General features: G+C 44.6%; 3 protein-coding genes across 4 annotated transcripts in view; 2 read left to right on the top strand and 1 right to left on the bottom strand.

The window, feature by feature from the left end:
* The window catches only part of LOC112929349 (integrin alpha-D-like), a 25,039-nt gene extending 6,312 nt beyond the window's left edge, over positions 1-18,727 (top strand). The window contains exons 6-30 of one of the 2 annotated variants that reach the window (XM_072753424.1): positions 1,508-1,638; positions 2,331-2,476; positions 4,269-4,422; positions 4,519-4,669; positions 4,869-4,942; positions 6,220-6,349; positions 6,457-6,599; positions 6,784-6,924; positions 7,018-7,227; positions 7,901-8,031; positions 8,148-8,305; positions 8,855-9,009; positions 9,270-9,401; positions 10,202-10,275; positions 10,504-10,645; positions 13,520-13,633; positions 13,745-13,824; positions 13,925-14,008; positions 15,523-15,601; positions 15,762-15,869; positions 15,974-16,051; positions 16,257-16,370; positions 16,514-16,615; positions 16,882-16,992; positions 17,794-18,727. In XM_072753424.1, the coding sequence (XP_072609525.1) occupies positions 1,508-1,638; positions 2,331-2,476; positions 4,269-4,422; positions 4,519-4,669; positions 4,869-4,942; positions 6,220-6,349; positions 6,457-6,599; positions 6,784-6,924; positions 7,018-7,227; positions 7,901-8,031; positions 8,148-8,305; positions 8,855-9,009; positions 9,270-9,401; positions 10,202-10,275; positions 10,504-10,645; positions 13,520-13,633; positions 13,745-13,824; positions 13,925-14,008; positions 15,523-15,601; positions 15,762-15,869; positions 15,974-16,051; positions 16,257-16,370; positions 16,514-16,615; positions 16,882-16,992; positions 17,794-17,892 (3,041 nt within the window). In that variant the 3' untranslated portion in view covers positions 17,893-18,727. Of the gene's footprint in view, positions 1-1,507; positions 1,639-2,330; positions 2,477-4,268; positions 4,670-4,868; positions 4,943-6,219; positions 6,350-6,456; positions 6,600-6,783; positions 6,925-7,017; positions 7,228-7,900; positions 8,032-8,147; positions 8,306-8,854; positions 9,010-9,269; positions 9,402-10,201; positions 10,276-10,503; positions 10,646-13,519; positions 13,634-13,744; positions 13,825-13,924; positions 14,009-15,522; positions 15,602-15,761; positions 15,870-15,973; positions 16,052-16,256; positions 16,371-16,513; positions 16,616-16,881; positions 16,993-17,793 lie in introns of both variants that reach the window. The other variant, XM_072753423.1, reaches the window with a different exon arrangement.
* Positions 18,728-39,531: 20,804 nt separating this feature from the next.
* Positions 39,532-66,219, top strand: ITGAD (integrin subunit alpha D). Its single transcript, XM_072753422.1, has 30 exons — positions 39,532-39,679; positions 40,778-40,883; positions 43,204-43,307; positions 43,453-43,523; positions 43,660-43,774; positions 44,952-45,082; positions 45,740-45,885; positions 48,552-48,705; positions 48,802-48,952; positions 49,152-49,225; positions 50,502-50,631; positions 50,739-50,881; positions 51,069-51,209; positions 51,303-51,512; positions 52,186-52,316; positions 52,433-52,590; positions 53,140-53,294; positions 53,555-53,686; positions 54,487-54,560; positions 54,789-54,930; positions 59,222-59,335; positions 59,447-59,526; positions 59,627-59,710; positions 61,999-62,077; positions 62,238-62,345; positions 62,450-62,527; positions 62,726-62,839; positions 62,983-63,084; positions 63,352-63,462; positions 63,936-66,219. The coding sequence occupies exons 1-30, from the start codon at positions 39,649-39,651 to the stop codon at positions 64,047-64,049; spliced, it is 3,483 nt and encodes a 1,160-aa protein (XP_072609523.1). The 5' UTR covers positions 39,532-39,648; the 3' UTR covers positions 64,050-66,219.
* Positions 65,262-65,935, bottom strand: COX6A2 (cytochrome c oxidase subunit 6A2). Its single transcript, XM_026011241.2, has 3 exons — positions 65,797-65,935; positions 65,507-65,643; positions 65,262-65,389 (listed from the first exon to the last, which is right to left on the bottom strand). The coding sequence occupies exons 1-3, from the start codon at positions 65,867-65,869 to the stop codon at positions 65,306-65,308; spliced, it is 294 nt and encodes a 97-aa protein (XP_025867026.1). The 5' UTR covers positions 65,870-65,935; the 3' UTR covers positions 65,262-65,305.
* Positions 66,220-69,729: the final 3,510 nt, after the last annotated feature.

Below are 69,729 nucleotides of genomic sequence, written 5' to 3'. Positions count from 1 at the left end.
CCAGCTGTGGGGGATATCAGATGAGGAGGGTGGAACTGAGGGCTTCTTGGTCGCCACAAGGGGGGCTGAATTTCCTGGTCAAGAAAACAGGAAAGGAAGTGAGCTTCCATTTCTTCTCAGCAAGGGTGAAATACCAACTGGTTTCACAGGGGTAATGGGGGAGGTGTGGGGAGCAAGGAGAAAGTATTTTTGCTTCAGTGGTAAGAGGCCAGCTGCTACAGTTCAGCATCACACCTCATTACTGTTTGTGGTGGCCCGATTTCCCACCACCCTGGGAGAACACAGGATGAGGGGCACAGGAAACTGGACACACTACCACCTGTGTCCTTCACACAGGCCACAAGCCCTTGTGTGAGTTTGGGGTCAATCTGAAGTGTCTTATTTGTTTATGGGTGATTTTCCACTATGGTGGACTCCAAGAGGGCAGGAATGGCAATTTTTTAAAAAATAACTTACTTGTTCAGCCCTGCTCTCTACAAGCCTGGGAGATTATGACACCTTTTAAACTGTACTCTGAGCTGTGCAATAGCAGTGGTGCATGAGAAATGTTAGCAAAAGTTCTGAAAAAAACCACAATGTTTTACAAAAAAGATCACAGTGTAACCTACTAGTGCTTCTAGGCAATTGCCACAATTCCAGGCAATTCTGGTAAGGGATGGTATCTTTTTTTAAACTGTCGTTTTAGACCAGATTTCCTGAGAAATAGACTCTGATCCTCATTCAACAATATTCTTGGGAGCAATAGTTCTGAGAGCATCAGCCAGCGGTCATCACAACAAGTGCACTCCTTAATTCTCATCACTATTTAGCCCATCCCCTCACCTACCTCCCTTCTGGGTACCTTCAGTTTGTTCCTTTTGGTCATGAGTCTCTTCCCCCCTTTATCTGTCTGACTGTCTCTCTGTTTCTGCTTGTTGTTTTATTTCTTAAAGTGTTTATGTATACAATGGAATATTACTCAGCCATTAAAAACGACAAATACCCACCATTTTCTTATGTGGATGGAACTGGAGGGTATTATGCTGAGTGAAATAAGTCAATCGGAGAAGGACAAATATTATATAGTCTCATTCATTTGGGGAATAGAAAAAATAGTGACAGGGAATAAAGGGGAAAGGAGAAAAAATGAGTGGGAAATATCAGAAAGGGAGACAGAACATGAGAGACTCCTAACTCCAGGAAATGAACTAGGGGTGGGGGAAGGGGCGGTGGGTGGGGGAGGGGGTGACTGGGTGACAGGCACTGAGGGGGGCACTTGATGGAATGAGCACTGGGTGTTATTCTATATGCTGGCAAATTGAACACCAATAAAAAATAAATTTACAAAAAAAAAAAAGTGTGGGCAACGGATTTAGGTATTCTCTGTGGAGGGTGTGGGAACTGGATGGGAACTGTTTCCTAGGCCAAGAATGGCCCCTTAACTCTGTGGAGCAGGAAGGGTTTCTGGGCCCTGGGAGACAGCTGAGACTCACATATGTATCTGTGTTTCCTTCCTTCTTCTCTACAGAGTGTCCAAGTCAAGGGATGGACATTGTCTTCCTGATTGATGGTTCTGGCAGCATTTATGAAAGTAGCTTCAAGCAGATGAAGGACTTTGTGAAGGCTGTGATGGGACATTTTGAGGGCACCAACACCCTGGTGAAGACTGGGTCCCTGAGGCCTGGGGAGTGGGGCGCGAGTGAGAGTTGCCTTGGGGAAGGCCAACCTAGGAGGAGGCCTGGTATTGCTGGGGGTTGGTTCAGTGGACCCCTGCCATGGTGGGGCTAAGTGTCCTAGTGCAGGGCTGATTTGAACCCCGACCTGAGGAAATTCCCCCATGGAAATTAGTATGTCCACACATGGCCTAGGAAATACACTTTTTTACTGTTTACAAGCATGGAAACAAATGTTTTGCTGTGAAATTAGACTGAAGGTGTCTTGGCCAAATAATTAATGATTTCTTTATTATGTTTTCCATGTAACTCAAGATTTATCTTATTATTTTATTTCCCAGTAATTAGTGTATAGTGTGCAGAAATTCTTGAAAAGTGAGGAAATACAGCCTACAAGTTGTTATGAAATTTTCTAAAAATCCAAGTTTAAGAATATTGAGGTTGGCAAGGTTATTCCTTGCAAACTATGAAAGAAGCATTGTTTGGTTTTGATCTTCTAGTGTTCTTTTGGGGCCAAATTTCTCCTGGGTTTTAGCCTCAAAAACACATGGGAAATGGTTTGTAAATCCAAAGTTATTCCAAGATAAGAAGTTTACTAAAGAATAACTCCTGGAAAAAAAACAAAAACAAAAAAAGAATAACTCCTGAGCCCCAGGGCCTTTCTCTTGTCCTTTGCAGTTCTCACTGATACAGTACTCCCACCTCCTGAAGATCCACTTCACCTTCACGCAATTCCAGAACAGCTGGAACCCTCTGAGCCTAGTGGATCCCATTGTCCAGCTGAAAGGCCTGACATATACAGCCACGGGCATCCGGAAAGTGGTGTAAGTTCCGCCTTCTGCCTCATGTGTGTATGCCACACCACTTCCTCATGCTGGTGTGCACAGTCCTTCTCCAGGGTTGGGAACTCTGGGGAAAGGGGCTCAAAAGGGAAATAAGGGAGCTTAGGTGGGGACATCCTTGGAGTGTTCCCCCAATATAGGAACGTTCTGCAGTGTTTCTCTTTGCCTGGCCTTGGATGGCTGGAGCTTGGTTCCACCTGGGCAGCCAGAGACTTGGGCTTTGATTCAGACACATCTGAGTTCTCATTCTGGCTCCCCGCCGGTGACCTGGGCAATCCTGGGAGGTACTGACTGTTTCTATGTCTCAACAAACTCTCAAATGAGGATAAACTTACAACTTGGTTGTAAAGATGAAAGCAGATAACATTCATGCAATGCCTCTGCACAAGAAGTGTTAGCTAAGTGTTTGGCATTTTATCCAGAGAAGCGTGAACCCCCTTTTTTACCTCCCTGGCAGAGACTTGGGAATTGTTGCTAAGCGTCTTCTTTGTGCCTCTCTCCCCACCCACTCTACCCACACGTTCCTCCTCCATGTGAGCTTTCTGCATTAACTGAGTGCTTACCATGTACTTGTCTAGCATTGGGTGCTAGGCCACCCAGGAAGAAATAAGTTATTGGTGTGGCCAGAACAGAAGATGTGTCTCTCATGGGAAATGACTGGGCTGGAAGTCTGGGAACTCCAGCCTCCTGAGTGCCTCCCTGGGGGTGGTGTTGGAGAAGTGCTGAACAAGGGATGCTCCTGCCAGATGTACCCTCTCTATTTCTGGGTGGCTTTTCTGCTTTTAACACTGACCTCATGGGACTGGACAATCAAGAGGAATGCCTCTGTCTCTTGAGTTGAAAGTCACACAGGAGTGGCATCCCTTCCTAGCCCTCGGAGCTCCTGTCAGTGGTGGGTGGTGGTGTGGTTCTCATCAACATCCATCCTGCTCCCATCACCCAGAACAGCAGGTTCCTCACTCCCCAAGGCCAAGCCCATCTCAGGGGCTCTCTGCCAATGACTATTTTTTGTTCATCTTATTTTTAGAAGTTGCAAAAAAGATAAATATTCAATAACCTTTAGGCCATTTTTGGAAAAAAAAATATTAGAGTTACTCTACCAATCACTTCACAGTATTTTAGCAAAAAAGGATTAGTACAAATGAATAAACAAATCCCTCCAGTAAAATACAGGGTCATTTTTATCTTTGTCTTTATTCAGACAGATTTCATATAGTCACATTGTTGGCAGAAACTAGTTTCATCCTACCTTTCTTTTCTTTTTTTTTTTTCATGTGTTATATAAACCTATGCCATGTTGCTCTATTGTTTCCCTTTGAAACGGCTGTGTACTTTCTCACTAAGCAACTAATTTGCTGAACCTTTCCTGATGTTGGATGTTTAGGTTGTTTAATCATTGTAACAGCTACGTAACATAGAATTAATGCTTACCGGTAGGCCATTCACTGTTTAAAAGATTTACCTTGGGGTGCCTGGGCAGGTCAGTCCATTAAGTGTTCAACTCTTATTTCTACTCAGGTCATGATCTTAAGGTCCTGACATTGAGCCATGTGTGTGGCTTTGCACTGAGGGTGGAGACTGCTTGAGATCCCTATTCACACCTCACCCAAAATTGTGAATATAATAGAAGGGCTAAGGCGATTTCCTAACATGGCTTACAGAGTCTGAAAGCACCAGAGCTCCCCAGTCTCTCCAGATGAGTTTCTAGAGCTATTTATTCCTTTCCAGAATCAATTTAATCTCCAGAGAATCATCTCCTTTTCTTCCCTTACAGGGAAGAACTGTTTCATAGTAAGAATGGGGCCCGTAAAAGTGCCAAGAAGGTCCTCATTGTCATCACAGATGGGCGGAAATACAGAGACCCCCTGGAGTACAGCGACGTCATCCCCCAGGCAGAGAGAGCTGGCATCATCCGCTATGCCATTGGGGTATGTCCTCTTCCTCATGTCTCCCTCGGACTCAGGCTGCACCTCACCAGGGAAGAAAGGCTGGCGGGCTCCTCCTCAGCGGCCTCTCTGCCACAGGTGGGAGATGCTTTCTGGAACCCCACTGCCAAGCAGGAGCTGGACAACATTGGCTCAGAGCCGGCTCAGGACCATGTGTTCAGGGTGGACAACTTTGCAGCACTTAGCAGCATCCAGGAGCAGCTGCAGGAGAAGATCTTTGCACTCGAAGGTAAAGGCAGGGTGCGCTTGGGTCTTGGAATTGAAAGGTTCCAGACCCCGTTGTCCTCGCAATTCTGTGGGTCCATCCCTAGTCACAGCTCACCCAAAATTGTGCCCCAGACCTGAGCTTCAGATTCATTCTTCTCCTTCTGCTCTGAGTCCTTGTGGTCTCCTGGCCCCCACCGCCTGAGTGACCTGTTTCCCTACAGGAACCCAGTCGACGACAAGCAGCTCTTTCCAACATGAGATGTCACAAGAAGGCTTCAGTTCAGTACTCACAATGGTAGGTGGAGCACATACCTAACACCGGGCACCAATCCTGAGCCAGCCCTGTGCTGGGAGCTGGGAACCAAAAGTAAAGAAGATAACGGATTCTGTCTTCAAGGTCACTGTTTGGAGAGACACATATAGGCAGTGAATGGAGGTGCTAGGAGCACAGCAGAGAACGGATAGTCAAGGTTCTTGCTCTCATAGGCACATATCCAGTGGGAGGAGACAACAAAAATCTTCAGATGTTGCTAGGTGTCAGATTAGAGCAGGAGAGGTGATCAAAGGAGACCTGAGGAGTGACAACTGAGGCGTAAAGATGAGAAAAGGTTACCCTGGAAAAATCTGGAAGAGATTGCACCAGGTAGAGAACAAAGCAACTGCAAAGGTCCTGAGGCATGAACAAGGTTACTGTACTAGAGAGATAGATGGGCCAGCACAGCTGGAACAGAGTGAGTGACGGAGGTGGAAAGATGGGAAAGGCTGTCATGCAGGTGAAAGAAACGGGAATATAGCATGACTTGTGTGAAAGTAGATGTGTGCTCAAACTATCCAGAGGGGTTTGCTTCAAAGTAATTTTGGGGGTGACTTAGGGGGACACAGAAATAAAACAAAATTGGTCATGAATTGATTTTGAAGCTAGGTCATGGGTACTTAGGAAGTCATTATGCTCTTCTTATTACTTTGGTATATGTCCTCAATTATCGGTAATCAAAAGCTTTAAAACGGCAATAAACAAAGTATGCTGAGGAGGAAACGCCTATCACTCCCTGTGGGAGCCAAAGAAGACCTCCCAGAGGAGGTGAGGTTGAGCTTGACTCTTCCCAAGGGAGGAGCTGAGTCCCATAAAGAGAGAAGAGAGAGGTGTCGAGGTCAATTGCTTCATGTGTTTAAAACATCGGGCAACTCCACAGGTTTCACAGGGTAGGACAGCCCTAGATGCCATCCTCAGGGGGTGGTGACTGAGAGTCATCCTGGTTTGCCAGCAGGGTGGTGGCTATACGCTTGGTTCAGAGGAAACCTAATCTGGGACACTAAGGATGGAGTAGAGAAGAGCAAACTGGAAGGGCAGAAAGGGAGGTGGGTGAGGAGAGATGGGACTTGTAGGAACAATGGCACTGGGGACGGACTGAGAGACATTAGGAGTGCGGGACACTGAAGCTGCTGAAGAGCACTAAGGAGGGAGAAAGAGAATTGGAAATAATGAGCAGAGTCTGTGGCAGGCCTTGCTTTGGAAGAGGCATTGTCTTCTTTTGGCTCAGGCCTGCTCAGCCCTGGATCCTTTCCTCCCAGGATGGACCAGTTCTGGGGGCTGTGGGGAGCTTCAGCTGGTCTGGAGGTGCCTTCCTGTACCCTCCAAAGACGAGCCCCACTTTCATCAACATATCTCAAGAGAATGTGGACATGAGGGACTCTTACCTGGGTGAGAACAGGCCATGGTTGTGGGCACAGGTGGGAGATGAGCTGCCTGGGGGTCAGGAGCTCAGGGGGTGGGCAGGAAGCCTTTGTGCTGAGGCCTGCCTTCCTCAGGTTACTCCGCTGAGCTGGCCTTTTGGAAGGGAGTACAGAGCCTGATCCTGGGGGCCCCCCGCCATCAGCACACCGGGAAGGTTGTCATCTTCACTCAGGCATCTGAGCAATGGAGGCCAAAGGCTGAAGTCTCAGGGACCCAGGTTGGGTGTTGAGGAAGCCAGAGCAGAACCTGAGGGTGGCAGCGCCTCTAGGGGCCCAGAGGGAGATGAAGGGCCTTGGGGACCCATCGAGGAAGGCCCTCGTGGCTGGGGGGAAGTGGGACCTGTCCCAGAGGGTGTACCTGTGGCAGGAGCAGGCAAGGTGACTTCAGGCTCTGCCCTGCAGATTGGCTCCTACTTTGGGGCCTCCCTCTGCACAGTGGATGTGGATAGAGATGGCAACACTGACCTCGTCCTCATCGGGGCTCCCAATTACTACGAGCCGACCCAGGGGGGCCAGGTGTCTGTGTGCCCCTTGCCCCAGGGGGTGAGTGTCTGATGAGCCTGGGCTGAGTGGGGCCTTGGGTGTGGGGTAGAGGGATGACCTCGGTTGGGACCTGACACTGGTTTTGTCCTGCAGAGGGCGAAGTGGCAGTGTGAGGTCATTCTCCGTGGAGAGCAAGGCCACCCCTGGGGCCGTTTTGGGGCAGCCCTGACACTGCTGGGCGATGTGAATGGGGACAAGCTGACAGACGTGGCCATCGGAGCGCCAGGAGAGCAGGAGAACCGAGGTGCTGTCTACCTATTTCATGGAACCTCAGGACTGGGCATCAGCCCCTCACACAGCCAGGTGAGGCCACTACCTGCAGCCTCTTCAGTTCCACCTCCTTTTGCAGGTGTCAGATATGCCTGGTGCTGTGTCTTGTCACTGACCTTAGCAGTAGCCATGCTCCTTTTGGGGGTTTAGTGCCCTGAGTGTCACCGGGCCCACCCAGCGCCAATTATCTCTCCTTTCTCCTTTGGCTCCAAACAGACTTGATTCTGTTGTGGGCAGCTCAGTGGCCCTGGGTCAAATGCCTGGCCAGCCACGTCAGCTCTGTGGCCTTACACGGGTGACTGATTTAGCCTCTGTGAGTCTTAGTTTCCTCCTATGAAACAGTAGATGAAAAACTCCATAGGTTCTTGGAAAGCCGGCTGAGTGGAGCGCTAAGCCTTCTGTTCATCGGAGGTTTATGAGGGAACATACAAACGATGAGTGAATGAACTATTATATTTCTATGGTGACACTTTTTCTTGTCATGAGCCTGCACCCTCATGACAAGTTGGACCAAAGGAGCTCCCCTCTCTCTGCCTGGGTCCCTGGAGCCTCACTATGCTTGCTTTTCATTCCTACCCTCTCATCTGTCCTTTTCAATATTTCTGGTCAGATGTGCCATGGCTGCAGTCTCCTTCAAAATCTTTCTTGTCAAACCTGGCAAATGACCTCCCCTTGACTTCCACTTCTCCTTTCCCTCTCTGGCCAGCGGATTGCAGGCTCCCAGCTCTCCCCTACACTCCAGTACTTTGGGCAGTCGCTGAGTGGGGGTCAGGACCTCACCCACGATGGACTGGTGGACCTGGCTGTGGGGGCCCAGGGACAGGTGCTGCTGCTCAGGTGACAACTCCCCACATCCCACTCTTGCCCACTGTGTGTCCAATTCAGCAAGCTGCCCCCTCCCTTCTACTCACTGAGTTCAGAGTTGGGGCCTCAGCCCCTGCATACACCCTCAGGAGTCAGCCGGTGCTGAATGTGGGAGTGACCATGAGATTCACGCCCTCGGAGGTGGCAAAGGCTGTGCACCAGTGCTGGGAAGAGGTGCCCTCCGCCCTGGAAGCTGGGAATGCCACAGTCTGTTTCACTATCCAGAAAAGCTCACTGGACCAGCTAGGTGAGTCTCTTTCCATGGGACACAGCCCCTTACTCCCCGAGAGACCCCCACCCCTATCCTCAGGAGAGAGTGGGCCTAGGAATCCAGATGCCACCTCTACATCCATGCAGCTGCTGGCATTGGGAACCTGGGTCCCTTCTCTCCCCTGCTCCCCATACCCAATCCAGTCGCTGTATCTGTAGGATACGTCTGGAGTCTGCCCACTTCTCTCCACCAGCCCTAGCCACTTGCTGCCTTGAGGCCACCACTTCTCTATCCTACCTGTACTTTGAACTGTTTCCTTCCATGTCTGTTCTTGCACCCTCCCACCCTTTCTCCACAGAGAAACTAGAGGGATTGATCCTAAAGCAGAAATCTAGCGTCCTCACTTGCCTGGTTAACACCTTCAGGACCATATTTCTCTATCTTCCTTTCCACATCTATCCGAGCACCCAACACAGCTCTGGCCCATAGGAAGTGCTCAGCAAATATTTGTTGCATGATAAACAAAAACAGAACATCCGAGGTTCTCTTGGGCTTTTCATCTTCTGTTCCCCTGTTGTGCTTCAGGTGATGTGCAAAGCTCTGTCAGGTATGACCTGGCATTAGACCCAGGCCGTCTGATTTCTCGTGCCATTTTTGATGAGACCAAGAACTGGACTTTGACTCGAAGAAAAACCCTGGGGATGGGAGATTACTGTGAAACCATTAAGCTGCTTTTACCAGTAAGGGCTTTGGGATCTGGGAAAGGGAGGGGGAGAAGGAGCCCAAGGTGAGCTTCTGACATCTCTGCTCCCTGTTGAGTGAGGTGAGAAGGGGGGCGAGACTGGGGGCTGGAGAGAGGAAAGTTGCGGCCAAAGAGCCTGGCCCCATAGCTTGGACAGAATTTTGTCCAGACAGCAGGAAATGGATGCAGTTGAGGAGAAGGGCCAGTGGTGGAAAGTAGGAAGGATCTTGAGGTTCTTGAAAGCTCCTTTTCCCTCAGGACTGTGTGGAGGACGTGGTGAGTCCCATCATCCTACGCCTCAACTTATCCTTGGTTGGGGAGCCCATCCCCTCAGCTCAGAACCTTCGCCCTGTGCTGGCTGTGGGCTCACAGGACCTCTTCACTGCCTCTGTGAGTCTTCCAATGAAGTCCCAGGGATGTACTGACTTCACTGTGTCTCAGTGTGCTCAAGAACCTGTTGTGGTTCTCAGCTTCCCATCAACCACTTCAAGTCCGTGGTGCCTCCACCCAGTCACCAAAGCCCTGCCGAGCTTGGACCCTTACACACATCCCAGCTGGTCACCACTTTACCTCCACAGAAACTCTCTGATTCTCATTCTCCAAATCCGTCCCAGCTTTTCTCATTCCCACCTTTGTGCCTTTGTCCATGTTGTGTCTTCAACTTGGGAAACATTTCCTGCACTCCACTCAAAGTTCCTCTGTAGTCCTCAAAGCCCCAGTCTTATCTCCCTCTCTTTTGAAAATCACATTCAGCATCTGTCACTTCTTCTCTGGCTTCCTATTACATCATGGTGATACTAATTATTACACGCCTGGCATCTACTTTTGTGGCTCTCCTGAAACTGTGGGTTCTGTGAGTACAAGAACTCTGTCTAATTCATCTGTAGTTTGCACTTTTCCCAACCCCAAACCCAACCCAGAACCTGTCCCTCACTGACGCTTAATAATGTTTGTTGAATCATTGTTCCAGTGTGAGTTGGACTTAACTCCGCAACTTTTGTTCCTGAAGCCAAGGAGCTTATTCTTTTCCATTCTAACTGCACCCTAATGCTCCACTTGTGGTCAGTGTCTAGCACAGTGTTGTGTGTGGGGTTGGTGCTCAGTAATATTCAATAATGAGCACTCAGGATGAGCGGGAATGGAGAAAGAAAAAGACACGGATGGGAAGAGGCTCTACTGTTTTGCTGCAGCTCCCCTTTGAGAAGAACTGTGGACAAGATCACTTCTGCGAGGGGGACCTGAGTGTCAATCTCAGCTTCTCAAGGTGAGCTCTATGTCCTCTCCCTTCTAGACCCTGCAGCTTTTGGGTCTCCCATCAACTTGGGATGAGAAGTGCTTCTGGTTCCCTTTGCTTCTCCTTCTAACAGAGAACTTACATTTTGGTTGGTATGTTCTCATTTCAGGAGTTCCCACAGTCCTGCCCCTACCGCTGATCCAGGTCCAATCCATTTCCTGTGGAGTCTCTTTTTCACTTTTGTCCTTCCTCCTCCAGCCTGCAGACCCTGGTGGTAGGGAGCTCCTTGGAGCTCAATGTGACAGTGACTCTGTGGAATGAGGGTGAGGATTCCTATGGAACTGTGATCCACTTCTACTACCCAGCGGGGCTGTCCTATCGAAGAGTGTTAGGAACCCAGGTAAATAGCTGTCTTGGGCTCTAGTGGCCGAGTCCTCTTCCTTCCCCTGGGTTATAGTGGGTTCCTTTGAATTCTTCTACGATGAAATACAAACACACACACACATACACACACACAATTCTGGAGGAGAAGAGAGAGAGAGGTGCATATAGCAGATGTATAGTTTAATGAATAATATTAAGCAAATAGTATCCAGGTCAAGAAATAATGCACTGCTATCACCCCCCAGAAACCCTCCTGTGCCTTTCCTCAAATAACCTCACTCTCTCCCCAAGGTAATCATTATCCTGAGTTTGTGGTAATCATTTCCTTGTATATTTTATGGTTTTACCACGCATGAGTACATCCTTGGAAAAATGGTGGAGTTTTGTGAATATTTGAAATTTATGGAAACATCTGTTCTTTTGTATATTTATTCCTTTCTTTAACACATGTTTGTGAAATTCATCCATGTTGTTGCTTGTGGCTGTAGAATATTTTTGTTGTATGTAGAATCCCTTTGTATGACAATACCACAATTTATTTACCCATTCCGCAATTTTAAAAAAAAAGGTGTTATTTAAATACTAGTTAGCTGACGTTTAGTGTAATATTGCTTTCAGGATGTGATTCATCACTTTATTAAAACACCCAGTGCTCATTACAACAAGACTCTCCTTAATGTCCATCACTCATTTAGCCTATTGTCATCGCATCTCTCCTGGGGGCAACCTTCGTTTGTTCTCTATAGTTGAACTTCTATGGTTTGCCTCCCTCTCTTTTCTCCCCCTTCCCTCGTGTTCACCTGTTTTGTATATTAATTCCATGTAGGAATGAAATTACATGTGCTGTATTTTTTGTAGAGTACAGATCTCTTACCTCTTTGGTTATGTGTATTCCTAGGTATCTTATGGAATTTTGTGCAATTGTAAATGGGTTCAATTTCTCAATTTCTTTTTCTGCTGCTTCATGATTGCTGTGTAGAAATGCAACAGATTTCTGTATATTAAATTTATATTCTGTGACTTTACTGAATTTGTTTATCAGTTCCAGGCATTTTTTGTAGGAGTCATTCAGGTTTCCTACATAGAGTATCATGTCCTCTTCAAAGAGTGGAAGTTTGACTTCTTTCTTATGACTTGGATGCCTTTTATTTCTTTTTTGTTGTTTGATTGTCAAGGCTAGGATCTCCAGTACTATGTTAAACAAGAATGATATGAGTGGACATCTGTAACCATTCTACAATTTTTGATCATTTGAGTTGTTCCCTGATTTTGGCCATTACTCTTCGTGAGGATGTATCTCGGTGCACCTATAGATAATATTTGGGAGGCATTTGCCACGTATGGAATTGCTTGATCTTGGGTCTGTATATCTTCAAATATAATCAGTAGAGACAAAACTTTTGCACCTATTTGTGCTTCTGTTAGCAGTGTATTAGAGTTCCTGTGGCTTTCCATCCACCGTACTGCTTGGCATTGCCAGACATTTATTTATTTTTATTTTTAAGAATTTTTTTTTTTTAGTAAAGATTCCACTCATTTATTTATGAGACACACACATACACACACACAGAGAGAGAGAGAGAGAGAGAGAGAGAGAGCCAGAGACATTGGCTGAGGGAGAAGCCGGCTCCCCTTAAGGAGCAGGATGCAGGACTCTCTCCCAGGACCCCGGGATCACACCCTGAGTGAAGGCAGAGGCACACCTCTGAGCCACGCAGGCATCCCCATTGTCAGACTTTTGAATTTTTGCTCATCTGGTGATATTTCCTTACAGTTTAATTTGCATTTCTTTCTTTCTTTTTAGATTCTATTTCTTTATTTGACAGAGAGAGATAGCTAGAGAGATTCTGAAGGGGAGAGGCGTCGTGAGGAGGGTGAGGGAAAAGCACGCACACTTTCTCTCTCTCTCTTTCTCTCTTTCTTCTCTCTCTCTCTCTCTCTCTCTCTCTCTCTCGTACGCGCTCATGCCCACACATACACACTGAGCAGAGAGCTCCACCAGGGGCTTGATCCCAGGACGCTTGGATCATGACCTGAGCTGAAGGCAGACCCTTAATTGACTGAGCCACCCAGGGGCTCCTTAATTTGCATTTCCTTAATGAAGTTGAGCATCTTTTCATCTGTTTCCTGGTCTTATTGATTTCCTCTACTAGGAAGTACCTGTGCAATCTTTTCCTTATCCTTCTATTGAGTTCTCCATAGTTTACTTGCTTTGATTTTTTATTTAAATTCGAGTTAGTTAACATAAACTGTATTATTAGATTCAGGAGTAGAATTTAGTGATTCACTGGTTGCCTATAACACCAGTAGTCATTCCATCAAGTGCCCTCCTTAATGCCCATCTCTCAATTACTCCATCCCGCCACCCACATACTTTTCTTAATTGCAAGAGTTCTTTAATATTCTGGTTGCCAGTACTTTCCCAGTTATATGTGTTCAGATATATTTTCCAGCCCTATGGCTTCTCTTTTCAGTCTCTTCATAGTGTCTTTTAATAAACCAAATGTATTAATTTGATTGTGCTGGATTTTCACCAAAACTTTTCCTTTAGGTTTAGTTTTTTTATGTTCTGATCTTGTCTAAAAAATACTCCCCTATTCCAAGGTTATGAAGACATCCCCCTTTATTACCTTAAAAACTCAATAAGTTTCCTTTTCACATGAAATCTTTAATCCAGTTGGAATTTAAAGTATGGAGCGAGGTGGAAATCTAATGTTTTGTTTTTGTTTTTCTGTTTGCTTGACCTTATTTGCACGGGCCACTTTTCCTAGCACCATTTATTGAAAAGTCTGTCCTTTCTCCCACTGCTCTACAATGCCACCACTGTTATATATCAAGCCCATATATGCATGTCGGTAATGGTTTTTCATTTGTTTTCCTCCTCGGGAAGCAACCCCATCAGCGCCCACTGCGCTTGGCATGTGAGGCTGTGCCCACTGGGAATGAGGGCCTGAGGAGCAGCAGCTGTAGCATCAACCATCCCATCTTCCATGAGGGCACTAAGGTGAGTGCTTCCCCCAAATCCTCCTCACTCTCCTCCCTTGTCCTGACCCACTTCCTCCCTTACTCCCCCATGACCTGCCTGATCTCCATTCTTTCCTTCTCCTTCCCTCAGGGCATCTTCATAGTCACATTTGACGTTTCCTACAAGGCCACTCTGGGCAACAAGTTGCTCCTGAGGGCTAATGCAAGCAGGTGAGTCCACGTGTATCCCTCACTCTTTCATCTCATGCCTCAGGCAGAGATTTCTCTCCTGGATTCCTTCCCAATGAGGCTCCCCTCTCTCTGTCTCCAGTGAGAATAATAAGCCTTCAACCAGCAAGACCACCTCTCAGCTGGAGCTCCCAGTGAAATATGCTGTCTACATGGTGATCAGCAGGTGTGGACCTTTAACCTTTCTCTAAGCCTAGTACCTCCTCTTGCAGCTCAGGCTGCTCTTTAAGGGTTAGCCTTCTAATTCCTTTCATGGGACCAGCCGTATATTTATGGCACAATAACATATACCATATGCTTCTTGCTTCTCCTCTGATGAATTAGGAGACACACACTTTGTTTCCCCGTGCACTCTTCGTCTCTCTCCAAAGTGCAGGTTTCCTCTAATATTAGGCCAATTCTATTCTTGTGCGAAATATGAGCGTGCTCACACAAAACTAACTAGATTAAGATCAAGGGTTTTATGAGACCTCTGAAGTGGGGAATGTGGTTTGTCACCACACAGAGCAAAGAAAAGGTACGGTTTTCACACAACTAAGGGGAGACCAGAGATGTGAGTAACTGCTGAGAAAGTCTCTAAGAGTCCAAGGTTGTGTCAGGCCCCAGGAAAGTCAAGTGCAAGGCTGTTGTTCTCAGTTCTGAAGGTGGCTGGAGGAGCAGGGGCAGGCCAGCTTGCAAGCAGGGCAAGGAGCTTCACATACTTGGCTAACCTCCAAAGGTTTAGAGAGTTGGTCAGAAGCTCATAATATTGTCATAGGACAGAATTTGCTACCACTGTTTCTGCTGATGACAGTGTGATGTCACTGACAGTCACATCCGTTGGAAACTGTGGGGGCCCGTAGAGTTTCTGTATGGCTGGCCTTGCTTTTGTACACTCGATGCTGGTGATATGTGTAGTAACCCTCCTGGTTTGCTTGATTCCACTGAGACCTTAGATGTAACTGTGGCTTTTTAACTGTTGAATCTGCAGAGCCAAGCACACAGCCAGGCATAGGGTAAATGTATACTGAAGGAAACTGGGGATGGATACATTAATGGTTGGATAGATGGATGAATGGATGGATGCATGGATTGAGGAAAAGCCACTGCAGCCTGGAACATTCATGTCTACCAGGGGCTTGTGTTCAGGCACCACCCTTCCTCATTTAGTTAACTTCCTCAGACTAGCCACATCTATTTTCTTCATTCCATCACAGAGGGACCATCACTGCATTTATCTCTGAGTGATCCAACCATGATTCCCTCAAGCTCCCCTAGGCATATTTGTTCTGGTAGCAGCCTCTGCAAGCATTACCTGAGGCCAACCATATACCTAGTAGAGGAGAAAGCCATGCGAACACCTTTTTTCCCATGGGAAAGTGTTTAAATGTTATGAGAGGTAATGTTTAAGTTGGGCCTTTAGGTGAAAATTTCCAGAAGGGGAGTGGTAAGGATGTTCCAAGCAAGGAAAGAACTTGAACAGAGTTATGAGGATATGAAAGAGCCCAAGGTATCAAAGGACAAGCTAGCAGTTCTGGGTGACTGGGGCAAATGCCACAGGAGAGGAGCCTGTGGGGATCATAATTATTTCACTGGTCGTCATCTTTTGCGGGGCCCAGCAGAGCCCTTGGCAGTAGACTGGGGCACAGCTAAGGGTGGCTACAGGGCTACTGCTCACCAATAAGCCCTCTCTCTCTCTAGGCAGGAAGACTCTACCAAGTACTTCAACTTTTCAACTTCTGATGAGAAGAGCAAGAAAGAAGCTGAGCATCGGTATCGTGTGAGAGGCCAAGGAACATGCATATCTTCCCTCCCATGGTGCTGCTAATATTGGGAGCTGGTGGGAGAAAGGAAGAGGAGCCAAGGGCTAGGTTCAGGAGAGAAGTAGGATTGGGGCTGCTCCAGGGACCAGGATAATGTTCCGTTTCCATTGTCTGCAGGTGAATAATCTGAGTCAGCGAGATGTGGCCATCAGCATTAATGTCTGGGTTCCTATCCTGTTGAATGGTGTGGCTGTGTGGCATGTGCCTTTGCTGAACCACTCACAGGTGCCTGCTTGCCTACCTAACTCTCCAGAGTCTGACCCTACAGTGCCTCACACCCTCTCATCAGTGAAGTGTTGATCATTCTGTGGTCATTTCTCTCTCACTAGAGTCTCACTTGTGTGTCGGAGAGGGAACCTCCTCAGGATCCTGACTTCCTGACCCAGATCCCAGGGAGTCTTGTATTGGTGAGAGAGACCCTGGATTTCCATTGGGGAATACAGGGCAATGCACTTGCTAGGATGGAGATCTATCTATCTATCTATCTATCTATCTATCTATCTATCTATCATCTATGTTTTATAATTGTTCATCTCTTCCTCACGCCAAACCTGACAGACTTCATTTTTTCCTGTGTTTCTTGCCTCAACTTCCTTCCCCTCCTGTCCCCAGAACTGCTCCATTGCTGACTGCCTGAAGATCCACTGTGACCTCCCTTCCGTTGGCATCCAGGAGGAACTTGAGTTCACCCTGAAGGGCAACCTCAACTTTGGCTGGGTCAGCCAGGTGTGTAGGCCCAACAGCAGAGTCCCTCTCTTGAATTTGGGTGGTACCAGATAAGTCTGTGCCCTTCCTCAAGTCAAGAGTTTAGTTGATCTCTGAGCCCTTTCCCAGCGCTACTTCCGCAGCTATGCCTGTGTGTATTGCAGACATTGCAGAAGAAGGTATTGGTCGTGAGTGTGGCTGAAATCACGTTCAACAGATCTGTGTATTCTCAGCTTCCAGGACAAGAGGCATTCTTGAGAGCTCAGGTAGTGACTATGTGGTAGGCAGCAGCCAGGCTGGTAAGAGGGTTCCTAATGCTAAATCTGTCGTGCTGTGTGGGAGGCTCAGAAGCCTGGAGGGAGGAAGGATGAAGGTCCATCAGCAGGAGAGTTTTCCCAAGCCTTTAAGTGTTTCTGTATCTCACACTTTGGAGAAAGGGATGGAGGGGAGGAAGTTAAAGGTTGGAGAACCTAGGAAGAGTCTGGGACAGCAAGAATTCTGAAACTTTCTGATGAGATCACCTCCACTCCAGATGGAGACGGTGCTGGAGAAGTATGAGGTCTACAACCCCATCCCCATTATTGCCGGAAGCTCTGTGGGAGGACTGCTGCTGTTGGCCCTCATCACAGCCATCCTGTACAAGGTGAATGTTTTCATCCTGCTTTTGACACCACCAGCAATTTGATCCCACTCTTCTTTCTATAGTGTAAGAAAGAGCTCAACTTGGATATAGGTGCACCTTCTTGCTAAATCTCTGCGTGTAAGAGGTCCCCTTCTACTTATGACATCACTGGTCCCCCATTGGCCCCTGCGTCCATGCCTTCTTCCATGTCTGATTCTCCTGCATCCTTTAATTGCTGTCCCTGTTTTTTCCACCCTCTTCTTCCTGTCTTCTATATTCTCGTTTTCCTCAGGACATGTTTCCCTTCACAGCAGATTGTAATATAAAAGCAGTGGCCTGGATTTTGTGTTGATACCACCGCTGATTCTTTCCATGCGTCTAAGCAGTGCCTAGTCCATGCTGAGTGTTGATTTCTCATTCTGAAGGTGATTCCCCCCAGCTCACAGATCATTTTAAGGTCTAAATGACACAGTGTGTCTGAAGATTCTAGTGTAGTGCCTGAACATAGTAAGGGTTCCAGAAATGGTGATCCCTCTCCATCCCCAGCCTTCTCCTTTCCTTTCTTTCCTTTTTAAAAAAAGATTTTATTTATTTATTTGAGAGAGACAGACAGTGATAGCGACTGAGAGCACAAGCAAGGGCAGTGGCAGAGGGTGAGGGAGAAGCCGACCCCCCCACCCCGAGTAAGGCGCCCCATGGAGGACTTTGTCCCTGGACCCTGAGGTCTTGATCTGAGCTGAAGGCAGACAGACTGAACCACTCAGGGCCCCACTTTTCTTTCTTCCACTGGATTTCCTAATTCTCTTTTCCTTTTCCCCACAGGTTGGCTTCTTCAAACGTCAGTATAAGGAAATGATGGCTGAAGCAAATGGACAGGTTGCCCCGGAAAATGGGACATCAGATCCTCAAGTTGCCCAATAAGCATCTACCCCCTATTGTCCATTGGACCTGTTATCCTCTGAGAGGTTTCCTGGCCCTCTTACTCCCATCTAAGTCAGGCCTGCAGGGGGAGAAATGTTCCATGTGAGGGAGGCTAGGGTCAGGCTGCTTTCTCTCTCTCTGGGAGAAAGCAATGTGTTCACACAAAGTGCCTTGCTTGGGAAGGGCCATTTGTCTCGTCAAGGCTGCAACTGGAAACTCCTGAAGGTGTCTGTCACCATGACCGTGGAAGGACTTGATTTGAATTTCTACTTAGAAATACACGAACAATAGCCTCAGGCTCTAGTCTCTCTTCCTTCACTAACCACCAGTGATATTTCTAAAATATAGTATTAAATAAGCCACAGTCTGAATCTATCTTTAGTGGCTCCCTATAATTTGCAGGATAATATCTGAACTCTCTAGCTTGATGTTAGAAATCCAGTGTTGCGGCAGCCCGGTGGCTCAGTGGTTTAGCGCCCCCCTTCAGTCCAGGGCCTGATCCTGGGGACCTGGGATCCAGTCCCACGTCAGGCTCCCTGCATGGAGCCTGCTTCTCCCTCTGCCTGTGTCTCTGCCTCTGTCTCTCTGTGTATTTCTCATGAATCAATAAATAAAATGTAAAAGAAAGAAAGAAAAAAAGGAAGGAAGGAAGAAAGAAAGAAATCCCGTGTCATTTCCAGTGGGTGGGGCTTTGAAGCACACCATGAGTTGCTCTGTGTCTCCCTATCATCCTCATTACTATTCAAATACTGTCAATATCAGGCCTTTGTTGCAGGAATCTGTGTCAAGATTTCCCAAACTGAGTGGAAATAAAATGTATATATTGGAATTTGTAGACTTGACTTCAGCGTTTGTCAGAATTGCCACCTGGGATGGAACAATACAACTCCAGCAGGGGTATTACCCCAGTGCCACTTTGGTTCACCTAGTTCTAGCATCTTTCAGAGATGAAGAGGCCAGGATACTTCCATCTTTTGAGGTTGCATATATAGTAAATGAAGAAATATTGAAATAATTGTAAAAGGCTCACATTCGTTTTATTTGCATTTGTAAGAGTTGCTATTTTGTTGTGTTGTATCCCCAAATAACAAAAATGTATCAATGAATGGCTCAAAAATGTTTTATTGAAGCATAAAAAATGTGATTAAAAAAGTAAACTGCTGCAACTTAGAAAAATGTCATCAAAATCAATATTGAATGAGATTCCAGTGCACATTTAGTATAGGGATATATGAATACTGGGATGAGTGATTCTGAGCCAAAATTTAAAACATATTTAGAAAATACCATACCATTGAAATTGAATTTTATTGAGTCCCATATGTTTTCCATAGTCCATTGTTCATTATGAAACTTTGTCACATAAAGGCATGAAGCTATCAAAGATTTTGTGTCATTTTGAAACATGGTATAATAACTTCTCAGATAAGGCAACAAAGATTTCTAAGAACAGCTTTAAGACTAGAGGTTTCGATGATGCCCCTCTCCATGGGTTAATTTGCTAGAGCAGCTCACAGAACTTATGGAAACATTTTATTTACTAGATTACCAGTTTATTATAAAAAAGGTATAATGAGGACTAGCCACATGGGAAGACACATTGGGCAAGGTGCAGTGAAAAGTTGTGAGCTTCTAGGCCCCCTTCAAGTGCACCACTCTCCCCAAATCTCTATGTGTTAATCAACCATAAACTCTCCAAACTCCATCCTTTTTGGGTTGTTATGGAGGCTTTGTTATATAGGCACGATTGATTAAATCACTGTCTGTTGGGGATTGATTTAACCTCCAGCCCCTCTCCCCTGCCAGGATGTTGGAGGTGGAGGGTGGGCCTGAAAGTTCCAATGACATTGTTGGCTCTATTGGCAACCAGCCCTCACCCTTAGCGTCTTTCTAGCCATCAACTCGGTAATGTAACAGAAGATATCTTGATCATTGCACAGAGTAAGTGCTGTAAAACTGGCCAAACAGCACAGACTTGTCAAAGCCCCTGACTGATAAAATGGATCCCCTGATCTCCATGAAGTTTGAGAGGGATTCTGCATGTAGAATAATCGTTTCTAACAGAATTTTAGCCACAGAAGAGATGTTGGCCTGGCCACAAGAGGATGCTTTGGTCCAGTGAGAAAACATACAAACTATGAGATGGGGAAGCTGTATGAAATTCATCTGTATAAACAGGTTTCCCCGGATTATACTTTGGACAGGTGGGACAAGTAAGGTGAGTATTTTTTTGTGGCCTTATTAACTGTTCTCCACCAATATTGGCTCATGAATGCTGCCATTTTGTCAGTATACCAATGATTTAATCCATGTTACAATTGTAAATATTGGGGATTTTAGAATTCCTGGAATGGCCAAATTGTTATTTGGTCAAAACTAGAGTCTTCTCCTTGTCAAGCTGACAATTATTAAATTTCCAACATTATTTCTCCTTTTCTGTGGTCATGTTTCCCCATCTTTTTTGTAGTCAATTTTCTCAAACTTTATCATTTGGGAGAATATCCTTTTCAAACACAGCAGAGTTTTAGCTATGGATCTCCTTATAAGTTGCAGTTATGGTGGATATATCAGTGAGGAGGTTTCCTTTGGCATCCATAGAGTTGAGTCCGGAATGCCTAAGAACCATAATAACAGCTACATCCACCTACAAAAGTATGACAGCTAATAAATGTTGGATGTAGGAGCCATTTTTAATCTTATCCCCATGGGGGGGGGGGGTAAGGAAACCCCATTGTTTCTATAATGTTAAAAAATCATGAGCTACCCTAAAGGCATACTGACCATCAGTATAAATGTTTGTGGTTTTGCTCTTGGTTAAAGTATAAGCTTGAGTAAGGGTATATAATTGAGCCTGCTGGGCTAAAGTAGCCAAAGGTAAAGGCACTGCAATGACTTCAAAGAGAGTTACTATAGCATACCCAGAATAATATTTACCATTTTCATCTTTTACATAAGAATCATCAGTTAACTATGAAAAATCTGCAATGGTTAGAGGAGTTACCTGTAAATTTTCATTGGGATTTAAAAGGTAATCTATCAGTATTAAGCAGTTGTGAGGCATTTCCTTTGGATCCAAATGCAGGCCTTATTTTGATCCAATTCCCTAAATATAGAACCTGAGCCTGAAAATTGTAATCTTTCTTTGGAGACTTTGCATCTTTTAAGGCCAAAAGTGATAACAGATGGTGGTGTCTTTCTGTGAACAGGTTTGAGGAGGGGGAGCGAAGAAGCAAATCATCTGTATACTGTAACAAAGTAGAGCCTGCAGAAAACTTTTATCATTTAAATCAGCTTTTCAGATTTATAAAAGTAGGAGTGCCTAGCTCAGTGGTTGAGTGTCTGCCTTTGACTCAGGTCTTGATCCTGGGATCCTAGGATGGAGTCCCACATCAGGCTCCCTGCAGGGAGCCTGCTTCTCCCTCTGCCTATGTCTCTGCCTCTCTCTGTGTGTCTCTCATTAATAAAAAAAATAATATCTTAAGAAAAAGATTTATAAATGTAGCAACGATTGTTCTAGGGCATGACTGTTCAGGTGTATTTCCATTTTTCCCAAGTGAAAGCAAAAAACTATTGTTTTTTTCTATTAACTGGACTACTAGAAATGCACTGCATAAATCAATTGCAGTGAAGAATTCTGCTTTCAGTGGGAATAGATGTTAGCACATGGAGGTTAGGAACAATAGGGTTCTGAAGGATAACTGTGGCTATTTGTTATGTATTGCCCTGAGGTCTTGCATAAGTCTCCAGCATTGGCCATTGAGTTTTCTCCTGGGTATAATAAGGGTGTTGCAGGGACTAGTGGAAGGGATCATTAGGCCCTGAGCCTCATGATCTTCTATATTGGGCTTGATGCCTTGAAGGACTTCTTTATAGTCTATTGATTAATTATGGGAGGAAGTTTTAAAAGTTTTTAATGATTTTTGTTTTTATTTTGTCTATCATCCAATTATTGCAGGTTCACTTCTAATTTCAATCCCAGAGGAGGGGCAAGACGGCGGAAGAGTAGGGTCCCCAAATCACCTGTCCCCACCAAGTTACCTAGATAACCTTCAAATCATCCTGAAAATCTACGAATTCGGCCTGAGATTTAAAAAGAGAACAGCTGGAATGCTATAGTGAGAAGAGTTTGCGCTTCTAGCAAGGTAGGAAGATGGGAAAAAAGAAATAAAGAAACAAAAGGCATCCAAGGGGGAGGGGCCCCGCGAGGAGCCGGGCTGAGGCCGGGGCGAGTGTCCCCGGAACAGGAGAGCCCCGTCCCAGAAAGCAGGAGCTGCACCAACCTTCCCAGGGGGGAAAGGGGCCCGCAGGGAGTTAGAGCAGGACCCAGGAGGGCGGGGATGCCTTCGGGCTCCCTGGGACACTAACAGGCACCTGCGCCCCGGGAGAGTTCGCCGAGCTCCCTAACGGCTGCAGCGCGCACAAGCATTGACCCGGGAGCAGCTCGGAGGGGCTTGGGCAGGGGCTCTGCGGGAGCGTGAATCCAACAGCGCAGGCCCCTGAGCACAGGGCGCCGGGACACAGCCCAGGATCCGGCCTCCCCCAGGGACAGGCAGAGGCCAGGAGGGCCCAGGACAGCAAGGACGCTCCTGCCCCGAGCTGAGCAGATCAGCGGCCCCGCCGGGAGCCTCCAGGCCCTGCAGTCGGAGAGCTACTGCGGGAGCTGACTCCAGGGCTCCAGAGCTGCCCCCGCCACTGTGGCTTCCTCCCGGGGCCTCACGGGGTAAACAACCCCCACTGAGCCCTGCACCAGGCAGGGGCAGAGCAGCTCCCCCAAGTGCTAACACCTGTAAATCAGCACAACGGCCCCTCCCCCAGAAGACCAGCTAGACGGACAAGTTCCAGAGAAAGTCAGGGACTTAAAGTAAACAGAATCAGAAGATACTCCCCCGTGGGTTTTTTTTTTTTTCTTCTTCTTCTTTTTGATTTCTGTTTGCTTTCCCCACCTTTTTTTCCCTTTCTTTCTTTTTCTTTCTCTTTTTCTTCTCCTTTTTTTCTTCCTTTTTTCTTTTTTCTTTTTCTCTTTTCTTTCCTTCTTTCTCTCCTCTCTTTTTCTCCTTTTCCCAATACAACTTGTTTTTGGACACTCTGCACTGAGCAAAATGACTAGAAGGAAAACCTCACCTCAAAAGAAAGAATCAGAAACAGTCCTCTCTCCCACAGAGTTACAAAGTCTGGATTACAATTCAATGTCAGAAAGCCAATTCAGAAGCACTATTATACAGCTACTGGTGGCTCTAGAAAAAAGCATAAAGGACTCAAGAGACTTCATGCCTGCAGAATTTAGATCTAATCAGGCAGAAATTAAAAATCAATTGAATGAGATGCAATCCAAACTAGAAGTCCTAACGACAAGGGTTAACGATGTGGAAGAACGAGTGAGTGACATAGAAGACAAGTTGATGGCAAAGAAGGAAACGGAGGAAAAAAGAGACAAACAATTAAAAGTCCATGAAGATAGATTAAGGGAAATAAACGACAGCCTGAGGAAGAAAAACCTACGTTTAATTGGGGTTCCCCAGGGTGCCGAAAGGGCCAGAGGGCCAGAATATGTACTTGAACAAATCATAGCTGAAAACTTTCCTAATTTGGGAATGGAAACAGGCATTCAGATCCAGGAAATAGAGAGATTCCCCCCCCCCCCTAAAATCAATAAAAACCATTCAACACCTCGACATTTAATAGTTAAGCTTGCAAATTCCAAAGATAAAGAAAACATCCTTAAAGCAGCAAGAGACAAGAAATCCCTGACTTTTATGGGGAGGAGTATTAGGGTAACAGCAGACCTTTCCACAGAGACCTGGCAGGCCAGGAAGGGCTGGCAGGATATATTCAGGGTCCTAAATGAGAAGAACATGCAACCAAGAATACTTTATCCAGCAAGGCTCTCATTCAAAATGGAAGGAGAGATAAAGAGCTTCCAAGACAGGCAGGAACTGAAAGAATATGTGACCTCCAAACCAGCTCTGCAAGAAATTTTAAGGGGAACTCTTAAAATTCCCCTTTAAGAAGAAGTCAAGTGGAACAATCCACAAAAACAAGGACTGAATAGATATCATGATGGCACTAAACTCATATCTGTCAATAGTAACTCTGAACATGAACGGGCTTAATGATCCCATCAAAAGGCGCAGGGTTTCAGACTGGATATAAAAGCAGGACCCATCTATTTGCTGTCTACAAGAGACTCATTTTAGACAGAAGGACACCTACAGCCTGAAAATAAAAGGTTGGAGAACCATTTGCCATTCAAATGGTCCTCAAAAGAAAGTAGGGGTAGCCATCCTTATATCAGATAAACTAAAATTTACCCCAAAGACTGTAGTGAGAGATGAAGAGGGTCACTATATCATACTTAAAGGATCTATCCGACAGAGGACTTAACAATCCTCAATATATATGCCCTGAATGTGGGAGCTGCCAAATATATCAATCAATTAATAACCAAAGTGAAGAAATACTTAGATAATAATAATACACTTATACTTGGTGACTTCAATCTAGCACTTTCTATACTTGATAGGTCTTCTTTATTTTATTTTTTATTTTTTAAATATTTTATTTATTTATTCATGATAGTCACAGAGAGAGACAGAGAGGCAGACACACAGGCAGAGGGAGAAGCAGGCTCCACCCAAGGAACCCGACGTGGGACTCAATCCTGGGTCTCCAGGATGGTGCCCTGGGCCACAAGCAGGTGCCAAACCGCTGCGCCACCCAGGGATCCCTCTCGATAGGTCTTCTAAACACAACATCTCCAAAGAAACGAGAGCTTTAAATGATACACTGGACCAGATGGATTTCACAGATATCTACAGAACTTTACATCCAAACTCAACTGAATACACATTCTTCTCAAGTGCACATGGAACTTTCTCCAGAATAGACCACAGGGTCTATTGGGTCACAAATTGGGTCTGAACCGATACCAAAAGATTGGGATCGTCCTCTGCATATTCTCAGACCATAATGCCTTGAAATTAGAACTAAATCACAACAAGAAATTTGGAAGGATCCAAACACGTGGAGGTTAAGGACCATCCTGCTAAAAGATGAAAGGGTCAACCAGGAAATTAAGGAAGAATTAAAAAGATTCATGGAAACTAATGAGAATGAAGATACAACCGTTCAAAATCTTTGGGATGCAGCAAAAGCAGTCCTGAGGGGGAAATACATCCCAATACAAGCATCCATTCAAAAACTGGAAAGAACTCAAATACAAAAGCTCACCTTACACATAAAGGAGCTAGAGAAAAAAACAGCAAATAGATCCTACACCCAGCAGGAGAAGAGAGTTAAAGATTCGAGCAGAACTCAACGAAATTGAGACCAGAAGAACTGTGGAACAGATCAACAGAACCAGGAGTTGGTTCTTTGAAAGAATTAATAAGATTGATAAGCCATTAACCAGCCTTATTAAAAAGAGGAGAGAGAAGACTCAAATTAATAAAATCATGAATGAGAAAGGAGAGATCACTACCAACACCAAGGAAATACAAACGATTATAATAACATATTATGAACAGCTCTACGCCAATAAATTAGGCAATCTAGAAGAAATGGACGCACTTCTGGAAAGCCACAAACTACCAAAACTGGAGCAGGAAGAAATAGAAAACCTGAACAGGCCAATAACCAGGGAGGAAATTGAAGCAGTCATCAAAAACCTCCCAAGACACAAGAGTCCAGGGCCAGATGGCTTCCCAGGGGAATTCTATCAAACGTTTAAAGAAGAAATCATACCTATTCTACTAAAGCTGTTTGGAAAGATAGAAGAGATGGAGTACTTCCAAATTCGTTCTATGAGGCCAGCATCACCTTAATTCCAAAACCAGACAAAGACCCCACCAAAAAGGAGAATTACAGACCAATATCCCTGATGAACATGGATGCAAAAATTCTCAACAAGATACTAGCCAATAGGATCCAACAACACATTAAGAAAATTATTCACCATGACCAAGTAGGATTTATCCCTGGGACACAAGGCTGGTTCAACACTTGTAAAACAATCAATGTGATTCATCATATCAGCAAGAGAAAAACCAAGAACCATATGATCCTCTCATTAGATGCAGAGAAAGCATTTGACAAAACACAGCATCCATTCCTGATCAAAACACTTCAGAGTGTAGGAACAGAGGGAACATTCCTCAACATCTTAAAAGCCATGTACGAAAAGCCCACAGCAAATATCATTCCCAATGGGGAAGCACTGGGAGCCTTTCCCCTAAGATCAGGAACAAGACAGGGATGTCCACTCTCACCACTGCTATTCAACATAGTACTGGAAGTCCTCGCCTCAGCAATCAGACAGCAAAAAGACATTAAAAGCATTCAAATTGGCAAAGAAGAAGTCAAACTCTCCCTCTTCGCTGATGACCTGATACTCTACATAGAAAACCCAAAAGCCTCCACCCCAAGATTGCTAGAACTCATACAGCAATTTGGTAGCATGGCAGGATACAAAACCAATGTCCAGAAATCAATGGCATTTCTATACACTAACAATGAGACTGAAGAAAGAGAAATTAAGGAGTCAATCCCATTTACAATTGCACCCAAAAGCATAAGATACCTAGGAGTAAACCTAACCAACGAGGTAAAGGATCTATACCCTAAAAACTACAGAACACTTCTGAAAGAAATTGAGGAAGACACTGAGATGGAAAAAATATTCCATGCTCATGGATTGGCAGAATTAATATTGTGAAAATGTCAATGTTACCCAGAGCAATTTACACATTTAATGTAATACATATCAAAATACCATGGACTTTCTTCAGAGAGTTAGAACAAATTATTTTAAGATTTGTGTGGAATCAGAAAAGACCCCGAATAGCCAGGGGAATTTTAAAAAAGAAAACCATAGCTGGGGGCATCACAATGCCAGATTTCAGGTTGTACTACAAAGCTGTGGGCATCAAGACAGTGTGGTACTGGCACAAAAACAGACACATAGATCAATGGAACAGAATAGAGAACCCAGAAGTGGACCCTGAACGTTATGGTCAACTAATATTCGATAAAGGAGGAAAGACTATCCATTGGAAGAAAGACAGTCTCTTCAATAAATGGTGCTGCGAAAATTGGACACCCACATGCAGAAGAATGAAACTAGACCACTCTCTTTCACCATACACCAAGATAAACTCAAAATGGATGAAAGATCTAAATGTGAGACAAGAGTCCATCAAAATCCTAGAGGAGAACACAGGCAACACCCTTTTTGAACTTGGCCACAGTAACTTCTTGCAAGATACATCCACGAAGGCAAAAGAAACAAAATCAAAAATGAACTATTGGGACTTCATCAAGATAGAAGCTTTTGCACAGCAGAGGATACAGTCAGCAAAACTAAAAGACAACCTACAGAATGGGAGAAGATATTTGCAAATGACATATCAGATAAAGGGCTAGTTTCCAAGATCTATAAAGAACTTCTTAAACTGAACACCAACGAAACAAACAATCCAATCATGAAATGGGCAAAAGACATGAAGAGAAATCTCACAGAGGAAGACATGGACATGGCCAACATGCACATGAGAAAATGCTCTGCATCACTGGCCATCAGGGAAATACAAATCAAAACCACAATGAGATACCACCTCACACCAGAGAGAATGGGGAAAATTAACAAGGCAGGAAACCACAAATGTTGGAGAGGATGCGGAGAAAGGGGAACCCTCTTGCACTGTTGGTGGGAATGTGAACTGGTGCAGCCACTCTGGAAAACTGTGTGGAGGTTCCTCAAAGAGTTAAAAATAGACCTGCCCTACGACCCAGCAATTGCACTGTTGGGGATTTACCCCAAAGACTCAGATGCAATGAAACGCCGGGACACCTGCACCCCGATGTTTATAACAGCAATGTCCACAATAGCCAAACTGTGGAAGGAGCCTCAGTGTCCATCGAAAGATGAATGGATAAAGATGTGGTTTATGTATACAGTGGAATATTACTCAGCCATTAGAAGCGACAAATACCCACCATTTGCTTCAACGTGGATTGAACTGGAGGGTATTATGCTGGGTGAAGTAAGTCAATCGGAGAAGGACAAACATTATATGTTCTCATTCACTTGGGGAATATAAATAATAGTGAAAGGGAATATAAGGGAAGGGAGAAGAAGTGTGTGGGAAATATCAGAAAGGGAGACAGAACATAAAGACTCCTAACTCTGGGAAACGAACTAGGGGTGGTGGAAGGGGTGGAGGGCGGGGGGTGGGGGTGAATGGGTGATGGGCACTGAGGGGGGCACTTGACGGGATGAGCTGGGTGTTATTCTGTATGTTGGCAAATTGAACACCAATAAAAAATAAATTTATTATAACAAAATAAAAATAAAAATAAAATAAAAAATAAAAACCACACACACACACACGCACACACAAATAATTTCAATCCCATGGTGATTTTTTTTTAATTTTTTATCTGATATGTCATTTGCAAATATCTTCTCCCATTCTGTAGTTTGTCTTTTAGTTTTGTTGACTGTTTCCTTGGCTGTGCAGAAGGTTTTTATCTTGATGATATCCCAATAGTTCATTTTTGCTTTTGTTTCCCTTGCCTTCACAGATGTGTCTTGCAAGAAGTTGCTGTCGCCAAGTTCCAAAAGGTTATTGCCTGTGTTCTTCTTTAGGGTTTTGATGGAACCTTGTCTCACATTTAGATCCTTCATCCATTTTGAGTTTATCTTCGTGTCTGGTGTAAGAGAATGGTCTAGTTGCATTCTTCTGCATGTGGATGTCCAATTTTCCCAACACCATTTACTGAAGAGACTTTTTTCCAGTGGATATTCTTTCCTGCTTTGTCAAAGATGAATTGACTATAGAGTTCTCCAGTACCTATTTAACCCATCCTCCCAATCCTCTCCCTCTGGTCACCATCAGTTTGTTCTGTATAATTAAGCATCTGTTTCTTGATTTGCGTCTTTTTTTTCCCTTTGCTTATTTGTTTTGCTTTTTAAATTCCACATATGAATGGGGTCATATAATATTTACCTTTCTCTGGCTGAATTATTTCACTTAGCACTGTACTCTCTAGCTCCATCCATGTCATTGCAAATGGCGAGATTTTATTCTTTTTTATGGATGAATAATATTCCATTACACACACACACACATATGTATATACACGCACATCTTTGTCCATTCAGCAGTTGGTGGACACTTGGGCTGCTTTCATATCTTGGCTATTGTACATAATGCTGCTATAAACATAGGGGTGCATGTATCCCTTTGAATTAGTGTTTTTGTATTTTTTGGGTAAATATCCAGTAGTGTGATTGTTGGATCATAGGGTAGTTCTATTTTTAACATCTTGAGGAAACTGCATACTGTTTTCCACAGCAGCTGCACCCGTTGGCATTCCCACCAACAGTTCATGAGCGTTCCTTTTTTTTTCCATATCCTCACTAACACCTATTGTTTCTTGAGTTGTTAATTTTAGCTGTTCTGACAGGTGTGACGTGATATCTCATTGATTTGCATTTCCCTAATGGTAAAGTGGTGATGCACATTTTTTTATATGTCTGTTGGTTTTCTGGATGCCATCTTTGTCGAAATGTCTGTTCATGTCTTCTGCCCATTTTTAGTTGGATTATTTGGGGGTTTGGGTGTTGAGTTTTAGACATGCTTTATATATTTGTGATATAAATCCTCTATCAAGCATGTCATTTGCAAATATCTTCTCCCATTCTGTAGGTTGTCTTTTGTTTTGTTGATTGTTTCCTTCACTGGGCAGAAGCCTTTTATTTTGATGTAGTTTCAGTGGTTTATTTTTGCTTTTGTTTCCCTTGCATCAGGACACATATCTAGAAAGAAGTTGCTATGGCCAGTGTCAAAGAGGTTATTGCCTGTGTTCTCTTCTAGGTTTCTTAGGGCTTCAGGACTCACAGTTAGGTCTTTCATCCATCCTGAATTTACTTTTGTGTATAATTTAAGAAAGTTGTCCCATTTCATGCTTTTGCATGTTGCTGTCCAGTTTTCCCAACACCATTTGTTGAAGATGGTGTTTTATCCGTTGGATATTCTTTCCTGGATTTTCTATTCTGTTCCATTGATCAATATGTGTATTTGTGTGCAAATTTCATACTGTCTTGATTAGTACAGCTTTGGACTACAACCTGACGTCCAGAATTGTGATGCCTCCAGCTTTGTTTTTCTTTTTCAAGATTGCTTAGGCTATTTAGGCTCTTTTGCGGTTCCATACAAATTTTAGCATTGTTAGTTCTAGTTTTGTGAAAAATATTGTCCTTGTTTTGATAGGAATTGCACTAAATGCGTAGATTGCTTTGGGAATATAAACATTTTAATAATATTTGTTCTTTCCAAACAGGAGTATGGAATGTCTTTCCATTTCCGTTTCTCTCATCAGTGTTTTATAGTTTTTAGAGTACAGGTCTTTTACCCCTTTAGGTAGGTTTATTCCTAGGTATCTTATTATTTTGGGTGCAATTGTAAATGGAATTGTTTTCTTAATTTCTCTTTCTGTTGTTTCAGTATTAGTATATAGAAATGTAACAGATTTCTGTATGTTGTATCCTGCGACTTTACTGAATTCACTTATTGTTCTAGCAGGTTTTTTTGTGGAATCTTTAGGATTCTATATAGAATATCATGTCATCTACAAATAGTGCAAGTTTGGCTTCTTCCTTGTCATCTTGATGCCTTTTATTTATTTTTGTTGTCTGATTGCTGTGGCTAGGACTTCCAGTAGGGTGGAATGTTCTGAATATATCTGTTAAATCCATTTTGCCCAGTGTGTCATTGAAAGCCACTGTTTCCTCATTGATTTTCTCTTTGGAGGAGGTGTCCAATGATGTAAGTAGGGTTTGAAAGTCTCCTACTATTATGGTATTACTGCTGACTAGTTCCTTTATGCTTGTTATTACCCGTTTTATGTATTTGGGTGCTCCCGTGTTGGGTTCATAAATATTTACAATTGTCATATCTTCTTGTGGAATTGTCCCCATTATTATTGTATAGTATCCTTTTTTTGCCTCTTAAATTCCACATACCAGTCAAATCAATGATATTTGTCTTTTTATAACTTATTTCACTTAGCGTTATACTCTCTGGCTTCATCCATGTCATAGCAAATGGCAATATTTCATCCTTATTTATGGTTGAATAATATTCTGGTATTCTTTATCTTCTTTATCCATGCATCCATTGATGGACACTGGGCTGTGTCTTTTTTTTTAATTTAATGTCTCCAGTTTTATTTTATTTTTTTAATAATAAATTTATTTTTTATTGGTGTTCAATTTGCCAACATACAGAATAACACCCAATGCTCATCCCATCAAGTGCCCCCCCTCAGTGCCCGTCACCCATTCACCCCCACCCCCCCGCCCTCCTCCCCTTCCACCACCCCTAGTTTGTTTCCCAGAGTTAGGAGTCTTTATGTTCTGTCTCCCTTCCTGATATTTCCCACACACTTCTTCTCCCTTCCCTTATATTCCCTTTCACTATTATTTATATTCACTGGGCTGTGTCTTGTTGTGGACCTCTTTGCATTGATTTTGTTTGGAGCTATCTGTGCTTCCTGGATCTGGTTGTCTGTTTCCTTCCCCAGGTTAGGAAAGCTTTTAGCTATTACTTCTTAAAATAGTTTTTAGCTCCTTTCTCTCCCTCTTTTAGTTCTGGAACCCCTAAAATGCTAAGTTAATGTACTCAATGCTGCTGTAGAGGTCCTTTAAGCTATTCTCATTTATGCTGAGTGAAATAAGTCAATCGGAGAAGGACAAACATTATATGGTCTCATTCATTTGGGGAATATAAAAAATAGTGAAAGGGAATAAAGGGGAAAGGAGAAAAAATGAGTGGGAAATATCAGAAAGGGAGACAGAACATGAAAGACTCCTAACTCTGGGAAATGAACTAAGGGTGGTGGAAGGGGAGGTGGGCAGGGGGTGGGGGAGACCGGGTGATGGGCACTGAGGTGGGCACTTGACAGGATGAGCACTGGGTGTTATTCTATATGTTGACAAATTGAACACCAATAAAAAATAAATTTATAAAAAAAATTTAAAAAATTGTTTTGCTGCTCTGGTTCGATGCTTTCCACTACCCTCTTTTCCAGATTGCTAATCTATTCTTCTGCCTCTTCAAATTGTAGTGATTCCTTCTAGTGTATTTTTCATTTCAGTTACTGTATTCTTCAGCTCTGACTTGTTATTTGTATCTTCTATTTGTTGAAGTTCTCACTGAATTTATCTACTCTTCTCTCAAGTTTGGTGAGTATCTTTATTACTTTGGACTCTTTATCAGGTAGATTGCTTATTGGTGTTCAATTTAACTCTTTTTCTGGGTTGTTTTTTTTTTGTTGTTCTTTCATTTGGAACATATGTCTCCTCCTTTTGTCTAACCCTCTGTGTTTCTTTCTATGTATTAGGTACATCAGCTTTGTCTCCTAATCTTGAAAGTAGAGGCCTTATGAATTTAACAGCCTGTGGTGCCCAGCATCACAATCATCTGGTCACTAGAACCAGATCTTTCAGGGGTGTCCCCCATGTCAGTCGCTTGTGCCCTTCTCTTGTGGTTGGGTGATGACTATTGCAGACATGCTGGTGGGTGAGGCTGACCCTCAGTCCAGTTGTCAGCAAGGACTGGCCATGACTGCTGTGGGTGCACTGGTGGTCAGGCTGCATCTGGTGCTGCTGACCAAGAGGCCTGGCTATAGTTTCTGCATGTGTACTCGTGGCTGGGGCTAGCTTCCCCACCCCTTGGAGCAGGAGCCACTCTGGAAGACACTGTCTGCTGAGTGTGGCAGTCACTTTAGGAGTCTGGCCCTGAACAATGTTGCCTGTCAAGTATGGGGGTGTGGGAGCAGCTTTGGAAAAATGCCTGCCAGGGTAGATGGGCTGAGTGAGGCAGGTCCACAGGGGAATGCTAAGGTGGGGCAAGCAGTGTTAGCAAAGTAGATGGAGGGTGTGAGAACTGTTTTTATTTTTATTTTTATTTTTTTTTTTTGAGAACTGGGTTTTGCAAGCATCTGGGCAGCTGGGTTGAAAGAAGACAAAAAAAAAAGTGCTGTTTTCCAGCACTTCTGTTTTAGGAGAAAGCTCCTACGGAGATGTGTCCCTCCAGCATACATCCTAAAATTAGTCAGTAAATCTCCTTCATTAATAACCAGGTGCTTTTCATATAGATGCTTCTGTCTGAAGCTCTGACCAAGTGATATAGTGTGCTGGCCCTTTATGAGCAGAGACTTAGTTTCCTTAGCTCTCTGGTTGTTTCAGAGTTAAATCTTGCTGTCTTTCTTTTTTCTTGCTGAAACACATGCTGAGGTTTATTTATTTTATTTATTTAAATTTTGTTAGTTAACATACAGTGCAATATTGGTTTCTGGAGCAGAATTCAATGATTCACCAGTTACATGCAACGCCCAGTCCTCATCATAAGTGCTCTTTAGTACCCATCACTCATCTAGCCCATCCCCCACCCACATCCCTGCATCAACCCTCAGATTGTTCTCTATCATTAAGAGTCACTTATGGCTTGTTTCCCTCTTTCCTTTTTTCTCTTTTCCCCCTTTCCATATGTTCATCTGTTTTCTGTCCTAAATTCCACATATTAGTGAAATCATATGGTATTTGTCTTTCTCTGACTGACTTACTTTGCTTAGCATAATACACTCTGGCTGCATCTATATTGCTGCAAATGGCAAGATTTCATTCTTTCTGATGGTTGCATAATATTCCACTACAAATGTATATTACATCTTTTTTATCCATTCATCAGTTGATGACATTTGGGCTTTCTCCATAGTTATGCTGTTGTTGATAATGCTGCTATAAACATTGGGGTGCATGTACCCCTTCAAATCTGTATCTTTGTATCTTCTGGGTAAATACCTAGTAGTGCAATTACTGGATCATAGGGTAGTTCTATTTTTAACTTTTTGAGGAACCTCCAAACTGTTCTCCAGAGTGCCTGCATTCCTACCAACAGCGCAAGAGGACGTGTTTTCTCCACATCTTCAACACCTGTTGTTTTTTGTGCTGCTAATTTTAGCCATTCTTACAGGTGTGTGATGGTGTCTCATCATGGTTTTGGTTTGTATTTCCTTGATGATGAGTGATGTTGAGCATGTTTGTTTTTTTTTAATTTTTATTTATTTATGATAGTCACACAGAGACACAGGCAGAGGGAGAAGCAGGCTCCCTGTAGGGAGCTCGATGTGGGACTCGATCCCAGGACCCCGGGATAATGACCTGAGCCGAAGGCAGATGCTTAACTACTGAGCCACCCAGATGTTCAGCCCTGATCATTTTCAAAGCCAGACATTATGGAGGCTCTTCTGCCCAGTGCAAGTCCCCAGGGGTGCCTTGTGTGGGTCTTGATCCCCTCTGTCCTCCATGCCTGTGACATTCTTCCCACTTTTGGGTCACTGTGCTGGGGGCACGGTTCCTAACCATGTCCCTGCCCCTCCTATGGTTCTTGGGGTGGCCTTCTCTATGTTTTTAGATGTAGAAGATCTGTTCTACCAGTCTTCAGGTCGCTTTCATGGTGAGTTGCATTACATGTAGTTTGTTGCCTCACTGTGTCTGTGGGAGAAAGTGGTTCAGGATCTTCCTAGTCTGCCATCTTCTCTCACTTTCTCAAAGTTATAGGTAGCATTTATCCTGACTTAGTTCATCAGATATTCTTATAAAATCAGTCAGCTCTCCTGTGTCTCTGGGTGACTGCAAATTCTGTAAATAGTGCTGTTCTGTCTTGTGGGGACAGTTGTTAGGGTGGACTTCTTAATTTCTTCTGTTGCTTCCACATGTAGCAAATAGGAGAGTGTCTGTTCCCTCTCAAATCACAGCCAATAGTCCTAATTTTTAAAATTATATTAGTAGCTTCCCCCGTTATTTTCCAGTGAGATGTTTTGAGGGATGACATTAGATATAGGTCCTCTTATTTGCTAGGCTGCTGCTACCTAGTTAAACAAAAATCTTTGTAAGTTAGTATTATTTTCCTCAAATGCTTAAGATGTTGATTAAATTGAGCATTAGGGGTAAGAGGTCTGAGTTGCACAACCTCTGATCCTGTGAGGATCAGATTGTGTTCTCATTTGGACCATAAATCTAACAGCCTCTGGGTTTCTGTGTCTCAATCAGTTTGTTGGGATTCCATCCTGATTTTTGTCAGTTCTTATCTAGTATAAACTTCAGTGACTCTGGTTCCATAGTATCATTTGCTGTAGCATTGTCTGTTTTCATGGGCCTCGCTTCTAGTAAGTTAGAGTTACCAGGGTCAAAATGGTTAAAATAATTCTCGTCTTCTGAGTATGGATTGGTGCTTTTAAGAGCAAAAAGGTCCGGTTTCTTTCTGCTCTGGAAATCACTTTTTGTGCTAACACTTTTCTGTTCTACCTACTGAGATCTATGTTACTTAATGCTCCTAAGAAGAACATTAAGATGTCTTCCTTATTTTAAACTCTTTTAAATATAGGACATAACTCACTGGGGTGGGAAATCAGGCCAACATCTGATGTTTCTTTTTTTTTCTGGATTAAGTCTCAGTACATCTCCAAGGATCCTCAGAAATTAATACATAGTGCAATCTACCCCTGAACCACCTCTTGAGTGATTTGGGTAAGGTTAATGAGTGAGGGATGTTTACTATTGTCCTCCTGCCTTTCACAACAGCATTCAAAGTTTTATTTTAAAGATGTTTAATAGGGCATTCCAAAATGTTTATAATATGGTAAAGCAGTATTAAGATAATTATTGTGGCTAATGTTAGCATCCAAACTATAATAGTTCTATAAATTTTGTCTCATGGGGTAAAATAGATGTTTATAATTTCAGTAGAATGCCATAGATGGCAAATAGTGTATTAAATATAAAGTTCACCAGACCAATAATGAGCTTTACCAGGTTTTTATTTTTTTAATAATAAATTTATTTTTTATTGGTGTTCAATTTGCCAACATACAGAATACCCCTAGTTCGTTTCCCAGAATTAGGAGTCTTCATGTTCTGTCTCCCTTTCTGATATTTCCTACCCATTTCTTCTCCCTTCCCTTCTATTCCCTTTCACTATTATTTATATTCCCCAAATGAATGAGACCATATAATGTTTGTCCTTCTCCAATTGACTTATTTCACTCAGCATAATACCCTCCAGTTCCATCCACGTTGAAGCAAATGGTGCTTTACCAGGTTTTAATCAATTATAAATTTAACATAATTTGTCAATCTGTATTTCAATTTTGACATGGAGTATGATCTAACCCATAGCACTGGCCACTTTTAATTATTGTTAGTTCAGGTTGAGTACCAACTATGCCAATTGTTTTTGTTTGGGGGAAAATTAATCCTCAAACTAAGGATGGTCTTTGCTAGCAATTTGTTTAACAGTGGGACTTTCACAAGTCAGCAGCATGCAGAACAATGCCTCTTAATAAGCCAATAAAGAAAAAACATACTCCAAACCAATGATGGATAAAACACACTAGTGTTCTAGGCAAGGCAAGATGAAAGGAATCAAATTCAAAGTTAGTTGAGATGTATCTTTATGGAGTTGGAACTCAGCAGAGACAGTTTAGCCAGCTAAGAACTAATGTCCAGCTGCCACTGCAGAAATAAAATTCCCCTGTTGCTACAGCATTTTGATAGGGAATGATGGTGCCAGTGTTGGTTCGCAAGATGATCTTCACAGGGTAGCTGCATGGCTTTCACCACTGCTGGTTTTACCATGGCAGGAGCTAACTTCCCCAAGGTCTTCAGAAGGCTATTTATTTTTCTTTAAATATTTTATTTATTTATTCATGAGAGACACAGAGAGAGAAAGAGGCAGAGACACAGGCAGAGGGAAAAGCAGTCTCCATGCAGGGAGCCTGACGTGGGACTCTATCCCAATCCTGGGTCTCCAGAATCAGGCCCTAGGCTGAAGGCGGTGCTAAACCGCTGAGCCACCTGGGCTGCCCCAGAAAGCTATTTGGATCAGCAAATTGTAGCCTTGCCTAGACTAAACATTCTTGCACAGTCCTCACAAACCCTTGGTGTTTGTAGTCTAAATGTCCCCTTTCATAGTCACTTCTTTATATAAATATAAATATAAATATATATATATATAATTGAAGTTGGATTTGCCAACATATAGTATAACACCCAGTGCTCATCCCATCTAGTCGCTTCTTTATATATTTTTACTGATACGCCTTCAGCAGGTCCCCTCAGCAGCTGAGCTACTGAGTTCTTATCAGTGAGAAGAGATGAGATAATGACACCCTGATACAACTCCTTTGTTTCTTTCCTTTACTTTTATACCATACCAATTTCACTTCTAAAAATAACTTAATTTTGTCTTTGTTATCAACAAGAGGTTTTGAAATCATATCAAACCAATATACAATATTTTTCCTTTGACCCACTGGCTATAGATTAGAGGTCCCAAACAACCCCCTCCTTGGGTTTGACTAATTTGATTGGGCTCACAGAACTCAGGAAAACATTTTACTTACCATATTACTGATTTATTATAAAAGGATATAACTCAGGGACAGCCAGATGGAAGAGATACATAAATAAGGTAAGGCTGGGGAAAGGGCATGAAACTTTCATGCACTCTCCAATCATGCTGTTCTATCCAAATATCTACATGTTCACCTACCCGGAAACTTCAGAATTCTGTCCTTTTGGATTTTTATGAAGGCTTCATTACATGGGCATGATTGATTAAATGATTGCCTGTTAGTGATTGAACTCAATCTCTGACTCCTTTCCCTTCCCAGGAAGTTGGGGGCAGGGATGGAACTGAAACTTCCAACCATCTTATCACATGGTTGGCTCTATTGGCAACCAGTTTCAATTCTTAGGTGCTTTCCAAAAGTCACCTTGTTACACGAGACACCTTTGTTGTTCTCATCACTTGGGAATTCCAAGAATTCTAGGAGCTCTGTGCCAGAAACAGGCCAAGCATGTATTTCTTATTATAAATTACTATATGAAAAACAGTTTTAAATTTTACTGATAGTTGGTGGTTCTACTAAATGTGGAACCCCCATTAAGTGCCCTGAAGATACCTAGAGTTGAGGAATATCACCTACAGCAACTGTTGGAGGAGTCAGAGCCTTGGTACATTCAGCACCAGACCTAAGAGAAAGATACTTTTATGGCAGTGTGTGGTATTCAGAAGTATTTGAATATCTTTTTGCAATTTGCTCTTATTATTTTTAAAAAATGAGTGGAAAACAAACTTTTGCTGAGACAAGCAATAATACAATTGAGGCAACGTTAGGAATCCTTACAGTTGATGAAATCAGCAAAATGTTAGCCTCAAGCTTTGCTTGGGAAGGGAAGTCCAAAATTAAAGATTATGTGTGAAATGTTAATTCATTCAAGTTTGTGTCTAAAACTGAAGTGTGGTGAACATGGAGGAAGTGAAGAGATCTTTACATTTTGTATTAAGGAGAATTACCAAAAATTACTTTGTGGTTCTAAACACAAGGGATAAGTTCACAGATCCACAGACTGATGAGAGGATACTCTTTGCTGCAGACACCTAGCACAAACCAAACCTGGCCTTGACATTCTTTGCAGGAAGTAGGTAAGTCAGCCTGAAAGCCAGCTGTCATAATCCTTGGCACCATTCCCTGCATCAATGCCCTTCTCAGCATCTAATTAATTTTTTTCTGTTCACTAAATATCAGCTGAAGTAATTTGAGCTAAAATTTTCGTTTAGAAAACTACTTTATGTTGTCTATCCTTGACATGTAACCTATATTTTAAGTGTTTTAATAACTGTCATCTACATATATATTATATATATACTTAAAATAATATGCCATAGTTAGGAATTTTGTCATGCCTTATACCTTTCTATCTCTATTCCTGGGCCTTTACACTTTCGCCTTTTTCAGGTGTTTGAGAAACATTCATGTATGTTTAATTGTAGAATATTCAAAACACACAGAAAATTACAGAGAATAGGTAACAACCATCTATTATCTACTATTCTCCCATTTATCAAATATTAAAACATTAAATTATTAGTATTAAAATACGAAGGGTTGAATGGCAAATTTCACAAATGTTAGAAGTCCTTCCCACCTTATCTGAGGCAATCACAATTCCATTTCTATCTTCATAGATTAGCTTTGTCTATTTGTATGAAAGGAATCAAACATGCACCCTGCTGTTTGACCTCTTTTACTTACAGCGAGGTTGAGATTCTCCCATCTTGTTATGTATATCTGTAGTCTGTTCTCTTTGATTGCTGACTAGTCAGCCCATTGTGTGGCTGACTCCTAAGCCCGTTTACCCATTTGATTATCCATTTTCCTCTTGATGGAGTCTGTTTTTTAAACTACACCCTCACTCATGCTCCCCCTCAACACTGCTCTCTGAGGTCTGAGGTGGAGGTCTGCCTCTCTCCAGGCTCACATCCACGCACCCTGCAGCCATCTGTTTCATCCCTACCACTTACATGCAGCCCAGTTTCTGAGGATTTAGAGGAGTCCTAGGTCGCATTGGGTACCAACAGGGTCTCAAGGGCTGGCAAGGGTGGCCTTGGAAAAGGAAGCCATATCTATAGAGATGGTGGTGGTGAGAGAGTATGGGGTACTTTCCCTCAGAGTGTCTTTGACCTCCTGCCCCTGTCTGTTCTATTATTAACCAAGGACTTCCTGACTGTGCCCCTCCTTCTGTCACTCCAAGGTCCTGAGTCAGTATATTAACTCTCCCCCAGGACACTGAGTGCTCTTCAGTGCTCTGCTGCTCAGCTCTTGACTTCTCCTTCAATGTAGTGCTCAGTGATGGCTTTTAGAATTATGCTCCTCCTGGGTGGTGAGTGGGGGCCCTCAGGGCTGGGAAAAGCCTAGGGGGACATCTTTATCTGGTAGGACAGTCTGAGGCTGGTGGTTAGCTCATATAGCTCTCTGGAGGAGCTGAGAACAGGGTGGGGTAGGGGCCTGGGGTCCAGAGTCTTGTGTGGAAGGAAGAATTGTCTGCAATCAGGAGAGGGGAAAACCTGAGCAAAGATGAGAGAGGGTGGACTGGTAGGTTATGCCTGGATGGAGGATAAGCTCCTTCTCCATAATTCCTCCTGTGGTGCCCCTGGTGTGTGTGGTACGGGGGATAGGAGTCTGCCCCAGAGCCCAGGGGGAAGGCCACAGAGTCACCAGGGAGGGGAAATATTGCATATCACCTCCCTGGTCCTCCACATCCCTCATGTCCTGATTTCAGGAACGCTGTCCTAGCAGCTGCCAAGAGAATAGTCCAGAAATAGATAACTGTATCAGGACCATATTCATGTGTCATTTGAAATCACTTGCATGTCAGCTGAAAATCAGAATCCATACAAAAATCCAGATTGCCAGCTTCTCTTAAGAAATGGGATGGTCCAGGGATGCCTGGGTGGTTCAGTGGTTAAGCGTCTACCTTTGCCTCAGGGTGTGATCCTGGAGTCCTGGGATCGAGTCCTTCATGGGGCTCCCTGCCTTAAGGGTGACCCTTTGCTCTGGTCTGTCTGGGTCACTCCCAAAGACCCTGGTGTAGTTATTCATGGTGCCCCCTTCATTCTCAGAAGGTCTCAGTTGAGAATATAAATTTACGGACACTTTATCTTTATGGGACATGCCTGATCTAACAGACCAGGAGGTGGCAAGCCTAATTTCAGATTGTGGATATCCTTTGAAATGTCCTTGAGGGGGCATTTCTCTGGATTGTCGCTCTTTGTCTCGTGGGTTATTTCTAAGCGGGGAGAGAGATGGGAACCACAAGATGGCAAATCAGGAAACAAAGAAAAAGAGAACACCCTTCTCCTGGGCAGATGAGCTGGACTGGGGTGGGCATCAAGATCCCAAGAAGTCAGGGGCCCAGAGGAGATGGAGCTTTTCTGACTGTCCCACAACCCCGTCTCACCTCCCTCTCCGTATTCCTCAGTCCTGGCTTCTTATCATGGATTCAACTTGGATGTGGAGGAGCCCATGGTCTTTCAAGAGAATGGAGCTGGCTTTGGACAGAGCGTGGCCCAGCTTGGCGGATCTAGGTAGGCCAGGCCCACTTCCCCGACTTCTATCCCCTTCAACCCGCAGGGGAATTGCTGATCGCGGTATGCTCAGGAGGTATCCTGGAGGAAGGGCAGCATGGGCAAGAAGCCTGTCCATCACTCCTCTGAGGCCTCTGACCCCACTACTTACTAATTCACAATCCCAGGAAAGGCCGCATGCTCCGGACAAGACCCTGCGTCAGCTGGGAGGTCTCGAATCTGTTTTTCTGTGACCAGTACAGGTGACCAGACTACAGTGTTTTGTAGTCTTCCTCTTGAAATTATTAATAACTTAATCTTAGCCTTTGTGCTTTGTAAGTAAAGACCGATGGGACAGTGGAGAAGTGTAGGGCTTTGGAGGCTTGGCTCTTATTCAGCCTGACCTTCCAGGGAATGTTTCTCAGCTGCTGCCCTCAGCCCCTGGCGTGAGCTGAGCAAGGTCAGACTCGGCTTAGGTGCAGGGTCGCCCAGTCCTATGAGGGTTTGCCCTGGCTCCGTGAGTATCCCTATGCCTGAGGGAAAGCAACACCAAAGAGCAAACAGGAAATAGCAGGACAGATAGAGAGGAGGATTGCCAAAAAACAAAACAAAACAAAAAACACCCCCCAAACCCTAAAACACCTTTCCCCCCCCCCATGAACAAGAGGCCCTGCATTTTTATTTTACTCTGGGTGGAATAAAATGAGTGAAGGTACAAATTAGGTACCTCACTCTGCCTCCAGGAGCTCGCATTCGCAGGTCCCAGTGACAGGGACCCAAGATGTTGAAGTGACCATGTGATACAAGCATAACTAAAGTCTGGGAGGCATAGGAAGGGAGGGATCAAACCTGGGAGGGAATTCCAGGAGGGCTTCACACAGGAGGTGGCATTGGCAATGAGCCTGGGAGTGCAGGAAGATTCCATTGACCAACAGGTAGCATCATGAGGTCACTCAGTTCTACAGGCACATCCATCCCCCCTCCTCACCCAGCTGGCTGGCGGGGAAAAATGCCAAGTGCCAGAGTTTTGTCTTTGTCTGTTTGGGAATACAGAGCTCGTAGACTGAAGTGCACAAACTTGAATCGTCCAACTGATGAATTTTTCCTGTGTACAGCCAAGTGACCGCAGCCTAGATCAGGGTGTGGAACATCTTCAGCTCCCTCCCCTGGGTTCCCTTTGGGTCCTTCCTGTGGACACAGAATCCAAAGATAGTCACTGCCCCACTTCCATCACCATCAGTTTGTGTTCAGGCCCTATTGATAACTATATATATGCATATAACTATTGATTGACCACTGTTCCCCAATATTTACAATAAAGTAAATAATATATATTGGATGACATTCTGATTGCTACACAGTTAGTGTTTTTCCTGGTTTCTGTTGAATCATAACCCAAATACTGAAAAGATAAGCCTGTGTGTAAGAAGGAATGGAGGAGATAAAGAAAAACCTGCAGATCAATGGTTAAGATCATGAGTTTGTTCACCATTTATGCCACTATTTCCAAACTGCTACATCTGCTACGTCTCTGTCTCCTTTGGTCTTCATCAGCAAGTCTCAGACACGCAGGAATTTCAGCTTTCCGTAAAGGGATAGCTTTCTAAAGGAACCTTTAAATGCTAACTTAACAAAAAAAAAAAAATAAATAAATAAATAAATGCTAACTTAACAAGGCTTGCTCGGCTAATTAATTAAAATACAGCAGTATTTGTCTAGTTTTCTCATGTGAATGGAGAGATTATTGATATATACTTCTTTTCCAAACTTAAAAAATTCCCTCCTTTCAAGGAATTCTGCAAAAATTATTGCACTAACAGGACTATAGATATTCATATGGATTCTGATACTGCTGCTTTAGATTGTCCAACTTAAATTATTTATATTTAAATTGTCCAATTAATTACAGAATCATCTATCTGTCTTGATAACTCATGGCTTTAGGAGATTTTTCCATCTAACCTGAGGTGATCTATTTCTTGGGTGGCTCAGGATAACGCACCCCAGAAACAAAATGCACTTACCTATGGCTGGGAAATGCTGTTTTTGCTTTGAATAGTTTTATTTTTGGCGAATGCAAAAAACCAGCAACACTCAAACCATTTGTGTATATAAGTACACATTTATTTATGTGTACACGCACACAAACAAAAAGTTCAGCATGCTCCTCAGCACACGTGGGGTAAACTCAGACCCTCATAGTTGAATAGCCTCATGAGTGGCAAATGCAGAGAGCTTCCCTCTCAAAGTCTCACTTCCCTGTACATAGCGATACTTCCTCACCTGAAGCGTCCTGTGCCCTTACCCCTCCTGCAACTTTATGTCATGCTTGTGCCTTCAGACTCGTGGTGGGAGCCCCCCTGGAGGTGGTGGCGGTCAACCAAACAGGAAGGTTGTATGACTGTGTGGCTGCCACTGGCCTATGTCAACCCATACCACTGCACAGTGAGTGACTCTAACCAAGACTTGCGGCCCTCAATCTTCCTATACCGCGGTTTCCTTCCTATTGCCTTGGTTTCTGGGAACTCTGACTCTCTCCCCCAAATGAGGGCATGGCCATGAGTGTGATCATGTGTACCTACCCTCTCAGCACCCCCAGATGCTGTGAACATGTCCCTGGGTCTGTCCCTGTCAGCCTCCACCAGTCGCCCCTGGCTGCTGGTGAGTCTCCCTGAGTCACAAGAGGGTCACAAGGGAAGGGTGAGGGTAGGGCAGGGGTCAGGGGAGGTTGGGGCTGAAGGAGATGAGTATGGAGAGTTCTGGGGGCCTCTTTGATCACACAGGTCTTTGCCCTTAGGCCTGTGGCCCAACCATGCACAGAGCCTGTGGGGAGAATATGCATGTAGAAGGTTTTTGCCTCCTGTTGGACTCCCATCTGCAGACCATTTGGACAGTACCTGCTGCCCTACCAGGTAGGTAGAGACAGCGATTCTATGTGAGCACATGCTGGCACTGAAGAGTGGGTAGACAAAGAAGGTGGACCTCGATGGATCAGAACAGGGGCCTCAGCCAAGCCAGAGGAGCTTGGAGCATGGCTGGATGCAGGTTGCCCCCAGGAGCAGGAGTTGTAAATTTGGATAAGGCATCTCCTGAGTTCTCAGCTGGGAGCCATCCTCAGCTACTCCCTGTAGCTGATAATAGGGACCTGTGTCCTGAGAGGGGTGGGTTTTGGTGGCAACCTTAGCATCTGCTGTAAGTGTGTTCTTGTGCCTGGAGCCATGGTCCTAATAGCCAACCTTTATGGGGAGCCAGGGCCTATTTAAGCATTTTATGTACATATTAACACTTTTTACCCTATCCCATTTGTTAGGCACTATTATTATTCCCATTTTACAGATGGGGGAAACTGAAGCCAGCAAAGTTCCATAACTTGCCTGAATAGATGACTGAGCTAGGATTTTAGCCCAGCATGCTCAGAATGCACACACTGAATCACATTGCTAAATTGCCTTCCCCTTGTGCTCTATGACATTCCTGGTGTGTATTCAATAAATGTTTGTTGAGTAAGTGACTAAGGAGTCCGTATGGCCTCTGTCCTTTACTTCTTTTACCCTTTCTAGGCCTTGTGAAAGGAGGGAGGAATAGGGACTCTGCCGAAGGGGGAGTGGCTTGGGCATCAGATTTTTTTTTTAGTTTAGAACTCTTTTTAAATTAAGTTTTAATTTCAATTCCAGCATAGTTACCATACAGTATTATATTAGTTTCAGGTGTACAATATAGGGATTCAACAATTCCATACATCAGCTAATGGTTATCAAAGGTGGACTCCTTAGTCCTCATCACTATTTAATCCATCCCCCTGCCTACCGCCCTTCTGGGTACCTTCAGTTTGTTCCCTTTGGTCATGAGTCTCTTTCTTTCTTCATCTGTCTGTCTGTCTGCCTCTCTGTTTTTTTGCTAGTTGTTTTATATCTTAAAGTGTGGGCAATGGATTTGGGCCTCCTCTGTGGAGGATGTGGAAACTGGGTGGGAATTGTTTCCTAGGTCAAGAACGGCCCCTTAACTCTGTGGAACAGGAAAGGTTTCTGGGCCCTGGGAGACAGCTGAGACTCACATATGTATCTGTGTTTCCTTCTTCCTTCTCTACAGAGTGTCCAAGTCAAGAGATGGACATTGTCTTCCTGATTGATGGTTCTGGCAGTATTGAACAAAGTGACTTTAAGCAGATGAAGGACTTTGTGAGAGCTGTGATGGGACAGTTTGAGGGCACCAACACCCTGGTGAAGACTGGGTCCCTTAGGCCTAGGAGTGGGGTGCGGGTGGCAGTTGCCTTGGGGAAGGCCAACCTAGGAGGAGGCCTGGTATTGCTGGGGGTTGGTTCAGTGGACCCCTGCCATGGTGGGGCTAAGTGTCCTAGTGCAGGGCTGATTTGAGCCCTGATCTGAGGAAATTCCCTCATGGTAATTAACATGTCCACACATGGCCTAGGAAATACACTTTTTTACTATTTATAAGCTTTGAAAAAAAAGTTTTGCTGTGAAATTAGACTGAAGGTGTCTTGGCCAAATAATTAATGATTTCTTTATTATGTTTTCCATTTAACTCATGATTTATCTTATTATTTTATTTCCCAGTAATTAGTGTATATGTGTGTAGAGATTCTTGAAAAGTGAGGAAATACAGCCTACAAGTTGTTATGAAATTTTCTAAAAATCCAAGTTTAAGAATATTGAGGTTGGCAAGGTTATTCCTTGCAAACTATGAAAGAAGCATTGTTTGGTTTTGATCTTCTAGTGTTCTTTTGGGGTCAAATTTCTCCTGGCTTTTAGCCTCAAAAACACATGGGAAATGGTTTGTAAATCCAAAGTTATTCCAAGATAAAAAGTTTACTAAAGAATAACTCCTGAGCCCCAGGGCCTTTCTCTTGTCCTTTGCAGTTCTCACTGATACAGTACTCCCACCTCCTGAAGATCCACTTCACCTTCACGCAATTCCGGAGCAGCTGGAACCCTCTGAGCCTGGTGGATCCCATTGTCCAACTGGACGGCCTGACATATACAGCCACGGGCATCCAGAAAGTGGTGTAAGTTCCGCCTTCTGCCTCATGTGTGTATACCATACCAGTTCCTCATACTGGTGTGCACAGTCCTTCTCCAGGGTTGGGAACTCTGGGGAAAGGGGCTCAAAAGGGAAATAAGGGAGCTTAGGTGGGGACATCCTTGGAGTGTTCCCCCAATATAGGTACATTCTGCAGTGTTTCCTCTTTGCCTGGCCTTGGATGGCTGGAGCATGTGTCTACCTGGGCAGCCAGAGACTCGGGCTTTGGTTCAGACACATCTGAGTTCTCATTCTGGCTCCCCGCCGGTGACCTGGGCGTTCCTAGGAGGTACTGACTGTTTCTGTGTCTCAACAAACTCTCAAATGAGGATAAACTTACAACTAGGTTGTAAAGATGAAAGGAGATAACATTCATGCAATGCCTCTGCACAAGAAGTGTTAGCTAAGTGTTTGGCATTTTATCAGAGAAGCGTGCACCCACAAAGCGTCTTCTTTGTGCCTCTCTCCCCACCCACTCTACCCACACGTTCCTCCTCCATGTGACCTTTCTGCATTAAGTGGGTGCTTACCATGTGCTTGTCCAGCCTTGGGTGCTAGGCCAAGAAGTGTTGGCACTCAGTTACTCAAGAAATGAGTAATTGGTGTGGCCAAAACAGAAGATGTGTCTCTCATGGGAAAGGACTGGGCTGGGAGTCTGGGATCCCCAACCTCCTGAGTGCCTCCCTGGGGGTGGTGCTGGAGAAGTGCTGAACAAGGGATGCTCCTGCCAGATGTACCCTCTCTATTTCTGGGTGGCTTTTCTGCTTTGAACACTGACCTCATGGGACTGGACAATCAAGAGGAATGCCTTTGCCTCTTGAGTTGAAAGTCACACAGGAGTGGCATCCCTTCCTAGCCCTCGGAGCTCCTGTCAGTGGTGGGTGGTGGTGTGGTTCTCATCAACATCCATCCTGCTCCCATCACCAAGGACAGCAGGTTCCCCACTCCTCAGGGCCAAGCCCATCTCAGGGGCTCTCTACCACTGACTGTGGTTTCTTTCTTCTTATTTTTAGAAGTTTCATTGAAAATGAAAAGATAAAATATCAATAAAACAGGACAATTTTGGAAAAAATATTATTGGAGTCCCTCTATCAACCACTTCACAGTATTTTTTAAAAAATAGAATTGAATAAGTAAATCCTATCCACAGAGCACAGGATCATTTTTATCCTTTATTCCGACATAATTCATAGAGTCACAATGTGGGCAGAAACTTGTTTCATCCTGCCTTTTTTTTTCATCTGCTACATAAACCTATGCCATGTTTCTCTACAGCTTTTAATGTAGTCCTTTGAAAACTTCTCATTAAGTAGCTGGATACTGATTTGCTAAATCCTTTCCTTGATCTTGGACATTTAGGTTGTTTCCAATATTGTATGTGATAAACGCGCGCGCACGTGTGTGTATTTATTTTGCATCTGTAGAACTACATTAGCATATAGTTTTTAAAAAATCATTTTTAACAGCTACTATATAATTAATCCTACCTGTAGGCCATTCATTGTTTTAAAAGCTTGGCCTCATTTTATCCTCAGAATAACCTGATATGATGTTTCTGACTTATCTTTTGTTGCCTAATAAACCACTCCCACATTTAGTGGCTTAAGCAACAACTATTTTATTATTTTTTTAAATGATTTTGGGATCATCTGTTTCCTTTGGGATCTTCCATGTGGCTGTGGCTAGAAGCTGGAACATGAGAGATTCATTCACATGGCTCCTGCCCAGGCAGGAATGATTAGAAGGCTGAGCCCAGCTAAGATGGTATAGAATCTTTCTATCCAAGCTATAGAAGTTTCAGAATTCTCGAACTATGGACTTCCTTCATAGTGGCTCAGGGCTCCCCAAAGTTCAAGAGATACCAAGGCTTCTTAGGTTCATAACTGGCATGGTGTCACTTACATTTCATAATACTGCTGAAAATAGGACACAGGTCAGGTTCAATATAGGAAAGGAACCAAGTGTGGCACACTGGGGGCCACTTTTGAAAAATAGCTATAGTACAATGATTATTCTCACCTTCCCAGAGAGAAGCAGAGGCCCAAAAAGGTAAAGCAACTGTCCATGTCTTCCAGATTCCAAAGCTCCTACTCTGAAACATACTACCTACTGGAAATGTGGTACCATGGTGGAGGAAATTTAGAACAAGGAATATGAGTTCCTTTATTTATTTTTTTAATAAATTAATTTTTATTGGTGTTAAATTTGCCAACATACAGAATAGCACCCAGTGCTCATCCCGTCAAGTGTCCCCCTCAGTGCCCGTCACCCCTTCCCCCCCACCCCCCGCCCTCCTCCCCTTCCACCACCCCTAGTTCCTTTCCCAGGGTTAGGAGTCTTTATGTTCTGTCTCCCTTCCTGATATTTCCCACACATTTCTTCTCCCTTCCTTTATATTCCCTTTCACTATTATTTATATTCCCCAAATGAATGAGGACATACACTGTTTGTCCTTCTATGAGTTCCTTTATTATTGGTCTTACTAATCATTGTGTGATGCTCAAAAAGGGCTAAGGCGATGTCCTAACATGACTTACAGAGTCTGAAAGTACCAGGACTCCCCAGTCTCTCCAGATGAGTTTCTAGAGCTATTTATTCCTTTCCAGAATCAATTTAATCTCCAGAGAGACATCCCCTTTTCTTCCCCTACAGGGAAGAACTATTTCATAGTAAGAATGGGGCCCGTAAAAGTGCCAAGAAGGTCCTCATTGTCATCACAGATGGGCAGAAATACAGAGACCCCCTGGAGTACAGCGACGTCATCCCCCAGGCAGAGAGAGCTGGCATCATCCGCTATGCCATTGGGGTATGTCCTCTTCCTCATGTCTCCCTCGGACTCAGGCTGCACCTCACCAGGGAAGAAAGGCTGGCGGGCTCCTCCTCAGCGGCCTCTCTGCCACAGGTGGGAGATGCTTTCTGGAACCCCACTGCTAAGCAGGAGCTGGACAACATTGGCTCAGAGCCGGCTCAGGACCATGTGTTCAGGGTGGACAACTTTGCAGCACTTAGCAGCATCCAGGAGCAGCTGCAGGAGAAGATCTTTGCACTCGAAGGTAAAGGCAGGGTGCGCTTGGGTCTTGGAATTGAAAGGTTCCAGACCCCGTTGTCCTCGCAATTCTGTGGGTCCATCCCTAGTCACAGCTCACCCAAAATTGTGCCCCAGACCTGAGCTTCAGATTCATTCTTCTCCTTCTGCTCTGAGTCCTTGTGGTCTCCTGGCCCCCACCGCCTGAGTGACCTGTTTCCCTACAGGAACCCAGTCAACGACAAGTAGCTCTTTCCAACATGAGATGTCACAAGAAGGCTTCAGTTCAGTACTCACAATGGTAGGTGGAGCACATACCTGACACCGGGCACCAATCCTGAGCCAGCCCTGTGCTGGGAGCTGGGAACCAAAAGTAAAGAAGATAACGGATTCTGTCTTCAAGGTCACTGTTTGGAGAGACACATATAGGCAGTGAATGGAGGTGATAGGAGCACAGCAGAGAACGGATAGTCAGGTTCTTGCTCTCATAGGCACATATCCAGTGGGAGGAGACAACAAAAATCTTCAGATGTTGCTAGGTGTCAGATTAGAGCAGGAGAGGTGATCAGAGGAGACCTGAGGAGTGACAACTGAGGCGTAAAGATGAGAAAAGGTTACCCTGGAAAAATCTGGAAGAGATTGCACCAGGTAGAGAACAAAGCAACTGCAAAGGTCCTGAGGCATGAACAAGGTTACTGTACTAGAGAGATAGATGGGCCAGCACAGCTGGAACAGAGTGAGTGACGGAGGTGGAAAGATGGGAAAGGCTGTCATGCAGGTGAAAGAAACGGGAATATAGCATGACTTGTGTGAAAGTAGATGTGTGCTCAAACTATCCAGAGGGGTTTGCTTCAAAGTAATTTTGGGGGTGACTTAGGGGGACACAGAAATAAAACAAAATTGGTCATGAATTGATTTTGAAGCTAGGTCATGGGTACTTAGGAAGTCATTATGCTCTTCTTATTACTTTGGTATATGTCCTCAATTATCGGTAATCAAAAGCTTTAAAACGGCAATAAACAAAGTATGCTGAGGAGGAAACGCCTATCACTCCCTGTGGGAGCCAAAGAAGACCTCCCAGAGGAGGTGAGGTTGAGCTTGACTCTTCCCAAGGGAGGAGCTGAGTCCCATAAAGAGAGAAGAGAGAGGTGTCGAGGTCAATTGCTTCATGTGTTTAAAACATCGGGCAACTCCACAGGTTTCACAGGGTAGGACAGCCCTAGATGCCATCCTCAGGGGGTGGTGACTGAGAGTCATCCTGGTTTGCCAGCAGGGTGGTGGCTATACGCTTGGTTCAGAGGAAACCTAATCTGGGACACTAAGGATGGAGTAGAGAAGAGCAAACTGGAAGGGCAGAAAGGGAGGTGGGTGAGGAGAGATGGGACTTGTAGGAACAATGGCACTGGGGACGGACTGAGAGACATTAGGAGTGCGGGACACTGAAGCTGCTGAAGAGCACTAAGGAGGGAGAAAGAGAATTGGAAATAATGAGCAGAGTCTGTGGCAGGCCTTGCTTTGGAAGAGGCATTGTCTTCTTTTGGCTCAGGCCTGCTCAGCCCTGGATCCTTTCCTCCCAGGATGGACCAGTTCTGGGGGCTGTGGGGAGCTTCAGCTGGTCTGGAGGTGCCTTCCTGTACCCTCCAAAGACGAGCCCCACTTTCATCAACATATCTCAAGAGAATGTGGACATGAGGGACTCTTACCTGGGTGAGAACAGGCCATGGTTGTGGGCACAGGTGGGAGATGAGCTGCCTGGGGGTCAGGAGCTCAGGGGGTGGGCAGGAAGCCTTTGTGCTGAGGCCTGCCTTCCTCAGGTTACTCCGCTGAGCTGGCCTTTTGGAAGGGAGTACAGAGCCTGATCCTGGGGGCCCCCCGCCATCAGCACACCGGGAAGGTTGTCATCTTCACTCAGGCATCTGAGCAATGGAGGCCAAAGGCTGAAGTCTCAGGGACCCAGGTTGGGTGTTGAGGAAGCCAGAGCAGAACCTGAGGGTGGCAGCGCCTCTAGGGGCCCAGAGGGAGGAGATGAAGGGCCTTGGGGACCCATCGAGGAAGGCCCTCGTGGCTGGGGGGAAGTGGGACCTGTCCCAGAGGGTGTCCCTGTGGCAGGAGCAGGCAAGGTGACTTCAGGCTCTGCCCTGCAGATTGGCTCCTACTTTGGGGCCTCCCTCTGCACAGTGGATGTGGATAGAGATGGCAACACTGACCTCGTCCTCATCGGGGCTCCCAATTACTACGAGCCGACCCAGGGGGGCCAGGTGTCTGTGTGCCCCTTGCCCCAGGGGGTGAGTGTCTGATGAGCCTGGGCTGAGTGGGGCCTTGGGTGTGGGGTAGAGGGATGACCTCGGTTGGGACCTGACACTGGTTTTGTCCTGCAGAGGGCGAAGTGGCAGTGTGAGGTCATTCTCCGTGGAGAGCAAGGCCACCCCTGGGGCCGTTTTGGGGCAGCCCTGACACTGCTGGGCGATGTGAATGGGGACAAGCTGACAGACGTGGCCATCGGAGCGCCAGGAGAGCAGGAGAACCGAGGTGCTGTCTACCTATTTCATGGAACCTCAGGACTGGGCATCAGCCCCTCACACAGCCAGGTGAGGCCACTACCTGCAGCCTCTTCAGTTCCACCTCCTTTTGCAGGTGTCAGATATGCCTGGTGCTGTGTCTTGTCACTGACCTTAGCAGTAGCCATGCTCCTTTTGGGGGTTTAGTGCCCTGAGTGTCACCGGGCCCACCCAGCGCCAATTATCTCTCCTTTCTCCTTTGGCTCCAAACAGACTTGATTCTGTTGTGGGCAGCTCAGTGGCCCTGGGTCAAATGCCTGGCCAGCCACGTCAGCTCTGTGGCCTTACACGGGTGACTGATTTAGCCTCTGTGAGTCTTAGTTTCCTCCTATGAAACAGTAGATGAAAAACTCCATAGGTTCTTGGAAAGCCGGCTGAGTGGAGCGCTAAGCCTTCTGTTCATCGGAGGTTTATGAGGGAACATACAAACGATGAGTGAATGAACTATTATATTTCTATGGTGACACTTTTTCTTGTCATGAGCCTGCACCCTCATGACAAGTTGGACCAAAGGAGCTCCCCTCTCTCTGCCTGGGTCCCTGGAGCCTCACTATGCTTGCTTTTCATTCCTACCCTCTCATCTGTCCTTTTCAATATTTCTGGTCAGATGTGCCATGGCTGCAGTCTCCTTCAAAATCTTTCTTGTCAAACCTGGCAAATGACCTCCCCTTGACTTCCACTTCTCCTTTCCCTCTCTGGCCAGCGGATTGCAGGCTCCCAGCTCTCCCCTACACTCCAGTACTTTGGGCAGTCGCTGAGTGGGGGTCAGGACCTCACCCACGATGGACTGGTGGACCTGGCTGTGGGGGCCCAGGGACAGGTGCTGCTGCTCAGGTGACAACTCCCCACATCCCACTCTTGCCCACTGTGTGTCCAATTCAGCAAGCTGCCCCCTCCCTTCTACTCACTGAGTTCAGAGTTGGGGCCTCAGCCCCTGCATACACCCTCAGGAGTCAGCCGGTGCTGAATGTGGGAGTGACCATGAGATTCACGCCCTCGGAGGTGGCAAAGGCTGTGCACCAGTGCTGGGAAGAGGTGCCCTCCGCCCTGGAAGCTGGGAATGCCACAGTCTGTTTCACTATCCAGAAAAGCTCACTGGACCAGCTAGGTGAGTCTCTTTCCATGGGACACAGCCCCTTACTCCCCGAGAGACCCCCACCCCTATCCTCAGGAGAGAGTGGGCCTAGGAATCCAGATGCCACCTCTACATCCATGCAGCTGCTGGCATTGGGAACCTGGGTCCCTTCTCTCCCCTGCTCCCCATACCCAATCCAGTCGCTGTATCTGTAGGATACGTCTGGAGTCTGCCCACTTCTCTCCACCAGCCCTAGCCACTTGCTGCCTTGAGGCCACCACTTCTCTATCCTACCTGTACTTTGAACTGTTTCCTTCCATGTCTGTTCTTGCACCCTCCCACCCTTTCTCCACAGAGAAACTAGAGGGATTGATCCTAAAGCAGAAATCTAGCGTCCTCACTTGCCTGGTTAACACCTTCAGGACCATATTTCTCTATCTTCCTTTCCACATCTATCCGAGCACCCAACACAGCTCTGGCCCATAGGAAGTGCTCAGCAAATATTTGTTGCGTGATAAACAAAAACAGAACATCCGAGGTTCTCTTGGGCTTTTCATCTTCTGTTCCCCTGTTGTGCTTCAGGTGATGTGCAAAGCTCTGTCAGGTATGACCTGGCATTAGACCCAGGCCGTCTGATTTCTCGTGCCATTTTTGATGAGACCAAGAACTGGACTTTGACTCGAAGAAAAACCCTGGGGATGGGAGATTACTGTGAAACCATTAAGCTGCTTTTACCAGTAAGGGCTTTGGGATCTGGGAAAGGGAGGGGGAGAAGGAGCCCAAGGTGAGCTTCTGACATCTCTGCTCCCTGTTGAGTGAGGTGAGAAGGGGGGCGAGACTGGGGGCTGGAGAGAGGAAAGTTGCGGCCAAAGAGCCTGGCCCCATAGCTTGGACAGAATTTTGTCCAGACAGCAGGAAATGGATGCAGTTGAGGAGAAGGGCCAGTGGTGGAAAGTAGGAAGGATCTTGAGGTTCTTGAAAGCTCCTTTTCCCTCAGGACTGTGTGGAGGACGTGGTGAGTCCCATCATCCTACGCCTCAACTTATCCTTGGTTGGGGAGCCCATCCCCTCAGCTCAGAACCTTCGCCCTGTGCTGGCTGTGGGCTCACAGGACCTCTTCACTGCCTCTGTGAGTCTTCCAATGAAGTCCCAGGGATGTACTGACTTCACTGTGTCTCAGTGTGCTCAAGAACCTGTTGTGGTTCTCAGCTTCCCATCAACCACTTCAAGTCCGTGGTGCCTCCACCCAGTCACCAAAGCCCTGCCGAGCTTGGACCCTTACACACATCCCAGCTGGTCACCACTTTACCTCCACAGAAACTCTCTGATTCTCATTCTCCAAATCCGTCCCAGCTTTTCTCATTCCCACCTTTGTGCCTTTGTCCATGTTGTGTCTTCAACTTGGGAAACATTTCCTGCACTCCACTCAAAGTTCCTCTGTAGTCCTCAAAGCCCCAGTCTTATCTCCCTCTCTTTTGAAAATCACATTCAGCATCTGTCACTTCTTCTCTGGCTTCCTATTACATCATGGTGATACTAATTATTACACGCCTGGCATCTACTTTTGTGGCTCTCCTGAAACTGTGGGTTCTGTGAGTACAAGAACTCTGTCTAATTCATCTGTAGTTTGCACTTTTCCCAACCCCAAACCCAACCCAGAACCTGTCCCTCACTGACGCTTAATAATGTTTGTTGAATCATTGTTCCAGTGTGAGTTGGACTTAACTCCGCAACTTTTGTTCCTGAAGCCAAGGAGCTTATTCTTTTCCATTCTAACTGCACCCTAATGCTCCACTTGTGGTCAGTGTCTAGCACAGTGTTGTGTGTGGGGTTGGTGCTCAGTAATATTCAATAATGAGCACTCAGGATGAGCGGGAATGGAGAAAGAAAAAGACACGGATGGGAAGAGGCTCTACTGTTTTGCTGCAGCTCCCCTTTGAGAAGAACTGTGGACAAGATCACTTCTGCGAGGGGGACCTGAGTGTCAATCTCAGCTTCTCAAGGTGAGCTCTACGTCCTCTCCCTTCTAGACCCTGCAGCTTTTGGGTCTCCCATCAACTTGGGATGAGAAGTGCTTCTGGTTCCCTTTGCTTCTCCTTCTAACAGAGAACTTACATTTTGGTTGGTATGTTCTCATTTCAGGAGTTCCCACAGTCCTGCCCCTACCGCTGATCCAGGTCCAATCCATTTCCTGTGGAGTCTCTTTTTCACTTTTGTCCTTCCTCCTCCAGCCTGCAGACCCTGGTGGTAGGGAGCTCCTTGGAGCTCAATGTGACAGTGACTCTGTGGAATGAGGGTGAGGATTCCTATGGAACTGTGATCCACTTCTACTACCCAGCGGGGCTGTCCTATCGAAGAGTGTTAGGAACCCAGGTAAATAGCTGTCTTGGGCTCTAGTGGCCGAGTCCTCTTCCTTCCCCTGGGTTATAGTGGGTTCCTTTGAATTCTTCTACGATGAAATACAAACACACACACACATACACACACACAATTCTGGAGGAGAAGAGAGAGAGAGGTGCATATAGCAGATGTATAGTTTAATGAATAATATTAAGCAAATAGTATCCAGGTCAAGAAATAATGCACTGCTATCACCCCCCAGAAACCCTCCTGTGCCTTTCCTCAAATAACCTCACTCTCTCCCCAAGGTAATCATTATCCTGAGTTTGTGGTAATCATTTCCTTGTATATTTTATGGTTTTACCACGCATGAGTACATCCTTGGAAAAACGGTGGAGTTTTGCGAATATTTGAAATTTATGGAAACATCTGTTCTTTTGTGTATTTATTTCTTTCTTCAACACATGTATGTGAAATTCATCCATGTTGTTGCTTGTGGCTGTAGAATATTTATGTTGTATGTAGATTCCCTTTTTATGGCAATACCACAATTTATTTACCCATTCCACAATTTTTAAAAAGGTTTTATTTAAATACTAGTGAGTTAAGATATAGTGTAATATTGCTTTCAGGATGTGATTCATCACTTTATTAAAACACCCAGTGCTCATTACAAGACTCTCCTTAATATCCATTTAAGATATGGTCCATCGTCATCCCACCTCCCCTGGGGCAACCTTCGTTTGTTCTCTATAGTTGAACTTCTATGGTTTGCCTCCCTCTCTTTTTTCCCTCTTCCCTTGTGTTCACCTGTTTTGTACTTTATTTCTATATAGGAATGAAATTACGTGGTGTTAAAAAAAAAAAGAAAGAAATTACGTGGTGTTCATCTTTCTCTGATTACTCTATGTTCGCTTAGCATAATACCCTCTAGTTCCATCCATGTTGTTGCAAATGCCAAGATCTCATTCTTTTTGAAGGCAGAGTAATATTCCATTGTATATGTATAGCACATCTTCTTTATCCATTTATTACTCAATGGACATTGGGGCTCTTTCCATAGTTAGGCTTTTGAATTCAATGCTGCTATAAACATCGGGGTGCATATATCTCTTTGAATCGGTTTTTTTGGCCCTTTATGTAAATACCTAGTAGTGCAATTGCTGGATCATAGGGTCGTTCTCTTTTTAACATTTCAAGGAAACTCCATAGTGTTCTCAGGAGTGGCTGCACCAGTTTGCATTCCCACCAACCGTATAAGAGGATTCCCCTATCTGTGCATCACTGCCAGCACGTGCTGCTTCTTGTAGCCATTCTGACAGGTGTGAGGTGATCCCTCAATGTAGTTTTCATTTGTATTTCCCTGAGGAGGAGTGATGATGAACATTGTTTCACGTGTCTGTTAGCCATCTTCATGTCTCCTTTGGGAAAATGTCTGTTCATGTCTTCTGCCCATTTCTTAACTGGATTATTAATTTTTTGGTTGTTGAGTTGGATAAGTCCTTCATAGACCCTGTTACTAACTCCCTATCAGATATGGCATTGGGAGATATCCTCTCCCATTTTATTGGGTATCTTTTTATCTTGTTGATTGTTTCCTTCAGTGTGTGGAAACTCTTCATCTTGATGCAGTCCCAAAAGTTCATTTTTGCTGTTGTTTCCTTGCCCCCAGAGACGTGTCTAGTAAGAAGTTGCCACGGCCAAGGTCATAGGTGTTGCTGCTTGTGTTCTCCAGGGTTTTGATGGTTTCCTGTCTCACATTTAGGTCCTTATTCCATTTTGAATGTATTTTTGTGTATGGTGTATGAAAGTGGTTCGGTTTCATTCTTCTGCATGTTACTGTCCAGTTTCCTCTCACCATTTGTTGAAGAGACTGTCTTTGTTCCATTGGTTATTCTTTTCTGCTCTGTTGAAGATCAGTTGACCGTAGAGTTGTGGGTCCATTTCTGGGCTTTGTATTCCATTTCACTGATCCACGTATCCATTTTTGTGCTGGTACCATGCTGTCTTGATGGCTACAGCTTTGTAATATAGCTTGAGGTCCCAACTGTGATGCCTCCAGCTTTGCATGTCTGTCTCAAGATTGCTTTGGCTATCCAGGGTCTTTGCTGGTTCCATACACATTTTAGGATTGTTTCTTGCAGCTCTGTGAAGAAAGCTGGTGGTATTTTGATAGCGATTGCATTGAATGTATAGACTACTTTGGGTGGTAATGACATTTTAACAACACTGTTAATCCAGCGCATGAGCATGGAATAGTTTTTTATTTCTTTGTGTCCTCTTCAATTTTTTTCATAAGTGTTGTATTTTTTGCAGAGTACAGATCTCTTACCTCTTTGGTTATGTGTATTCCTAGGTATCTTATGGAATTTTGTGCAATTGTAAATGGGTTCAATTTCTCAGTTTCTCTTTCTGCTGCTTCATGATTGCTGTATAGAAATGCAACAGATTTCTGTACATTGAATTTATATTCTGTGACTTTACTGAATTTGTGTATCAGTTCCAGGCATTTTTTGTAGGAGTCATTCAGGTTTCCTAGAGTATCATGTCCTCTTCAAAGAGTGGAAGTTTGACTTCTTTCCTATGACTTGGGCCTTTTATTTCTTTTGTGTTGTTCGATTGCCGAGGCTAGGACCTTCAGTACTATGTTAAGCAAGAATGGTATGAGTAGACATCTGTATCCATTCTACAATTTTTGATCATTTGAGTTGTTCCCTGACTTTGGCCATTACTCTTCTTGAGCATGTATCTCGGTGCACCTATAGGTAATATTTGGGAGGTATTTGCCATGTATGGAATTGCTTGATCTTGGGTCTGTATATCTTCAAATATAATCAGTAGAGACAAAACATTTGCACCTATTGTGCTTCCATCAGCAGTGTATTAGAGTTCCCGTGGGTTTCCATCTTCTGTACTGCTTGGCATTGCCACACTTTTATTTATTTTTATTGTTTTGTTTTTTAAGATTTTTTTGGTTAATATTCCACTAATTTCTTTGAGAGAGAGAGAGAGAGAAAGAGAGAGAGAGAGAGAGGCAGAGACGCTGGCAGAGGGAGGAGCAGGCTCCCCTTAAGGGGCAGGATGCAGGACTCTATCCCAAGACCCCAGGATCACACCCTGAGTGAAGACAGAGGCACACCTCTGAGCCACGCAGGCATCCCCATTGTCAGACTTTTGAATTTTTGCTCATCTGGTGATATTTCCTTACAGTTTAATTTGCATTTCTTTCTTTCTTTTTAGATTCTATTTCTTTATTTGACAGAGAGAGATAGCTAGAGAGATTCTGAAGGGGAGAGGCGTAGTGAGGAGGGTGAGGGAAAAGCACGCACACTTTCTCTCTCTTTCTCTCTTTCTTCTCTCTCTCTCTCTCTCTCTCTCTCTCTCTCTCGTACGCGCCCATGCCCACACATACACACTGAGCAGAGAGCTCCACCAGGGGCTTGATCCCAGGACGCTTGGATCATGACCTGAGCTGAAGGCAGACCCTTAATTGACTGAGCCACCCAGGGGCTCCTTAATTTGCATTTCCTTAATGAAGCTGAGCATCTTTTCATCTGTTTCCTGGTCTTATTGATTTCCTCTACTAGGAAGTACCTGTGCAATCTTTTCCTTATCCTTCTATTGAGTTCTCCATAGTTTACTTGCTTTGATTTTTTATTTAAATTCGAGTTAGTTAACATAAACTGTATTATTAGATTCAGGAGTAGAATTTAGTGATTCACTGGTTGCCTATAACACCAGTAGTCATTCCATCAAGTGCCCTCCTTAATGCCCATCTCTCAATTACTCCATCCCGCCACCCACATACTTTTCTTAATTGCAAGAGTTCTTTAATATTCTGGTTGCCAGTACTTTCCCAGTTATATGTGTTCAGATATATTTTCCAGCCCTATGGCTTCTCTTTTCAGTCTCTTCATAGTGTCTTTTAATAAACCAAATGTATTAATTTGATTGTGCTGGATTTTCACCAAAACTTTTCCTTTAGGTTTAGTTTTTTTATGTTCTGATCTTGTCTAAAAAATACTCCCCTATTCCAAGGTTATGAAGACATCCCCCTTTATTACCTTAAAAACTCAATAAGTTTCCTTTTCACATGAAATCTTTAATCCAGTTGGAATTTAAAGTATGGAGCGAGGTGGAAATCTAATGTTTTGTTTTTGTTTTTCTGTTTGCTTGACCTTATTTGCACGGGCCACTTTTCCTAGCACCATTTATTGAAAAGTCTGTCCTTTCTCCCACTGCTCTACAATGCCACCACTGTTATATATCAAGCCCATATATGCATGTCGGTAATGGTTTTTCATTTGTTTTCCTCCTCGGGAAGCAACCCCATCAGCGCCCACTGCGCTTGGCATGTGAGGCTGTGCCCACTGGGAATGAGGGCCTGAGGAGCAGCAGCTGTAGCATCAACCATCCCATCTTCCATGAGGGCACTAAGGTGAGTGCTTCCCCCAAATCCTCCTCACTCTCCTCCCTTGTCCTGACCCACTTCCTCCCTTACTCCCCCATGACCTGCCTGATCTCCATTCTTTCCTTCTCCTTCCCTCAGGGCATCTTCATAGTCACATTTGACGTTTCCTACAAGGCCACTCTGGGCAACAAGTTGCTCCTGAGGGCTAATGCAAGCAGGTGAGTCCACGTGTATCCCTCACTCTTTCATCTCATGCCTCAGGCAGAGATTTCTCTCCTGGATTCCTTCCCAATGAGGCTCCCCTCTCTCTGTCTCCAGTGAGAATAATAAGCCTTCAACCAGGAAGACCACCTCTCAGCTGGAGCTCCCAGTGAAATATGCTGTCTACATGGTGATCAGCAGGTGTGGACCTTTAACCTTTCTCTAAGCCTAGTACCTCCTCTTGCAGCTCAGGCTGCTCTCTAATGGTTAGGTGTCTAACCACCTCACACCAGTGAGAATGGGGAAAATTAACAAGGCAGGAAACCACAAATGTTGGAGAGGATGCGGAGAAAAGGGAACCCTCTTACACTGTTGGTGGGAATGTGAACTGGTGCAGCCACTCTGGAAAACTGTGTGGAGGTTCCTCAAAGAGTTAAAAATAGACCTGCCCTATGACCCAGCAATTGCACTGTTGGGGATTTACCCCAAAGATTCAGATGCAATGAAACACCGGGACACCTGCACCCCGATGTTTCTAGCAGCAATGTCCACAATAGCCAAACTGTGGAAGGAGCCTCGGTGTCCATCGAAAGATGAATGGATAAAGAAGATGTGGTTTATGTATACAATGGAGTATTACTCAGCCATTAGAAACGACAAATACCCACCATTTGCTTCAACGTGGATGGAACTGGAGGGTATTATGCTGAGTGAAGTAAGTCAATCGGAAAAGGACAAACAGTGTATGTCCTCATTCATTTGGGGAATATAAATAATAGTGAAAGGGAATATAAAGGAAGGGAGAAGAAATGTGTGGGAAATATCAGGAAGGGAGACAGAACATAAAGACTCCTAACTCTGGGAAACGAACTAGGGGTGGTGGAAGGGGAGGAGGGCGGGGGGTGGGTGGAATGGGTGACGGGCACTGAGGGGGACACTTGACGGGATGAGCACTGGGTGTTATTCTGTATGTTGGTAAATTGAACACCAATAAAAATTAATTTATTTTAAAAAAAAGGGTTAGGTATCTAGACTAAGCCCTCTAATTCCTCTCATGAGAATACTTTTGACCAGCCATATATTTATGGCACAATAACATATACCATATGCTTCTTGCTTCTCCTCTGATGAATTAGGACACACACACTTTGTTTCCCCGTGCACTCTTCGTCCCTCTCCAAGGTGCAGGTTTCCTCTAATATTAGGCCAATTCTATTCTTGTGCGAAATATGAGCATGCTCACACCAAACTGACTAGATACAGATCGTTTTATGAGCACTCTGAAATGGGAATGTAGGTTTGTCACCACACAGAGCAAAGAAAAGGTACGGTTTTCACACAACTAAGGGGAGACCAGAGATGTGAGAAACTGCTGAGAAAGTCTCTAAGAGTCCAAGGTTGTGTCAGGCCCCAGGAAAGTCAAGTGCAAGGCTGTTGTTCTCAGTTCTGAAGGTGGCTGGAGGAGCAGGGGCAGGCCAGCTTGCAAGCAGGGCAAGGAGCTTCACATACTTGGCTAACCTCCAAAGGTTTAGAGAGTTGGTCAGAAGCTCATAATATTGTCATAGGACAGAATTTGCTACCACTGTTTCTGCTGATGACAGTGTGATGTCACTGACAGTCACATCTGTTGGAAACTGTGGGGGCCCGTAGAGTTTCTGTATGGCTGGCCTTGCTTTTGTACACTCGATGCTGGTGATATGTGTAGTAACCTTCCTGGTTTGCTTGATTCCACTGAGACCTTAGATGTAACTGTGGCTTTTTAACTGTTGAATCTGCAGAGCCAAGCACACAGCCAGGCATAGGGTAAATGTATACTGAAGGAAACTGGGGATGGATACATTAATGGTTGGATAGATGGATGAATGGATGGATGCATGGATTGAGGAAAAGCCACTGCAGCCTGGAACATTCATGTCTACCAGGGGCTTGTGTTCAGGCACCACGCTTCCTCATTTAGTTAACTTCCTCAGACTAGCCACATCTATTTTCTTCATTCCATCACAGAGGGACCATCACTGCATTTATCTCTGAGTGATCCAACCATGATTCCCTCAAGCTCCCCTAGGCATATTTGTTCTGGTAGCAGCCTCTGCAAGCATTACCTGAGGCCAACCATATACCTAGTAGAGGAGAAAGCCATGCGAACACCTTTTTTTCCCATGGGAAAGTGTTTAAATGTTATGAGAGGTAATGTTTAAGTTGGGCCTTTAGGTGAAAATTTCCAGAAGGGGAGTGGTAAGGATGTTCCAAGCAAGGAAAGAACTTGAACAGAGTTATGAGGATATGAAAGAGCCCAAGGTATCAAAGGACAAGCTAGCAGTTCTGGGTGACTGGGGCAAATGCCACAGGAGAGGAGCCTGTGGGGATCATAATTATTTCACTGGTCGTCATCTTTTGCGGGGCCCAGCAGAGCCCTTGGCAGTAGACTGGGGCACAGCTAAGGGTGGCTACAGGGCTACTGCTCACCAATAAGCCCTCTCTCTCTCTAGGCAGGAAGACTCTACCAAGTACTTCAACTTTTCAACTTCTGATGAGAAGAGCAAGAAAGAAGCTGAGCATCGGTATCGTGTGAGAGGCCAAGGAACATGCATATCTTCCCTCCCATGGTGCTGCTAATATTGGGAGCTGGTGGGAGAAAGGAAGAGGAGCCAAGGGCTAGGTTCAGGAGAGAAGTAGGATTGGGGCTGCTCCAGGGACCAGGATAATGTTCCGTTTCCATTGTCTGCAGGTGAATAATCTGAGTCAGCGAGATGTGGCCATCAGCATTAATGTCTGGGTTCCTATCCTGTTGAATGGTGTGGCTGTGTGGCATGTGCCTTTGCTGAACCACTCACAGGTGCCTGCTTGCCTACCTAACTCTCCAGAGTCTGACCCTACAGTGCCTCACACCCTCTCATCAGTGAAGTGTTGATCATTCTGTGGTCATTTCTCTCTCACTAGAGTCTCACTTGTGTGTCGGAGAGGGAACCTCCTCAGGATCCTGACTTCCTGACCCAGATCCCAGGGAGTCTTGTATTGGTGAGAGAGACCCTGGATTTCCATTGGGGGATACAGGGCAATGAACTTGCTAGGATGGAGATCTATCTATCTATCTATCTATCTATCTATCTATCTATCTATGTCTTCTAATTGTTCATCTCTTCCTCACGCCAAACCTGACAGACTTCATTTTTTCCTGTGTTTCTTGCCTCAACTTCCTTCCTCTCCTGTCCCCAGAACTGCTCCATTGCTGACTGCCTGAAGATCCACTGTGACCTCCCCTCCTTTGGCATCCAGGAGGAACTTGAGTTCACCCTGAAGGGCAACCTCAACTTTGGCTGGGTCAGCCAGGTGTGTAGGCCCAACAGCAGAGTCCCTCTCTTGAATTTGGGTGGTACCAGATAAGTCTGTGCCCATCCTCAAGCCAAGTGGTTACTTCAACTCTGAGCCTTTTCCCAGCGCTACTTCTGCAGCTATGCCTGTGTGTATTGCAGACATTGCAGAAGAAGGTATTGGTCGTGAGTGTGGCTGAAATCACGTTCAACAGATCTGTGTATTCTCAGCTTCCAGGACAAGAGGCATTCTTGAGAGCTCAGGTAGGGACTATGTGGTAGGCAGCAGCCAGGCTGGTAAGAGGGTTCCTAATGCTAAATCTGTGGTGCAGTGTGGGAGGCTCAGAATCCTGGAGGGAGGAAGGATGAAGGTCTATCAGCAGGAGAGTTGTTCCCAAGCCCATGGGTATTTCCGTATCTCACAGTTTGAAGAAAGGGAAGGAGGGGAGGGAGTTTAAGGTTGAGTAACCTAGGAAGAGTCTGGGACAGCAAGAATTCTGATACTTTCTGATAAGGTCAACTCCACTCCAGATGGAGACGGTACTGGAGAAGTATGAGGTCTACAACCCCATCCCCATTATTGCTGGAAGCTCTGTGGGAGGACTGCTGCTGTTGGCCCTCATCACAGCAATTCTGTACAAAGTAAGTGTTTTCAGCCCACTCTCAATACCACCAGGCTCTAACCCAAACCCTTCCAGAGACCGGATGGTATAGTGGGGAGAAATCATGCAATGGATTCAAGCAGACCAGTTCGCACATTTTGACTCTGTCCTACTTATTCTTTAATATCAAGAAAGTTGCTCAACTTCTCTGAGATTGTTTCCTCATTTGGAAATGATAATAATGCTTCAGAGTAGCTGAAGTGAGACATATATGAAGCCAGGATGTGTGTGTAGGCCTAGTATTTATTTTCGGTTTTCTACTATAACTTAAATGCATAACTGCTGTGCTTGCATACAGTAGATAATACATGATTGCTTTTTTCAATTAAGTGTTCTAGAACATAAATACAAGTCAGCTTATTTCCCTTCTCTTATTCTCTCTCAGCTTCTTCCTACTCCCAACTTTCTTCCCTGCCCTCTTACCCAGCTCTTCTGATTTACTTCCCTTCACAGCTTGGCTTCTTCAAACGTCAGTACAAAGAAATGCTGGATAACAAACCGGAAGACACTGCCACATGCAGTGGGGAGGATGTTAACTGTGATGCCCCCAATTTGCCTTTGTCCTAATAATTTACTTTTCTATTTGTCCCTACCCCCATGGACTGGTCTTGCCTTTGCCTACAAATCTACTTCCATGGGAATAATTTCTGTATAGATCTGGACTGGTCTGAACAACTTACTAGGTGCTAAGCCAACTTCTCAAGGCATTGAAATGTTTTTATATTTCAACATATTTGTCAGTTCTTCAGTAATGACTCAGTTTTTACAGGAGGAAACATGATGCAAGCATGAATTTTCACACACACACACACACACACACACACACACACATACACAAATAATTGCCATATTAAATGAGGATGTTTATAACACATTATTCTTGTATGAAAGGGCTTTAAACAGGTACCTGAGTCCTGTTCTAGGAAGAGTTAGGAGAACTTGCTTGTGGGCCTAGAAAACATCCTCTCACTTTTTTAGGAGACTGAGGCCTGAGATCATCTTTTCTTGATGGTGCTATGAGTAGTATCAGGAGAGAAGCCAAAGGAAGAAGTGTATGTGTGTGTTGCTCATGGGTTTCAGCACAGGCTTTAGGCTCCTTGGTAATGGCAAATGAACAGGGGTGTGAAATGCCCTGAACTTGTTTGAACCAATATCCCCATTGAATGAGGTCCCCAAAGACTGGGAGAGCTAGGCTTCCAAAAAGGAGCATCTGATATCCCAAACCAACAGAAGACCCATTAAGAGTGGTCATAGAGGATGGCTGAAATATTCCAAATCTACAATTAGGTCATGAAGCCTCACACATAAGGCTGTAGGCCCTCTATTAGAAATCAAGGTTGTCTCCAGAAAGCCAGAATTCACAGATACTGTCAGTGCGTGTCAGGCAAAAAGTGGTATTTCAGGGTCTGTAGCTCTGAGTTTCCAGGGGCCCTCTAAGGAGGGGCCTCATTTAAGCCACTTAATCTTTGAGAATCTCAATTCCTCCTCTAGAGAAGGGGATCCAAAATTATATTGCTCCCAGAGTTACTGTGAGGATTCAGGGTTATGTGAAAGACCTTTACAATCTAGAGCCCTAATTACTAATAGGTGAGAGAAAAGGAGTGGGGATGGGAATCTCCTATGTAGTCATCAAGGATGCTCCCTGGAGCACCTCCCAAATCAGGGCCTTGGGAATAGCAAGTGGAGCACAGGCTTTACTGTGCACCTGTGCCCAGGAGAGCTCTTCAGATCCCCCCCAACCCCATTCCCAACCTGCGGTCCCCAGGGAGCCAGCAGACACACAGTTTCCACACCTTTATTGCCTGGGAGCATCTGCCTGGACCTCAGGGCTGTTCATAGCCAGTGGGCAGAGGGTTGACACGGGGATTGTGGAATAGAGTGCGGTTGCCATCTCCCCAGGAGTAGGGCTGTGAAAAGAGGGAGAGCAGATTGTCAGTGCAGTCCAGGCCTGGGGACCCCCTGGCACCCTTTGCCTACCTGACCCTTGCTCCCATCCTGCAGGTAGAGGCCTCAGGCCAGCGTACCTTGGTGCGGATACGGAGGTGGTGGTAGGGGATAAACTTGGGGCGTTCGTGGTGGCCTGCGTGCAGCCAGGAGTTGAGGGTGCAGAGGGCCACACTCGGGAGTGCCAGGACGAAGGTCAGGAGGCGCCAGGTGCTGGCTGCAGAAGGGGGAGAAAGGGGGAAGCAGAGATGAGAGAGAAGTGGGGAAGCCAGGGCCTCTGAAGATCAGAGTGGGAGGGTTGGTCAGTGAGGGTGTCCTCAGGACTTTGGAAGGCCACAGAGGCGGAGAGGGGTACAGGTATGCCACTCACCTCCTGCCCCTCCGTGGTCTCCCTTTGCTGAACTTGCCAAGCCCCGACTCAAGGACCTCAGAGGCAGAGCCATTGTAGTGGGTGAGAGAAACTGGAAAACAGTGTGCTGTCCTTTCACTCTCCTTCACCAAGGCCTAAATTCCCCTCCCCTCTTTTTGGGCCAATCACCTGTTGAGTCTGTAACATGGGTGGCTATTTTTAGGGGGTTTCTATATTTAAAGCGAGGCCTTACTGGCATGAGGTCCTCCTTCTCTCCAGACAGCTGCCATTTGGTATCTGTTATTTTGGTAAGGGACACTTAAAAAACAATATGTCATTCTTTTTATAGTTGTAGGGAACTACTTCCTTCAATACTCTATTCCCAGTGGCTGGCATACAGGTCTTTAACAAATATTTGTAGAATAAATTAAGTATCCCTTTGAATCTCAGTTTTTTCATTGGTAAAATGTGTAATAATTTGTACCTTAAATGAAGTTTATGAAATTTAAGTAAAGTAACATAGGGATATGCCAGTTTAATGTCTGGCATGAAACAGTAGCTCAGAATATGAATTAGTCATCGTTCTTTGCAAAGAACAGAACTCACTCTAACTGGTTTTAAAAAGATAAGCAATTGAAACCCTTAGGTAGCTCACAGTGTCCCTGGTGTAGCCAGAGAGGCCAACAATCTGTACAGCCAGAAACAAGCTGTTCTGTGAGCTAGCTCCAGTGAGATAGCACCACAATTTGCAGTGCTGGACTCTGAGTGCCCAAAACTTCACCCATGGTGTTCTGGAAAGCCAGATTCTTCTACCCTAACATCCTCTGGAAAGTGGATTCTTCATGAAGTTTGCATTCTTGAGTTGATGTCTTCTGAATCAGAGAACCAGTGGGTCCCAGTTGACAATAGCTAGGTCATAGCCTATGCTCTAGCTTCAAGAAAACCTGGCCTTCTGTCTTAAGGAGGCAGGAAAAATCCCCAAATACAAGAAGAGTACCGATATCAGAGATACTGGGTAGCCACAGACTTGGCAAGTGTCTACTGCTAAGTATGTTATTCCAATCTGAAAAAATCTGAGTACTTAAAGGAAAAAGAAGAAAGCCTACGCAAGCCTGCATAAGCCCTATATCAAAGCAGGTCACTAGAAAGCTACAGGATAGGGCAGGGTTAATTTCTGCCCGGTTTATTGTTCTGTTCTCAGCACTAGCAAGAACCTGGCATGAAGTAGTTGTTCTAAAAATATGTTTTTATTGACATTAGTTACCATGTTACATTAGTTAACCATATATACATGCCTTTGCAGAACTATAATCCAACAGGATGTCTCCAGCTTTGATCAGGACTGATGTACCTAATATGAATTTAATACATAAAAGAAAAATAAATTTTTGTACTTAATATGAATAAATAAAAGAAAAATGAGAAAGGTGCATTTTCAGGAAGGGGCTCCATATCTATTCCTCCTGTTTGAAACTGATCACTAGCTTCTACTTAACTTTCTGAGGCTTTATTTTAAGTAACTTTATTGAACTTTATTGAACAGTCAAACATTATTGGTGCTTCTAAATTCTTGAGCCCTCACTGAGCTATAAAGGAATTCTTCCTATGATTGCTTTTTCCCAGTTGGGAGTTTGGACTTGCTGCTAAGAAGATGGGTCTTATTCCAGTTCAAGCTACTTGGCATCATCCTCCACATACAGTCCCCTCAGCTTATGATTATGGCTTTTGGAGAAAGCAAACGACCAAGGATGTTTTTACTTGAAAACATTCTAGGCTTTCCTCCCTCCACTCAGAGTTTTGCTGGTTATTGCCAAACAATTGCCTGGGCATTCCCATCCCTGTCTCAGCTTGGAAGTTTCCATGAAGAATTTTTCTTGTTGGTACTTGGTGAATGCCCTGAGAGATGCTACTATCCTCTGCTACTGTTGCCCCCATGTGGCGCACCTGCCCAGTACTCAGTCTTGTATTTAGGTAGTCTACGCTTTCCTAGCTGATCTGCGTAGAGGCAGTGTAGAGCACCTCCTTCAATCTTTGTATCCTTCAATCCTTCAATCATTGTTTCATAAGGTCTCTCTCATGCAATTTATTTATTGGGCTGCTTCCAAAGCTTCTAGTTTCTAGAGGTTTAGGTTTTTCTTTGCTTTAGGCAAGGAGGAGAACAAACTTACCAGTTGTTAAGTAAACCCCATTGATGTGCTATCCATCAATCCATCAATCACCAGGGAAATACAAATTCAAAACCATGAACCATGAATGAGTGAATGAATGAATGAATGAATGAATAAATAAATAAATAAATAAATCTTAAAAAAAAAGTTCCCACATATAGATTAAATCTCCCAACAACTCTCTAAACATAAGGACTATTACCCCATCTTATAGATGAAGAAACCGAGCCACTGAAAAGTCTTAATCTTGCCAAAGGCCATCCATTTACTAAGTGGCAGAACCAGGACCCAAATAATCTGGCTTGAGAGCTTTCTCCAAATTTCCATGCTACCATGCCTTTCACTGGGACAATTTTGAGAAAGAAACTCCCTTTTCTCCATAATCTGACCTTCTCTAAGAAAAATCCGTTCACATTTGCAAGTTTCTTCAGGCTTTGCCAACATGCCTACATATTTAAATACTCTATATAATCACTGTTTAGCTACTGAGCAAGGGGAAGTTACTCCAAGCAAAAGATGAACCTAATTCTCTTTCTAAAAAGAAGATTCTTTTTTCACTTATGAATGTTTTCTGGTTTATTCATATCTTCATTATGACATTCTAACACTAGCTATTTATTTTTAAACATGTATTTATTTGAGAGTGTGTGTGCACTCGAATAGAGGAGGGGCAGAGGGAGAGGGAGAGAAATCCTCAAGCAGACTCCACACTGAGCACGGGGCCTGACCTGGGCCTGGATCCCAGGTTACTGAGATCAAGACTTGAGCTGAAATCAAGAGCCAGAGGCTAAACAGACTGAGCCACCCAGGTGCCCCTGAATGCTAGCTATTTAAATTAAATTCTTTTGTTTTATTCATTTCCTTTATTATTAAATATATCATTTTTATAGATAATGCTATAATAAGCATTTTCATGCCATGCACAGAGCTTATTTTTTCCCTGTTAAATCTCTTGTGAGGAATCATCCCCAGGAGTGCAGCTACTGCCCGATATCAGAAAGGGCCTCCAGCCACCATAAAGCAGGAGCTCTTCTAACTCTATGAATGGTTGCAGTTCAATTTGCTAGTGCCTGACACTGAGCCAGCCACAATGACCCCAGCCTACTCATGGTCTCGAGGGTTCTAGAAAGACTACAATAGTTCTGGTGATTCTCTTTTGGGAGTCAGCTAGTATATGTTAGTGCAATCAGCCCTTAAGACTTAAAAGTGCCACAGCCTGCCAAAAACTTCCATCTAGGTAACCACCATAGTCTGTCACTGTTTCTGTGACCGTCACAACTGTCTCCTCCTATATTCCCTGTCACTAATCTAGCCCAGGCTTTCTTTACCTCATCCAGAGATTACTGCATTGTTTCCTACTTGGCCTTTTGGGCTTGCTTTGCCTTATTTCCAATTACCTTACACAAAGCTGTCAGGCATGTTTCTTAATATAGGGCAGTGCTTCCTGTTTTCACAGGGGACACATGGAAAATGTTAAAAATTTGTGTAGCACACTAGGATAAAGAGTTGATGCTTTTCCCAGCTGGAGGTGCCTGGTCCAGTGCTTCTGGCCCCCCCAGGCTCCCCCACCTACCTGCCCTCAGGGTTGAAGCAGTGGCTCTCTACACTGGCTGTACATTAAAATTATCCAATTTCTAAAAATTCTTGTGCCGGGCTGCACTCAGGTGTAATCATAGAGTATACAGCCAAAACTAAGGACCTCTGAACTAAAGGGATATCTCAGTTTATCCTCAGTGACCTCTACAGGTTACCTCTCTTTCACTATAGCCCTTCCTTTTCAGTAATG

This window comes from Vulpes vulpes, chromosome 3 (assembly GCF_048418805.1).
Source record: "Vulpes vulpes isolate BD-2025 chromosome 3, VulVul3, whole genome shotgun sequence".
Lineage (NCBI taxonomy): Eukaryota > Metazoa > Chordata > Mammalia > Carnivora > Canidae > Vulpes > Vulpes vulpes.
This window is presented reverse-complemented; position numbering and strand designations above follow the sequence as displayed.

Excerpts from the sequence above, each read along its gene's own strand:
- ITGAD (XM_072753422.1), top strand. The coding sequence starts at position 39,649 with ATGGCTTTTAGAATTATGCTCCTCCTGGGTG. Across the intron at positions 43,308-43,452 it reads TCAACCCATACCACTGCACA|CACCCCCAGATGCTGTGAAC; the intron begins GTGAGTGACTCT and ends CTACCCTCTCAG. Across the intron at positions 54,561-54,788 it reads GTCAATCTCAGCTTCTCAAG|CCTGCAGACCCTGGTGGTAG; the intron begins GTGAGCTCTACG and ends TTCCTCCTCCAG.
- COX6A2 (XM_026011241.2), bottom strand. The coding sequence starts at position 65,869 with ATGGCTCTGCCTCTGAGGTCCTTGAGTCGGGGCTTGGCAAGTTCAGCA. Across the intron at positions 65,644-65,796 it reads AGACCACGGAGGGGCAGGAG|CCAGCACCTGGCGCCTCCTG; the intron begins GTGAGTGGCATA and ends CCCCTTCTGCAG. Across the intron at positions 65,390-65,506 it reads ACCTCCGTATCCGCACCAAG|CCCTACTCCTGGGGAGATGG; the intron begins GTACGCTGGCCT and ends CTCTTTTCACAG.